Source organism: Perissodus microlepis, chromosome 9 (assembly GCF_051167445.1).
Source record: "Perissodus microlepis isolate ML-2025 ecotype Zambia chromosome 9, ASM5116744v1, whole genome shotgun sequence".
Lineage (NCBI taxonomy): Eukaryota > Metazoa > Chordata > Actinopteri > Cichliformes > Cichlidae > Perissodus > Perissodus microlepis.
This window is the reverse complement of record NC_140469.1, coordinates 5,359,328-5,430,226: the sequence shown is the minus strand read 5'-3', so window position 1 is coordinate 5,430,226 and position 70,899 is coordinate 5,359,328. Positions and strand designations below refer to the sequence as shown.

The 70,899-nt window shown below is 40.8% G+C and overlaps 3 protein-coding genes and 5 non-coding genes across 11 annotated transcripts; 4 read left to right on the top strand and 4 right to left on the bottom strand.

Annotated features, from left to right (window-relative positions):
* Positions 1-25,010: 25,010 nt before the first annotated feature.
* On the bottom strand, positions 25,011-37,463 carry mtpap (mitochondrial poly(A) polymerase). The gene is made up of 9 exons (XM_084938813.1): positions 37,268-37,463; positions 36,365-36,531; positions 36,035-36,268; positions 35,714-35,938; positions 33,870-34,081; positions 32,561-32,787; positions 30,013-30,105; positions 29,842-29,915; positions 25,011-26,165 (listed from the first exon to the last, which is right to left on the bottom strand). The coding sequence occupies exons 1-9, from the start codon at positions 37,446-37,448 to the stop codon at positions 25,821-25,823; spliced, it is 1,758 nt and encodes a 585-aa protein (XP_084794939.1). The 5' UTR covers positions 37,449-37,463; the 3' UTR covers positions 25,011-25,820.
* A 61-nt stretch (positions 37,464-37,524) lies between these two features.
* Positions 37,525-45,050, top strand: map3k8 (mitogen-activated protein kinase kinase kinase 8). Of its 3 annotated transcripts, XM_084938815.1 has the most exons (9): positions 37,525-37,558; positions 37,753-37,968; positions 38,571-38,933; positions 39,054-39,224; positions 40,624-40,885; positions 41,627-41,733; positions 42,625-42,777; positions 43,927-44,173; positions 44,265-45,050. In XM_084938815.1, exons 3-9 carry the CDS (start codon positions 38,571-38,573, stop codon positions 44,387-44,389), a joined length of 1,428 nt encoding a protein of 475 aa, XP_084794941.1. In that variant the 5' UTR covers positions 37,525-37,558; positions 37,753-37,968; the 3' UTR covers positions 44,390-45,050. The 3 variants fall into 3 exon arrangements, with proteins under 3 accessions (XP_084794941.1, XP_084794942.1, XP_084794940.1); XM_084938816.1 differs by lacking the exon at positions 37,525-37,558 and having other exon boundaries at positions 37,654-37,972; XM_084938814.1 differs by lacking the exon at positions 37,525-37,558 and having other exon boundaries at positions 37,656-37,968.
* A 6,311-nt stretch (positions 45,051-51,361) lies between these two features.
* On the bottom strand, positions 51,362-51,433 carry trnaa-ugc (transfer RNA alanine (anticodon UGC)). The gene has a single exon. It is a non-coding gene; the product is annotated as a tRNA-Ala (tRNA).
* Positions 51,434-52,637: 1,204 nt separating this feature from the next.
* On the top strand, positions 52,638-52,709 carry trnag-ucc (transfer RNA glycine (anticodon UCC)). Its single transcript has one exon. It is a non-coding gene; the product is annotated as a tRNA-Gly (tRNA).
* Positions 52,710-53,488: 779 nt separating this feature from the next.
* trnag-ucc (transfer RNA glycine (anticodon UCC)) lies at positions 53,489-53,560 on the top strand. Its single transcript has one exon. It is a non-coding gene; the product is annotated as a tRNA-Gly (tRNA).
* A 500-nt stretch (positions 53,561-54,060) lies between these two features.
* trnag-ucc (transfer RNA glycine (anticodon UCC)) lies at positions 54,061-54,132 on the top strand. Its single transcript has one exon. It is a non-coding gene; the product is annotated as a tRNA-Gly (tRNA).
* Positions 54,133-57,042: 2,910 nt separating this feature from the next.
* Positions 57,043-57,124, bottom strand: trnas-aga (transfer RNA serine (anticodon AGA)). Its single transcript has one exon. It is a non-coding gene; the product is annotated as a tRNA-Ser (tRNA).
* Positions 57,125-62,568: 5,444 nt separating this feature from the next.
* On the bottom strand, positions 62,569-65,472 carry LOC146379908 (uncharacterized). 2 transcript variants are annotated; one of them, XM_084938812.1, is made up of 4 exons: positions 65,097-65,469; positions 64,239-64,387; positions 63,365-63,529; positions 62,569-63,287 (listed from the first exon to the last, which is right to left on the bottom strand). In XM_084938812.1, exons 2-4 carry the CDS (start codon positions 64,293-64,295, stop codon positions 63,120-63,122), a joined length of 390 nt encoding a protein of 129 aa, XP_084794938.1. In that variant the 5' UTR covers positions 64,296-64,387; positions 65,097-65,469; the 3' UTR covers positions 62,569-63,119. The 2 variants fall into 2 exon arrangements, 1 of the variants encoding a protein (XP_084794938.1); XR_014801254.1 differs by lacking the exon at positions 64,239-64,387 and having other exon boundaries at positions 65,097-65,472.
* Positions 65,473-70,899: the final 5,427 nt, after the last annotated feature.

Below are 70,899 nucleotides of genomic sequence, written 5' to 3'. Positions count from 1 at the left end.
GGAGTTTAAACACTGGCCTGTTTTCAGTCTGTGTCCCCTCTGAATGTTAGAACAGCAGTTTGGACCCATAATGATACACTGCACATTAAAAAGCAACCTAACTGCTAACACTGGTCCAGGACGCAGTGCAAACCTACTCAAAGTTTGTAGCAGTAATGCAGTACATTACTGGAGCTTTACTGGATAGTAAGATATGCACTATCTACCTTTGGCTCACCAGTGCAGTGAAGTGTATGCTGATTACAGCACAAATCAAGCAGCGGTGTTTAAGATTTCATGTTGCAGGGCAGATCTGGGGCTGCTTGGCAGGCTCTGTTTTTGCTCTTTGTATGTGCACAACCTATGATCTCAAGCCAGCAAACAACTATGTAACCAGCCACTTCCACCACCTCTTTCCTGCTCTGCAAACAGCTGATTATCAGCAGTCCAGATGCACCTCAGGGACAACGGTGGGATTCAGGGACACAAGGTAGCTGTGGAGGATCCAGCCAAATTGTCAATAACATATAATGTGGGTAATTAAAGGTATTAGTTTCACACAAATGTAGTGGGCCCACCCAGCAGCTGGAACTGTGTCAGATGTGATGCACAGGGCCTGCTTTAGTGCCATCAGAAGAATAATAGTGGGACATATACATCAGGGTACTTTGCCACATTCAATACATTACAGCATTCCACTTTTACTTGCTCCTTTTGCCATCCAAGAAAACCCTTCAAACTCTGACTAGACTGCGCCATAAAATGTGAAGTGAGGAGGACCACCAACATAGTGAAACCCTTTAGAGGGCTGGGTCGCTGGTAGTTTTTTACCCCCAACCTCCCACAGTTAGTGGATATTGCAGAGTTTTACAGTCCGGCCACATTAACCTTGTTGATGTCTGAGGAAATGAGACAAAGTAAAGCACAACTATGGAAATATTGATCCCAGTGGTTTGGTGTAGAGGTCAACACTGAGGTAGATTTTGTGATACTGCTTCTTCCTGGACAGTATTGTAGCTGTTTTTTATGTCAGACACTGACACATGCTTGGATATCCGAAAAGTAATAATTAAATCAAAGAAGAAAAAAACACCACCAAAAACTTTAAGGTTCTTACAAACATCCGCTGGTGATGTGACATTCATGTTTTGTTTTTTTGTCTTGCTGGCTAAAACTAAAACATTAGATAGAGACCACCATTTGACCCTGAAGCAAATGACAAGATGTCTTCTGGTGTGACTTTTCCATGCTGCATGTCCTCCTTTTAGACGTGTCATTCAGGGTCATTGTCTTTGGGGACTGTGAGTGGTTTCGGCCACCAAGTCTTCAGTAGTTCTACCCATACATCGCAATTCTCACGCCTTATCTGCAACCGGTCGGTACAAGTCCCATTCATTTTCTGAAATCTCCATTCATGGTGCAGTCCCATAGGAGGCCTATTATCCATAGAAGCGTGCATATTTTCCACATTCAGTGGAAAGCATGTTTGTGCTTCATTCTAGCTGTCCAGGATGCCATGGAGGGCTGCTGGGAACATGGTTTTCTTTCAAACCTTTAGTTTCAGGCAAATTGCAAAGGATGTCCACACTGCGTTCATCCAGGTGCATATATTGTGGATGGTGTCACCATCACTGGAAATGATGAATCCAGGATATTTGAACTCTATCACTCTGTTCTTCATGGCTTGTTTACTGGTAGTTATTGCCCCATTGACTTAAAATGTTAACAACACTGTCTCTGAAGTTGTCAGTGACCACGACAACACCATTGTGATTTGATTGATCACCCCTGTAAAACAGCTTGAATTGGCTCGCTGACTTTCCTCACAGCAGCCTATAGTGATGAACTGTAAGTACCATCAGCTACGTAAAGAGCATTTTAAGCTCTTTCAGCTCATTGTTTCACTTCTTATCTTTCTACTAACAAGCCTCTGATAAATCCACTGTACCCTCACTATGCACCACTAAGCAGCAGAGGGGCATGGCTAGTTGATATATAGCTGGTAAACAAAGTGAAATACTGAGGTACAGTGGAGACACGAATCTGGAACTCAATGCATATCTTGGGTGGTGAAATAACAGAACTACTACTTTTAAGTCAATATACATTTAGCCAGGACCACTCTAGTCAATTGGAGACAAGTATTTCCATCTACAGTAGTTGTTTTCTTTTGATAGCATGGCTCTGTTCAAGGACCTCCCTGCCCTGCAACAAGCATATATGAAAAGAATAAGGCTGTGAGAGCAACAGTAAGACCTGAATATATAACACAGTACACATCAGTAACATGAGTAATTGATTAAGTCAGATACAGAGCATTGAGTTGGGGTGAAGGTGGACTGCAAAGTGGCTTGCAGAAGCGAAGCAATTTTATAGAGGCTAAAGCAGTTGTACTAATGTTGTGTCAAAAAAAAATGTAATTCATTATTTTTAAAATTCAATAAAATTAATTTCAAGCAGTAAAAAACATAAATTAAAACAATCCAAAAGAAATTGTTACTGATAAGTCAGGAGATTGCTGCTTAGGACATCAGTGTTCCGGTACTCCTAGGTACTTTTTTCAGGGATCTTCCTAAACTCACACTAAGGCTGTTCCTTTCTCCCATGACTCTTCTTTCCCCTCCCCATCGTTATCTCACATCCAGATGTCAGTGCCATTTCTTGATTTCTAGGCAAACTGTGATTTCTGCTGCATCTCTGCTGCCTCTGGACAGTGTCTCTGGTGGGAGTCAAGCCCCATCCTGTCTCTGTGGGAACCCAGCAAGTGGCGATCCGCATTCCAGGAGATCCGCATTCCCACTTCATGGGAAAACCGATAACAGGTCTTTGTGATACAACTCCAAAACAAGTCTGATAACATATTGTAAATACGAGACTTCAAGACAGCTTGATTCCATCAACATGCAGTTTTTTTTACACTGACAGCCTCTCTGAAGAGGTACAGTAACCCAGGCATCCATCATAATTACAGCGCAAGCTTTTAAGTTTACACCCACGTGCTGATTGTTTATAGAGCAAAGGCATTCCATTTGTCATGTCGGTTTAATAGGCTAGCATGTAGGTCGGAGGAGGCAGCGTGTTGTTTTTTGGCTGATGCAGTAATCGCCTTTCTTGGAATACACTTCCAAACATTACTCATACGCAGACTGACTTCAGGAGTTCACGATAAGTGCCGAGGCCAAGTTGGCAACAATTTGGTAAGGAAAAAAAAGTATTTCCGTAAACAGCTTACCAGTCCCCAAAAAGCCAATGGGTGGGCGGGGGCTGGATCATCCGCAGCTCCACTAAATTATGAAATGAAGGGAGTTTGTTGTCCCAGAGGTGGAGAGGAAATTGCACTGATAAACTGCTCTGGGACAAACAGAGCCGAGTCATGCCTCAAATGCAGCATGCTGGAGTAAACAGTAAAGTGCATCTCAGGGTAGCAATCTGAGGTGCAGTGTTTGGTCTAGCTGTAGCGCGAGCTTGAGTGTGTGTCTGTCTAACAAGCAGTCAGGGAGTCTGTCATCTGAATGGGGCTCTGTCTCGCTTCTCTGGGGGTTGACTGAAAGTCAGATATAAGTGAAGGTAGAGGTTGGGGGTTAATCTCCTAGGGCCAGGTGGTCACTTTTACGGGTCAAGGCTCAGAGTCTCTCCAGGCCTCAGGGGTGGTGGTGGTGGTGAGGAAGGACTCAGAGGGATCAGGGTCAATGGTTTGCATGCTTGTGCAATGCTGCACTTTAATCTGGGCATTAAAAAAAAACAAACAAACAAACAAGAGCTCAAGAGAGAAATCCTTTTTCAATGCATTTTGTGCACTACAGATTTTAGGCAGAATCCTCCCCAGTGCAGATAAGAGAAAAAAGCTTAAATGGCAGCAGACTATACCTCCAAATGAAACCTGCCATCAGAGAGTTACATGTAGGAAACTAAATGCAGAGAGTGACATGGAAGGATATCATTAAGATGTGATTACACAGAGAAGGTATGGCAACCCCACACCACCCCCCGCAAACACACAGCAACCCCAGCCTCCACACACACACACACAGCCTCCACCATTGGTCTGAATCTACACATTGCTCACACATGCTTCTGGTTCCTGGCAGCCCGCCACTCGCCTCTCTCTCTTTCCCTAGCACAGGAAGCCCAGCAGGCAGGCCAGAGGAGAAGCCTGGCGAGTGCCTGCCGAGGCAGTCAGAGAGCACGGATCAGCAGAGCCAGTCTGGACAAAACCAGGGAAGTAACCCTGGCCTCCAAAAAACAACAATGTTTCGCACTGCATCAGTCACAGAAGCTTCTGGGCCAGACTGTGAACAGTTGCCACATAACAAGATGAATTGTAGGGTCCAGTGAGGCGGAGTGCACGAATACAAAAGTTCAGATTTGGGGAATGTTAGTTTTAGAAGTGGATGGAAATATTTGAGTGTTTAAGAGTCCCTTATTCCCCAAACCCCATGGTTCCACTAAATCCAGTTACTTCTCCTCTGTCTGCTTGACCCATGCAATCTATCAATTTGTTCATTCAGTAACATACAAATGAAGCCTTCAGTTTTAAACCTGAGCAAACTAACAATTCTTCTTTTAAGGCAGAATAGGCTTACAAGGATTTGCAATTCAGACCAAGTCAGGTTTACTTATGGTATCTGAGCATTAAACTGTTGAAGGAAAGTAACAAAAATACAATAACAAACAAGTTGGGACACATCTTAAATATAAATAAAACAGAATGCAATGATTAAAAAAAAGTTCACAACAACAATTGTTTCAAGGCACTTCACACTGTAAAGTGAGGAGTCCTAACAGAGTCCGAGAACCCCTCAGATATGATCCCCTATCAATGAGCACGGCCTTTTAATGGGAAGAAACCTCTGGCAGAACCAGACTCAGGGAGGGGCGGCCATCTGCCTCGACGCGTTTAGGGGTGAGAGGAAAGAGAAGCAAAAGGGGAAACCATAGGAATACAGGACAGGACACACACTGTGGGAGAGAGAAGACAAAATTTAATGATGTGTGGCAGTGGTGTATAAACACATGGGGCGTGAAAAGATGTGAGTGCAGAAGAAATACTAATAGTGCATCATAGGAAGTCTGTCAGCAGGCTGAGCCTACAGCAGCAAAAGTAAGGGGCCACCTGATTGAGCTTCAACTGAAAGCTTTATCAAAAAAAGCAAAAAGAAAAGCCCGAGCCTAATCGTCTCTCTCTGCTTTTAGGAGCCTAATCTTAAAAGTAGACAGGGTATCAGTCCCAAATCCAATCTGGGAGCTGGTTCCATAGCAGAGGCCTCTGCCTCCCATTCTACTTTTAGAAACTCTAAGGACCACAAAAAACCCACAGCCTGAAAGCAAAGTTCTCTATTAGAGTAATATGTTGCAAGATATTTAAAATACTGTATGATGAGGATGATTATTTAGGAATTTGGATGTGAGAAGAAGGATTTTAAATCGAATTCTCCATTTAAGAGGAGGCCCAACGTAAGGTAAATATGACCTTGTTTCCTAGTTCCTCTCAGTACAATTGATGGCATCAATTCAATTTCCAGCTGCAGCATGCTCTAAAAGTGTCACAACCTGCCAAAGACCAAACAATAGTAAAAAAAAAAAATTAAAAATTAAAAACTAGCACATCAACTTAGTGAAACATTCAGCATCTTAAAATCCAGATGTTTCCCTCAGGAGTTGGTCACAATCAAGACAGATTCAATAGATTATGAAAAATATAGAATGAGCACTGAATTTATCAGAAAATATAACGCAATAGTATTGCATAAGATGTGTGTGACAGAACATTAGGCATTCAGGAGTAGACACAGGGTCCTACAACTAGAATAAGATGAGGAGTGGAGGGAAGTCGAAAGTACGCACACTGCAGCCACTAAATGACAATCCTACATAACATGCATTTTTAATGCTAGGAGCAGATCACATTAAAAACTTATGCTCAAGATGAAGCTTTATAAAGTCTTAAAAAATGTACGTCAGCAAGGTGCCCCACTCCGCCCCCTTCCCATCCAATAAAGCTATTTCAGTCTAAAAGTAGGCCATAGTTGATATAGCTTGACTTGCTTGACTTGCTTTTAATGCAGTCTTAAACCAATGTTAAACTAATCTTACACTAATGTATACCTACATGGTTTTCAGGCATCTGTATTAACTGATGGTCCCACTTTGGAACCAGTTCAAGCCTGTAATCAATTGGAATTGACTCTTACAGCAGTACTGCATTTTGTATGTAGATGTTGAAACCAACACCACTGACATTGCATTTTATTTACTAGCAAACCCCTGGCCATAGCATGAGTGATAGGAAACACAGAAATATACTTACATATGCCATGATCATTATAGTATGTGAGTAAACTCAATTGGGTTCTCTTAAAATGTAAATTGGGCCATCCACTGCTCTAATCACCGTGGCTCTTTTGAACTATTATAATTCATTATTCCCAAGTTGTTCCAAAAGTTCCTTTAAAAGACTTTAATTAGTCCATAATGCCACAGTGAGAGTACTGTTAGGGACTAGAAAGAGAGAGCAGATTTCTCCCACATTAGCTTTGCTAGAATGGGAGACAGAACCTTCAGCTTTTAGGCCCCCTTACGTGGAACCAGCTCACACAGTTTGGTTTTGAGAGAGAAGACACAGTCTCTACTTTTAAGACTAGGCTTAAAACTTTTCTGTTTGATAAAACTTATAGTTAGAACCAAACCTTAGTTATGCTCCAATAGGCCTCCTGGGGGCTTCCAAAGGTGCAATGACGGTTTCTTCTTTTCCACAGTGTGTCTTTTATCCTGTCTTTGTCCCTTTACCACCAACTGGTTGTGGCAAATGACTGTCCCTTCCCTGAGCCTGGTTCAGTAGGAGGTTTCTTCCTGTTAAAGGGGATTTTTTTCCTTCCTACCATCACCAAATGGTTGCTCCTGATTGTTGGGGGTTTTCTCTGTAATGTTGTTCAATTCAATTCAATTCAATTCAATTCAATTCAATTTTATTTATATAGCGCCAAATCACAACAAAAGTCGCCTCAAGGCGCTTGTTGTAAGGTCTTCCAACTGCAATTTACCGTAGTTTGAAAACCCTACTATAACTGTTGCCTCAGGTGCCTTGAACTGAAAGTTGTTTCGATTTGGCACTAAATTAAAGTGACTGAAACTGACAGGGATAATATACCGAACGGGTGCAGTTCAGTGCAAATGACCTATTAGGATTGTTTGGATGTTCTTGTTCTACCTATAAAATTTAAGTACACAATTAAACTTTCTCCTCATCAAGAACAGAAAAAGAGCAGGTTTCACACCCACTACCATCACACAAACATCCCCCATCCACTTCTCCTCCAGTGACGTCTAAAGCGGTTATTGATATTGACTGTTGAAGAGGGAGATGGCAGTGTCACCTCCATGTTTCTGAGTTCAGGGAGAGGACACAGACTCTCAATGAGCTGCTAGCTGACCCAGACAACCCGCTGTACCGCTGCTCACCTCTCCTTCCTGCAAACAGTATATCAGAAGTCTATTTCTTGACTCATCGAGTTTGTAACTGTTTTCCCATTTCCCTTCCTTTCTCACTAACTTTCTCACAGTTTTTTCTTTTCTTTTTGTAGATATCCTCAATTGACAGAAAAGAGATGGCCAGTTCTTCCTCTGTTTTCTTCCTACTCCAGCGCACACCCTTTGCTTTCATTTGAAGCACAGGGTGGAGAACAGGAGTTGGCTAGACTTTATGGGTGGGTTTCATGTAACTGAAACTGGTGCAAAGGGCTCAGAGTTGCACTCATTTCAGTTCTGCTAATAGCTCATTGCAGCGTAGTCATGCATTTTCCCTGATACAGATGACAGAAAAATATGACTAACTTCCAAAGTTTTGCTGGACCCTGAGGATCCCATTCCTGTTTGTAATATATATATACAAGCCAGAAAAGTGTTTTTTATAGATCTGAAATATTTTAGAGCTTTTCCAAGATTATAACCTGGACAAATGGAAACTAGACCAAGGCCTCAGCATAGCCTCTACTTCATATGATACTGATTTGCACAGAGTGAATGCTCTTTTTAGCGGTGCAGCTGGCTTTGTGCCATTAACTGAGAGAGACAAGAAGAAGAAGCTGGTCATTACATTCAATATCAATTAGTGCTTGAAAAGGAGGTTTTCAGATTTTGTGTGCGAGAGAAAAAGAAGCTCTGAAGTCACTTTGGAATAAAGCCTTTTCTGAACATCAGTGTGGTTATTATTCAGGAGAATGGGGATTTTTCTTCCTCTCCTCCCTATTGCAGCACTGAGAATAGGAGACTTGAATGTGTGCTCCCAGTTTTCAAAGTATCAAAGCGTTAGCATAATTACTATTTCAAGTAGAAGAGACCCAACTGTTTCCCCCACTCCTCTCCACAATTTCTCGCGGAAAACTTCAAAGGCCTTTCGTCAGTATTCTTTTTATAACCCAGTTTTTCCTTTGCCAGTTAGACAAAAGGAGCAGACACCAAACCGAGGATGTGAGTACAAAAACAGGCCAGGCGGTCAATCGCCGAGCCACGGATCTAACATATCTGTAAGATCCATCACACGGGCCCTGATTGGGTTACTCAGACCCCACAAATTCCCCCCGAGGAGGCCAAGTGAGACGGAAGAGGAGACGATTTTAAAATGTTGTCTTTTCCGTCTTTTATGTAACGGCGGTCACTACTCTGTCGGGGAGGGTTGGGAAGCGTATTAAAAGCCATGACTCAGTTCAGATTCAGTCCATCATGTGAAGGGTAACATTTTCTGAACGAGCGAGTTGAGAAAGTGAGATAGCGAGCTGGGGTCAACGGGGCCAAGATAAATGTTCTTCCTCCCATCTTCTCTCAATTCATTCTCAGAGCACGTGGACTTTTAGTGCCAAGGACAGCAGCGTTTATCCCCCTGTCACCTCCCAACCCCTAATCGTTATCTCTCCATCCTGCCTCTCTCGCTGGCACTGCCCAGTAAACACAGGCACGAGCAAACAGAAGCAAGTGTTACCTTCGATTTCTGTCACGGACAGCCATCGCCCCCTTCTCCAATCTGATAATAAACCCCACTCCTCCTTTTGCTTAATTGCTTCTGGGCTCATGTCAGAGGCAAGAGTGGAAAATTCCACAGCAGTAAGATAACTTCACTCCTGAGCTGCGTCATTCCAAATTAAAGGCATGTGTGGAATTTCGTGCCAGAGCCCTGGGAAAGAAGTAGATGATGGAAGCAGAGGGTGAAGATGTCACAGCGAATAAAGGAGAAGGAGTGACAAAAAGAAGCAGTTCACCGCCACTTGTCCCTGCGCTCCTGCTTTCCCTCCCTGACTCCTCTCTCACCTCGCCTTCCACCGCTTTCAATCCCCCGGCAAGTTCCTGGAGAATAAAGGCATTATAGAGTCTCAAACCCAACTGCACATGCCCCAAATGCCTATTTAATCAAAAGAAAATAAACGCAGCCAAACGCACACACTGGTGTCTGCATAAGTTAACCTGCCTCGCCGGTCGAAAAATTAAAACCTGCTGTTGGCGTGTGGAGGTTTCTGGCTCATGTCTCTTTACCCTTACGTCTGCTACCTAAACACAGCAGAGGAAGGCACGCCCTGCTCCGACTTCAACTTTGAGAAAAATGGAACCAAAAGTAAATATCTCCTTCGAATCGCATTTTTATCATTTAAAATTTATATTGTGTTACATAATGCCGCCTTGTTTCGCATTTATGCATTAAGATATTGAAATGTGATTTAAAAAAATCATCTGTTTTGGCTGCCTAAAATATGCTAAATGTTTCTCAGCACACTTCAGCTTCCCAGCACAAACTGATTTTCCAAAGATTCCTGACTGCTAAATTTGTACAAACCCTCCATCTCTGGCAACAATGACTTCTGGGGCATTCTTTGAACCACAGTGTGCCTCTTGATCCAGAGTTTTTGGGGCTAAATTTTTGTGGAGAACAGCCTCCATCGAGGAAAAAAGCATTAACATCGTGCTGCTCTCTGCCCATATGGCTTCTTCTTCTACTTTGCATTATCCCAGACAGGGCTATCATTTTACCAAAATGAATCCCCTTAGAGGAAGGGTCTGTCTCTTGCGGGCCCCTAGTCAAGCTCAAGCCCTCCTCTTACTTCTTTTCCAAGCCTGTCTCTCCTTTATTTTTTTTTCCAGCCACAGTAAACTCATAATGAACTTTCTTCATACAAATGGGAAGATGTGTCTTCATTTAAAAGACTACTGAGTCAGAAAGTATAATATTAGATATGCAACGCGTAAACATCATTATGCTTAAGACTGAAATCACAAATTATAGGAGCTTGACCCTTTGCAGCCTGTTGACATTGCTATATCAGAATCAGAATACATTATTGATCCCTGGGGGAAATTATTTAATATAGGGCAGGATACAAGAGCAAATCATGCATAAGCTTGATCACTGCTAATAAACTGAGACATGAAAGTATATTGACTTTATTGCAATTTTTAAGCGTTTAGAGTTATTACTCTAAACGCTTAAAAATTGCAATAAAGTCAATGATTATGTCGTAGTAATGAATAACTCCATGTTTGCCTCAGTGTAATAACACTGAGGCACCTAAAGCATTAAACAGCAATGAGCCTACGCGACACATTTTAAAACTGCTCGTTATTGCGTGGCATCTTTCCCTAAAGACACTTAAAATGTTCAAAATTGTAAAAAAAAAAAGTTAGAAAGAAAGAAAGAAAAAAAAGAAATGCAGTTAGGCTGCAGAGTGTTACACTGCAGGGCCGCACTGTAGGTTGTAGTTTCTCAAGGGATGCTCATCAGTATTTTGTCACAGAAAGCCAAAGACAATAAAATAAAAATGACAAGACTGATGAAAGTTCGCTTTCACGCTTCTGCATGGGACTGTTTAAAGTGTAGCTTATAGGTAGTTTTTGATACTTAGTTCTGATTGGAATGGATATCAATAAATGTGCACAGAAATATCACCAAATCTGTGTGTTAATGTGCGCCCCTCCTCCTGCACACAAAATATCTGTAACTGAACTTTTTTTTCTATCAAATTTGACAGAATTTACTGTCATTTTTAAACACATGAAATACCAATAAAATTAGAAAAGTAGACTGCGAATTAACATGTCAAATGTATGTCTGCATTATTGTAGGGTCTACCTTACAATATAAAGAGCCTCAAGGTGACCGTTGTTGTGATTTGGCACTGTATAAATAAAACTGAATTGAATTGAAATGTAAAATAAAACCTCAGAAAGCCAGGCCGTCATGAAACTTGGAACATTTACAGCTGAGAATTTAGTAAAGATTTATTTACCAATTATTTGGAACCATTAGAAATGCAACAGGAATGTACAACTTTAAAAAAGAAAGATGGAATGCCAAAGGCCCATCCTGCATGAGTTAATATCATCGTTGATATATAATGTTAACTGTTCAAAATATTTTTTCTGTTATTTGTAAAGTTTTCTCTACCTCATACGTAGGCTTGTGATGGGTAGGCACTCCTAAATGTGATTTTGAGCAGTGTTCAACATTTAGCTCTGTTCTCAGTCTGTTTCCTAGAATACTTTAAGACTTTAAGAAGTCTGACCCTGTGGAAAAAACAATATTCCATCTGCTCTGTGATATAAAGTATTTTCAGCCCATTTCTGTACTTTTGAATATATTGCAAAGCAATCGATTGTAGGCGAAATTAAGCAGAACTTTAGATTAGGAACAGATACGGCTTTGAGAAATGGGTTAAAAATCCTTTTCATCACAAAGCCTGCAGACTATTTTATTATCCAGATGGCAGAGAAGGCTTGAGATATCTGGAAATAAGTGTTGACTAAGTTTTAATATGTAACATATTCCAAGAAAGCCCATGTTTAACCCTGCTATCATCAAGGCTTTTCATTCTGTCCAAAAATGATTCAAGATACAAGTTCATAAGCTGCCTAAGGCCGACACTTTTTTCCCCTCAGAGTCTTCTTCAATTTATTTCCAACTAAGTGTGAGTTCTTATCTGGTCCTGTCCTCTGGATTCTTACTAATGTTTAAATGTTTTAATTTACTGTCTCGGATCAAGAACCTTTGATTTTCCATATCGGGCCCTTAATTTCATGTCACAGAGGAAGTTCTTAGCTACCAAAATACCGTTGATCAAATGGGATAATTCTAATCATGATAGGCCTGATCATCTTATTGTACTTCTCTAAACTTGCTGAATAACAGAGAGCTTAATAACTTCACACTGTTCTGCGAAAACAAATTAGAAAAATGAGAACTGTTTGCTTTTTTTGTTTTGTTTTGTTTTTAACACAAAAAAAAAAACAAGACTTCATCTCATCCTCAAATTCCCTCCATGTGGCGTTCTCCAGGATTCACTTCTTGGTACTATTTTATTCTTTATTCATATACTCCCTGTTGTTCAGATGACCAGTGGGTAAAATACATATTTCCTCCATTTACCTGGCTTATCTTTCTCATATTAAATGCTGTGTATTGTACAGTTTTTGCTTATTGAGTCCAAATTTTAGATCTTTTTATTCAGATACCCAAACATGAGTCAACGCTTGGACAAAAGTCTTAATAACCTGTGCTACAGTGTCAGCTTTATGTTGGCATACAAATCACCAGCGTGGTACATGATGCTTTCTCCAGCTCAGGAAATCAAAAAACCTTAAAATGTGTCAAAAAATTAAAGTGTGCCTGTAAAAGGCCTCTGGAGAACTTGGCTTAGCCAAAAGGACATCTCCTTCCAGCTTGTTCAAAACTATAATACATGAGATAATACTTTGTGTAGGATTTGAGTCTAATTTTGCTAAATAGCAGTAGGATCAACACCTCTAGATCAGTCCACTGATCCAAACAGGGACATTAGGAAATTACATTTCTGATTATTAACTGATTATAAAGATTGTGTGGTCTGCAAAATGTTTATCGTAATGGTTCTTTAATGCATTAATATCAGCGTTGTTGACCTTCTGCCTGACAAAACTATTATTAGGATCCATCCCTCCATCCATCCCTGGCCACAGTCCACTAAAGGAATCAAAATTAAACAAAATACACCAAAACAAAGTGGACAGATTAAACAAAGCATAGGTCAATCATTCTGGTCAGCCAGTTAGCCAGCCAGACTATCACCCAATCAGCCAGCCAGTCTCCCATGTCAGTGGGCTGTTACAGATGCTCACTAATGAGCTGGGAGTCTGTGATCCAGTGGGCCTTACTGCATTCCACTAGCTCTAATAAGACCTTGTCCTGCTTTGAGAGCTGATAGCGGCTTTATTAACCACACCATGAACCTGCACAGGAAGCCAATGGGGGGTTTTATTTGGATTTTATTACGCAATAGGAACTAGGGCCAGTTTAATTGGAGCCAACGAGGAAAGTGGGAGGAGGGGGAGAGGAGAGGCAGCAGTCCGTGTTTCATCTCTGCCTTTTTCCGCTGTTGCTCCTGATTTTGAGGAAATCAGAGGTGGAGGCGAATGGAGAGATGAATAAAAATATGCCTCAAAAACAGGATAATACTCCCGAGGATGACTTTCTGTTTGTTCCGTTTCTCTCATTCCTGCACAGCAAACCTCAATCTTGCTGTGCCGATGGCAGACATCACGAGCTGTTTCAGGCAAAAAGACTTGATGTGTGACACAAGCGGGCTCCTGTGGTACTTTTCAGATGTTTTAGGAATTTGGGTTGATTCTAAGTATGGATACCTCCAAAGTTAGTCAGGGCCTATATTTATCCAACCTCTTGGAGTAGACTTTTCATCACCTCAGAGTGCAAGAGGTGATACAAGATCTGCAGTTCTAATTTTAGCAGCAGAGATAAATGTGAGGTGACAGCTCTGTATCCAGATGCTAGCATTGTTGCTGCGATGACAAAGATACAGTATTATTGTCCTAGTTTTGTACTCTCTCAGAATAAAAGATTGATTTCTGTCTCTTGATGCACACTCAACACATCTGGATAGGTTCATGTGACACTGTGGGGGTGTGACTTAATTCTGGGTCCCATGGACAATCCATAGACACAATACTGGTCTATGTGTAGCTGCCAGCAGAGCCACTCGGAGCTAAAGCTGAAATACAAAGCTGTCTTTGTGGCTTTCGCCCTCACATATTGTCCTGAACTGAGCCCACCGAGTTAAGTGCTTGTTTCCGTCTTTTTCTCGGAGCTTCTCCACCTTCCAGGGAAAATACTCTGATTTACAAAGTCACAATGTAGCAATTAGTCAAAATGTGATTAAGAACAGAAACTGATTTGGCATGCTGTATAAATATACAATTTCAAGGAAATTACAAATCAGCAAAATACAGTGAAGCTAACGTAAGAGTGCATTTTGGATGGAATTATCTGACAAATATTAAGACTTGTTGTGTGTTCAACAAGTTTGTGCTTCAGTTTTGGTGAGTACAAATCTCTGGCTCTTCCACAGTGTGGCTTTTGTTCTGTCTCTCTCCCCTCTCCTCCCACTGGTCACAGCACATGGATGCCTCTCCCCAAAGCAAGTTCTGCCAGAGTTTTCTTCCTGTGAAAAGGGAGTTTTTCCTCCCCACTGTCACCAAAGTGCTTGCTCATAGGGGGTCATCTGATTGTTGGGGTTTCTCTGTATTATTGTAGGGTCTTTACCTTACAATACTGACACCTTTGAGGTGACTGTTGTTGTGATTTGGCACTATATAAATAAATAATAACTATTCATAACTACTACTGTTAGTTTGCAAAAATTAGCAGATATCTGTTTCAGTTTGTCCAGCTATTGCTTCCTAGTATTAGCTGATACTCCAACTTAACATAACACTCCACCCGCTTGTCCAAATATGGTATCTTCTGCCAACATCCCAAATTGATGGCCAGAATAATAACATTGAAGCTTAAAGATTCAGAATCCAAAAAGCAAGGTGAAAGGTTAGAGTTGGAATTTTGTTTTTGCTCAGGTTTTAAGTTAAAAAACAGTGTTCTTGCTTTCCTGTTTAATCCCCTATTTTCTGTACTTGAAATCTTTAAGTGTTTTTCAAAGAGACCACAAAATCCAAATTTTTCAGTACTTTTTGTAGCTTTATAAACCACAAACGGGGATTTTTCTTAGCATAAATAAAGATATGTGCCAAGTTAAATGTAAGTTTTCAAGCTTTCTGAAGATAAGATTGCATGGACCTCCAATCTTGAATGGGAAAGCAACCTTAAAACGTCAAATGTAGCCTTAAATAGTCATTAGGTTCCGTGTGGCATCCGCATGGTTATCCTTCCTCTAATACCGGGGCCCTTCCCTACTCACAGCTCCTACCAGCAGCCTGATGGTGAGTTTGAACAAGCCTTTCTCTGTGGGGTGCTGGGACAAGGCTTGTTTTTAGTCTGTCTCATTTCATTTCCGTCGCTTTTTCTTAAGCACAGATCTCCAATTTGTTCTTACTGAAATACAGTGAGGCAGAAAGAAAAAAAAATACACTCCAGTATTTCAAGAATTTACTAGCCACCTACCAGGGACATCTGAAGTTAATTGTGCATGAAGGAGTAGAATTTTAAAATGTTTTCCATAGAAGTGAGACACGCAGAAGCCTCGTGGTCTGTACTGCCAGAGTAATACCGCTTAAGGAAAACAATCTTTTTACAGTAAGAATGAATGAAATACAGAGCCTTTGATTGGAAAAACAATCGAAGAAAGAGGAGCCCCCAGTTTGAGATTATAAAAACAGAGCTGCTGAATTGTATCTTTATGATTTCCTGGAATGAATGCCATTATGTCTGAAGGTCTAGAATCCAGAGGAACCAAAAAAGGTTGAGAGTTTGACATGAAAAGCTTTTTAAGGGTTATAATATACTGTCTATTTAGGATTGTGCATACAGATTTCTTTGTGTTCAGATTATTAAATTGTACTTTTGTGAATACACCCATTTGCTTCCAGATTTTTTCCCCTCACCTCCCTAAAAGGTAGCAGCAGCTTTGTTCCAAAGCTGAAAGCAAATATTCCAAGAACAATACTGCTGCCCAGAAGTTAAGCCCAACCAATTTGTCTCTAAATCTGTCACACAATCTGTTACTTACATCTAATGTTGCACCAAACAGCTAGCCTCAAGTAATAAGCAGTATCAATCTTGTGCTTTTATATGATTTTGTGCAGCTCCCTTTGGAGCCACGAGTCTTTATATAACTTTGTTCACACATATGCAACAGTCCTCCCAGCACCTGTAAACAGACTTTGATGTGTAAAATACAAAGTTTAAGGCTGCTTCCATATTTTTTAAAGGCCCAAAAACAAAGCTATTAAAAAGACGTGTGATTATTAGGCTATAAAGTACGGTGGCCCCTAGAGACAAAGCACGTACAAACTCCAAAACACTTGCAAACTCCAAAACACAACGGAAGTGCTCCAGGACGCTAGGGGCAGTGTTGAGCTCGATTTGCAAAATAAACGGCAAGTTTGTCTGTATGGGACGGTCTAGTCTCCGTCTCGCTTCCCAGGTTGCCTAGCAACCATGATGCTAACCGCTGGAAACGTGTCATACAACTTTGTTTGACAGAAATGAAGGAGAACATATTTTGTTAATTTGTTTGTTTGTTTCTACAAGAGCTTTGTGTGATTTGATAAGTATCTGAGGCTGAGACCACAGGACAGTAAAACATGATTTTTGGGCTTCATTTCTGTACTGAACAGTCATTTAAGATTAGTTAGTAAATAACAATTAGCTAATGTTGTTCATGAGACTAAAGTCATATCACTTTGGTAATGTAAATATAATATGGCCAATATTATAGTAATTATATTAATCATTATTAGCTATTACAGCAGTGAACATGAACTCTGTGTCAAATACTGAGCCTCAGTACAGATTCAAGTTGCAGTTATTTATATGTCTTATCACCTTAAATCTTCACTCAAAGACAAGTGTCTTTGACAGTGTATATATAGGTGTATCATATATAAGAGACAAATGTTGTTCCTTCAGTATGTTGGCATTACTAAATTTGGCTCATTGCTTACATATATTTTTAAAAAGAAAATGTACAAGCTGTGATAACTGTTTCTGATAAAATGAAGAGTAGACTGAAATATTGAATATTCCTTTATTGGGTGAGAAAATCAGACCATGTCATAACTGCTTTAAGTCATACAGAATAGATATCAGAGCCTTAAACAGGCTGACTTCTGCTAAATGCGTCAAACTGGGCAGAAAGTATACAAACACATAACATCCTTATAGAATATGATGTAACACTATAGATCAACTTACCTCAGAATATATAAAGCATATAAACAATTACAGCAATATGATGCAACAAACACAGCAGTACTACTAATCCAAAATACTCAAAGCTTCATAGAACTGAAACAAACATTTATTTTTAGGTCCATTCTGCTGCTGATACATACTTTAGGTTTCTGAATGTTAAACTTGTTGCTGCCTTTAATAGTGTGTAACTTGAAGGCCCTGAGTACTTTCTCCCACACTGAAAACACTGGGAGGATAAAATTATTTGAACATTACCTAATAAGACTGATTCAGGACAGACAATTAGTGATTCTAAACTTTTCTAGCAGTCCTTCACAAACAGGGAACAGTCTGTCTATTCTCTCCATCTGTCAGCTGCTGCTGGCTCTTCCTCCTCCTCTTCCTCACACACTGCTGAGTTTGTCCTGGTGGATCATCAGGGGTGCAAAGCCTCACAGATGATGTGCAGCAGTGGGTCCCTCAGTCTGTCCTCACTCTGGACACTTGGAGTTGTCACACATGGAAATCAAATGTGTGATAAGCTGCAGGATTCAAACACAAGTGTAACTTATAAATGAATGTTCATACTTTTATTACACAATCACAGAGAAAGAAACAGAGAGAGAGAGTGAAGGATAGACAGACAGGTGACAGTCTCAGGTGTACACACTGCTACAAAACAGCACAAAAGAAGGAGGATTTAGTTTGTGTTATTACGAAACAAAAAGAGTTCCCAGATGGTACAGTGGACACATGTGTGACTGCTGTGATTAAAGCATCTTTCTTTCAGCTTAACGAGTGAACCGTCAGCTCGTTCAAACACACGTTAAAGTCCGTTTGGCTCGACACCACCGAGCAGAGGCAGCAATATAACATAGCTAACATTAACAGTGCAGTGAATCCTGCTTGTGCCGTGATATTCAGGACTGCAAACCGAGCAGCATCACTGACTTTCAGCTTGTTGTGTTTGTGGATATATGACTGACTTTAATTATCCATAAAATCATCACATTCTCTGTAAGATTAAAGTCAACTATTGAACGGCGTATATTTTGAAGTAAAGCCTTTAAAACCAAGTTAGTACAAACATCGCTAATGTCACATAACTTTCCCGACATGTGGCCAACAGTAATGTTTTAATGTTCTTCATTATAAAAACATTTGCGCATAAATAAGTGGCATAATATTCAGTACTTACTTCTGAAAGTTTACTCTTCGGCGGCTCCGCTTCCGCCGTTTTTTTCGGCAAAATTATCCACACCACCGCTGCGCTATGAAATCTGGGATATGTTGGGCCCATCCTTAAAATTCAGGGAAATTAAGGACGCATTTGAGGGCCGCATTTCGAGCAGCCTTCGAATTGGGACAGCCTTCGTCGTGTCGCTGTGACATAATCGGCCTTAAAATGCGGCCTTTAAGGCTGCAGACCCTGAATTGGGATACAGCCCAAATCCGGTCATTGGTACTTCCTGGCTTGTGTAGTTACCAGGTAACAAAAGCTCAACACTGCCCCTAGCGTCCTGGAGCACTTCCGTTGTGTTTTGGAATTTGCATGTGTTTTGGAGTTTGCATGTGTTTTGGATTTTGCAAGTGTTTTGGAGTTTGTACGTGCTTTGTCTCTAGGGGCCACCGTAATAAAGAATCACAAGCCTTAAACTGATCATGTTTCTTGAACTGATGCTGCAAATCGTAAAAGTGAAACTGATATAGTTTTGTTCTACAGCCTCATACTCGTAAGCTTTATAGACTGCTATTTAGATACTGCTATTGCTCTCAGAGTAAACCATGAACTTGAACTTGTGACTGTATCTGTATGGAGTGTGTATCTATTCAGCCAGGTTTGACCAGTGAAACGGAGCCAAGGCCGAAGCGAACATGCCGGCCCTCTGATAAGGCCCTCGCTGGCTGTGGTACAGACTGTAGATTAAGCTCCTATAGGAAAGGAGGAGAAATGTGGCTCGTGAGGACAAAGCGGGGGGGGCTCTGTGATCACAGCAGCGGTCCAACATTATTATCTCCACAACCCCACCACTGTACTCTCAGTCCCATCTCCACTCCCACTATCTTTGGAATAGCTGTGTCTATACCCTCCTCTGGGGACCACCCATAGCTGGCCAACCTATCTGGACAGAGTCCCGATGTTCAGTTCAGAGGAAATATCCCACACCAGGCTCTGCTGATATGAAGGTCCAGCATATTAATATATTTAAATTAAAACTGACAATTTATTTCACTTTGAATTTTTTTGTTTTTATTCAAACGACTAATAATTATTTCTTACAAGCTGTAGGCTAGTGATTGTAGAGACTTCAATATGGGTGTAAAGGATGTTAAACCTAGACTGATAATGTTGATAATTAAGACATAATCACAAAAAAATATTTAAATTGTTAAACTAGCATTTGGAATTCCCTGTTTTCTTTATAACTACAATAATATAGGGGACAAAAACAGCTATTACACATTGTTGCCACTCTTGGTAAATCTAAGAGCTACACGCCAGAGCAACACCACCCAGGTGTTTTATTCTGTATGCAGCAGCTCAACTGAACATGAAAAACCTAAGGAAATATGACAGCCAAGTATTCCCATCACATCCAAGTCACTGACCTCATGTGCTCGTCTACAGTTGAGGCATATCTGCAAGCCACTTTGCAACCCACCTCCATGCTTCTGAGTATAAAATACTGCAGCTCAGTATTTTGAATGCTGTAAAGTATATACCTCTAAATACAATTCTGTATTTAGTAACTTCTGCTCGAGCTTTTTCCTGACACAACAGCAAACATCATGTGATAAGCTCTGGGAACTTCACTGATCACATGTATTTTATGTGGCATCTCACACGCATTCTCCAGTCATGGGGCAAAGGCACCCAGGAGAGCCTAGTGGGTTGTGTTTCCATGGATGCCCGCCTATGTCCTGTTGCCATGCGTGCTTTGTGTGTGTTGTGTACCCGCGCAACAATTCATTTTTGGTCATAGCATGCAGCCACTGATCCGACCACTGCTGAATGGATGTAGCCACTCTACTGTCCAGTGAGAGAAAGAATGTGCAAACAACCACGGTCTCTGACACTCAGAGGCTTCGGCTGCCAGAAACTCTGTGCCAGGCTCCAATTAGGCAGCCCTGTGTCCTGCACTCAAACAATGGTTGTGTTGGTGGGTACAGTAAGTCCCAGCCATTCCCATACACCGTAAAGACCAAACGTACGTTACTCAGTTGGTGGCCAGTATTTTAACTCATATTATCACTGTGGGTGATAGCCAGAGTGTGCAGACAAAGTAGCAAAGTGCATTCCAGCGCTCCTTGCTCGCTCTCACCGTGTCCCATATGCAAAGCCATTCGTAGGGGTGCTGAGGAGTGCAAAAGTTGGGAGTAAAAGGGGGCTGCTAGAACACTCGTTTCTCGAACACGGAAACTGGTGTAATGGCTTCTCACAATGTTGCGGGGACAATTCATGGAACTGCGAGGGGAAGTGGTCTGGAGAGTACTTTCTCCACAAGTCTCCAAAGGCCCTTTGTGCAGACCGTGGAGGTAAGGGGAAGGAGTGGTGCAGTGACTCTGATGGCTTGATAAAATAACTTCTGAAAGTGCTCCGAGCGATAAGACTTCCACATCAAACAGCTTGCAGTAGCACTGTGTGTTTGGGGCCTTTTCCTCTTCCAGAACTCACTGGAAGGGGCTGCTCGAGATGTTTGAGGGGTATATATTAACCCTCCTCCTCACACAAGCATATACACAACATACTTACTTACACTTGTATTTTTTAAACCCTCAAGACACTGTTTTACATTCTTCCAGGTCCTGAAGGTGCATTAGGGGCCAAGAAAAAGGCAGCAACATAAACCCTGGCCAGCGCCCCGAGTACCTCAGGACTTCTTGTGACGGGGCCAATCCATCTTTGATTTTTCACAAGTTATCCTATTAAAGCAAAGCCCACCATGTGCCACTTGCAAAAGCCTCAGTGGAAGGTCACTGCTGGGCAGGTTACCCAAACACAGTCTCAGTCCTTTACAAGTCAAAGCAGTCTATTACAGGGAGATGGTCACATAAAACCTGTATTTTCTGCTGGTTGGGATGAGAAAAAAATATGATTAACCTTGACAATGGCCCGTTACAACCTTTTGGCTAGTACCCACACCTTCTATCTATCTGTGTAATTACCTCATAAAGTGTTCAATAAATGGAGGGAGTGCCATCAAAGAGAGATCTATAAATTTGAAAAAACAGTACTGTGGGTTTTATACCACCATCTGCAAATCAGAATATCCATGGCACTGACATCACACTCCTTTAAAATGAACCCCACAACACCCAGCAGTCACATTTCATCAGATTCCCCCAAGCTGTTGATTTCCCCACCCCATGCTTTTCTGACTACCACATTTCATAACCACTCTGTTGCTCCACTAGAGCACATCCATCAGTCAGAAACTCACTCATGGAAATAAACAAACTCCTCAAACCTCAAAGAACTCTGCTAGTCTGTGAGGAGAGGAAAACAGATGACCGAGATAGAGAGAGGGAGGCGTGCTGAATTTGAAAGAGGAGGCAGGGACAATGAGTGGAGTTCAAAGCAGCTTTGCTCCTTTCCTCCTGTCCATCCCGTGCCCCCCAATGGTAAAAGGGTGGACTGGTGGCAGAAGGGGAGGGGGAGGTAGTTAAAAGTCCATCCGCTCACCCCTCCGACCTCAGACGGCAATGAGCAGAAAAACAGCTGTGGGCCACTCACTCCCCACTCCTCCAACCTTGTCCCATGGGCCCGAGACACACATATACAAACACAGTCAGGCACTCTCATAGGATGTGAACCTGTAGATGCACTCCTAACACATGCACCCTACAGCGTTTTCTCTTTCCTCAAACTCACTTACACACACTCAGGTTATATAATAAGAAAGAAATATATAAATTGTGAATAAAATTTACCAATTCAAGCTTAGAAAACATTTCAAGGGATGTGATTGGCAGACGTGGCACTGTAAATGGAAAACCAAATGAAATGTTTAAGTTTTATGTCTCTTTTTGGATATTTAGTATGACAAATCAGTCAGTGGGGTTTTCATCAAGGTCAATCTATTCAGCAGACCTCACCACAGAGCTGGCTGAGTTTAGTTCCAGTAAACTGGGTAACCAAGCTGGTGGGCTGTCTTGGACATCCCACGCTAGCACCACTATGCCACCGTTTTCATCTAAAATCTTTAATTTTGACAAACGTTTTAAGAAAAATGTGGTATTCTTTGTTCAATCGCAACCATAATTTCTATCTAAATAAACAGCTATATAGAGAGAACTAAAGTGAAACTTGGAATTTTCTGCGAGTATGAAAAAAAAAATACTCCCAAATTGCCACTGGCTGTCTTAACTAAAATCAAAGCCTAAAAGTATGTATTGTCTTTCAGTTTATCTTTACATTTATTTAGATTCTAAATACATTTTCCAATAGTTTTTCATTTTAGAAAATTCGTTTCTAGCATTAATTTATTACCTTTGTGCTTGCCATTAACTATGTATGGATGCTGATTCCACATCTCAAAAGTGAAGACAATGTTAAAGTGGCTCAAAGCTGCTTCTTTCCAATGACCAGCAGGGGCCAGCTTCATGTGTGCAGAAAAGTCTGATTATATAAATGCTCATGGAAAAAACAACCCTTCAGTTCCTGTGATCTATGACCTGAGTGAACACTCAGCGTCACTTCCATGTTTTTTAAATAAAGTATAGCCCCTATTCGAGTTAAAATGCACGAGAAAGCAGGGGATGTTTCAGGGTGGGCCAAACTTGTCATTAATAAGTCACAATATGAGCCTATGGTATCAGTCAAAGCCAACCGCAGACTTTGAAACTGGGACCTCACTAATCATTGGGTGATGGGATTTTAGCCTAACCCCCAAGAACAAGGCTAATGTCTTCCCACAGAGATACAGATAGAATAAAAGAAATTACTCTGACCAAAAATCAAGCCAGTGGTAATGACAATGGTGATTTTATTTATATAGCACACTTTGTTATATATAAACTCAATCTTCTTAACACAGATGACCAAATCATAAAAAGCTGTGTAGGTTCATTGCCTTAAGATAGAAAAATAAAAAAAAATTCAACATGTGAAACACAGGAACTGAAAATTTTATTACATGTCTCTATATATTTCATCCCAAACACAAAAAAGTACAACTTGTTCAATTTAATCAGATCTCTGTGAGATAAAACGAAGTGTAAAAATAAATATATATAGCCACCTATTATCCTTTAACCTCTGTTTAGTTGGTTAAAAATATCTATTACATTAACTGCTAGCAAGATGGATAAAAAAAAGATCAATCACTCAATGTTCTCCAAATTATTTTACTTCCCAGATGTTTTGGTTTTAGCATAACTTTAGCTTACTGCAGCTGGCTAGCTTGATGCTATCAATGGCAGCCATTGATAGCATTCAAGCTAACCAGCAATAAAGCCAATCACTGTACAGTCATTGATTAAAGCCATTAAATAGTGCAGGCTATTGTAATCAATACATAAACTATACTACTTAGCTTCCCTGTGTGATCTCTCACAGCAGTAGATACTATGTTTTATCCAGCTAGCTTCCACAAAACTGTAGATAGCTATTGAGAAAATGCCCAAGTCAAGAAAAAACTCAACTAAATGCACATCACTACAAAATTGCAAAGATATCATATTAGTGTTCCATCGTAGTCTGTTATACATATGGAAAATGCGTCCCATTTTTGTAGTTGTTTTACAATTCAGTTTTTAGCACTTCAAATCAAGTTAATTGTGTAAAATCAAAAAACAAGTGAAAGAAAGACATAAAAGTTTTATAGAGGATTACGTTTTTATAGGTTAAGAACTGGTTAACTTACAGCTTTCCTGAAGTGGAGATTCAGGTTCCCCAACTTTTGCTGATTATGAAATTCTCTGTATGAAAGTGAGATCAAACTGTCCCTGAACTTCTTGTATAAACCACTCCAAAAAATGAAGGGAACCGTCGATAATCACAGTATTGAACAAAGGCCAAAGTTCTCTGGCGATGCTCTTCCTGTTCTTTCTCACAAAAAGCAGAAGATACTGGTTCTGCCAAGTTGACCTTGAATCCATCTTGCCTTATGCAACAGTCCATATTTTGGTATGTTCTTCACACTCACACACTAAAATACCTGTTCCACCTGAATGGACTACAGGTATCGGCTCTTGCTAATAGAACTTCATCAATCACATGAGACAAGGACAGCTGTCATCTGTGTGTGTGGGAAGATGCCATCCGGCAAACATGGTCCTTATTACCAAACAGAAACAGAAAAATTAGTCAGGAGGGATAAGAAGACAGCAATGGTCTGTGGTCACCACTTGCAGAACCATTCCCTTTTGGGGGATTGCCTTGCTGTTGCCTCTCGAGTGCACCTGTTGTCACTTTCACTTGCAACAAAGCAGATGAAACTGATTCACAGTGGGTTATGCTTCCTAACAGAACAGATTGATATCCCTTAAGTTTAAGTGACTTTGTGTTATACTGTGATAATTGAGGGTTCCTTTATATTTAAGCCGGGTATCTTACGACAATACTGTCCTAAAAGTTGTGCTTTATGTTGCTGTCAGAATGACATAAAGTACACTTCAGTAACAACTTAAAGTTGAAGTGTTCCAAAATTGTGTTTACTGGTTATGTAGTGTTAGAGATAGAATAGCATGAACTTTTTTTAGCATTACCTGCAGTTTCAAAGTAAATAGGAAGAACAGCAATTATTACTCAAGGGTTATTAGCTGTAATGCAATATTTGCAGTAAAAGCACACAAAGTAGATCAAATTTTACTGTTATAAATCTGTATCAGATAAATCGGATACAGTTTTTACCACTAAACCTGTAAAAATCAGATATAAAAGCTGTTTATATAAAGTTTATTCTTTCTCCAACTACCAATGGTACAACTTCTGTAACAGTTCCCACTTTGTTTGTGTTTGTGTTTGTCCCACTTTGCTGCTTTAATTACACGTGAAATTATTTATTTTCAGATAAAAACACACACACACAAACACACACACACCCCTTCTCACGTCTCAAAAAAAAAAAAGAATAAAAAAAGATCATACTGCCTGGAAAAACTGAAATTTTAGAATTTATTTTATCAGACAAGGATAATTTTAAAAAGTATGAAATTTCTTTCCACGGTTATTTAGTATTTATGATTCTGATGTATTTTGCTACACTTCTGCTGCCTTTACTCGTGTTGGGGCTCCATAAGTGTAACAAGTGTATACAGTTTTCAGTAAAACCTTAATTATTCCGTCCATATTGTAACTGTATGCATAATGATTTAGCCTGAAGTGTAAACAGATGGTGTCTGTGCTGATGCTGTTAACAGTGATGTACACGATAATGAATCAAATTAACCTGTGAAACACTGAGCTACGAAACGAGCATCAGGCCAGACTGAATTACACAGTATTGTCTTTAATCATAACAGAGTGGGAAAGTCTACAGTCTACAGCCTACATGGCCAAGACTCCCTTATTTCAGGTCCCAAAACATATGCACTTATAGGTCTCACTAACACCCTCCAGTGTCCATGTTTGGAACTACAGTCCAGTTCCTGGAGCCTCTTCTCTCACCTTCACAGTGAAGCATCACACAGCAACACTGAGGAGGTTGAAGTCCTGACAAGAGAGTGGAGACATGGAAGAGTCCTTCTAGCTCTTCTTTAGTTGATTTTTATTTTTTAATGATTCTAGCAAGCCCTTGATCCTTTCACTAGCCGGCTCCCTCCTCCTTTTCTTGCGACTTTTGATCCCTGCGACCTGCGAAGGCAGAAGGAGGGTAGCGAGTCCCCAAGGTGTGGGTGCACCTTCGCCTCCCGCACCACCACCTCTTGGTGTGCTGGTTTCACTCTGCTGGAGCAGCCAGGCGCTCTCCTGACACAAAGCCACGAATCGGTCGAGTTGGCTGGCGTTGACGTTCTTGCTGACGTTTAAAGAGGTTTCAAACGGGTTCTGGATGTGCAGCGGGGCCACCTCTGGCTTGTTCTGCTCCTTGCCCTGGAGGGAGAGGGAAGGGGACAAGGCAGGTTGAAAACACATTCGTGAGCAGCAGCAGCCGTAAGTGTGGACCTTCGTGTCCTGTGCGTCATGGTCCATCAATTTCGTTGGTCATGGACTCAGCCCTTTACTGCTCTATCTGGGGCACACATAGCTGAGTAGAACACCTCTCTGCAGGGTAGCAGATGAAGAAGGGAAATGGACATGTCTTTTTTGACTTGGGGAAATGAGCAGAGTTTTTTGAATTTACCCAAAAAAAGAAGGAAAAAAATTAGCTTAGCCTGAAATTAAAAAAACATACATGGTTGGTATCTGTCCAAATGCCGTGGCCATCAAATAAAAGTATCAAAATGTGGGTCAGAGGGAAGTCAAGAAGCTTCGGTAAAGTAAAGGCACAGGGGGATAAAGGACGGGCAGGAAGGATTAAAGATGGCAACATAAAGCCATCAGTCAGAAAAGGGGAGTGAAGCGGTGAATTGTAGCACAGTAAAGCAGATTTATGGTGGTTGCTCCACTGTTGAAAGCCGATAGGCAAGGGTCACAACCACAGTCTACCTGAAAGCTTCCTGTGCTGTAGGGAGGCTATGTCAAACTTCACATTAGTCTCATATATTAAGCTGGGGTCTCTCTTTCCCACGGGTATCGATTCATTAAACTCTAAGCTCTAGCAAAATCCCTGCATCTCATATACTGTGCCATCAAAGCATGAAGAGCTACTTTATCAACAAAATTTCTATTGGGAAGAGTAATAGGGAGTAAGAGGCATATTATTCAGCACTGAACATTTTAAGCAGTAGGTTAATTAACTATCGCGTATAGACAGAGAGGAAAAATTAGCCCCAAAAACTCCCAACGATGAAACACTGTGACTTCCATCGAGGATGTTCCCTGGTTGCCAGTAGAAAGTATTACGCAGGCATAAACAGGCACATCAGGATAAATGTGGGTATAAAAAGAACAAATATGCATTTGTTTGCAGTTAATGTGACAGACCTCCTAATTGGGATCTAAAGCTCAAGGGCGCCAGGCTCCTGTGGGGCAGGCATCAATCACATGAGACGAGGACAGCTGTCATCTGTGTGTGTGGGAAGACGCCATCCAGCAAACACGGTCTTTATTACCAACAGATTTCCCTGCCGGAGCTCAGCTGGGTGCAAGAGTTGAAAGAAGGCTGAACTTTTCTCTGTGTGCGTTTTAAGTTTTATTCCAGTTCCTTAGGTGTGAGGATTTGGACTAACACAGACACTGGACTGACTTTAAAAAATTTTTAAAACAAAATTTTTTTGTCACATTAGCATGTAGATGTGGGAATCCCCCGACATCATATGATATGATATTGTCAAAATACTTCACACACAATACAATATTATTGTATTGCAATAACTACAAATGATGCTGTTAGGGTGATCTGATATCGTCGTGTTGGTGTTGTTCCCAGATCATCATGAAAATGTTGTTACAGGTTCAACATTGCAAGTGACCAATCACATTGTTCTGACCTCAGTCTTTTGCGCGCCAAGCCATTCGTGCATTTATGAAATTCCAATGTTGCAAGGACAATATCAATTCTGCTTACCGTTTATTAAAGGGTTAGGGTTAGGGTCAGGGTCCGTTGATCGGCGGACAGAGGCGGTTTCTCGCAGCTTAAGTATAGTTTTTTGTTTTACGGCAGTTTCTCCTGAAGTCGCAAAAGTATGACGTCACAACATTCTGATTGGTCACTTGCAATGTTGATCCTGGAACAACATTTAGTATGATGATCTGGGAACAACACCAACACGACGATATCAGATCGTGCGATGTCCTTAAAGCTAAACTTTGTCACTATCTATTTTATCCACTAAGATACTGCTCTGCTTGGAGAATGCACTCCTACTGTGGTTATAACTACCCACTGACATGGTTTTTATGCTTTTTTGTTGAGAAAGAAGATAAAGAAGGACTGTGTAGCATAGTAGTAGAGATGAGGACTGCTGAAGAAGCATAGCTGTCTGTCTGATGGATGCATGCGTAGTGCATCAGTTGCTAAAACAAAACAAAAAAAACAAAAAACGGCAGATGCTACAGAATTTACATCACAATCAGAAACTGACATAATCACGGAAACTGTAACACTGGAATAAATGACTGCGAGGATGCACAGCTCAATTAAACGATGTTAAAACTACCTGCATACAGTTATGCCAAATGTGTATGTATGTGTGTGTGTGTGCCCCACCATAACGCTGCAACGACTGTGCAGTACTGCAGAGGCCAGATCCACTAATAAATCCAAGCCCACACTGAAGGACCCCAGTTGAGCCTTTTTACGACATATGCAGCAATGCTGACAGTATATCAGAACACTCTGAGCCATCGCGGCTGTTTTTCAGTTTAACAGTCCAGCTCCGTTCAAACATTCCTTTAGACAGGAGCCTCAGTGTGTTTAGAAAACTTGATTTGAAGTCTAAATGGCAGCTTTGAAGTAGAGGGCTATTTGCCTTGTCCAAAATGTTTTACAAGCGTTTGTCAGTCTAAAAGTTTTGCTGTAGCTTTGACCGCTCTTTGCCGATTTTAGATTTTAAACTGGAGCTCCCACTTAATTCACATTTGCTCCCTTTTGAATGTGAGGAATTTTCGGGATATCTATTTATTTATTCATGCAGTTGGCATGGAGAGAAAAAAAAAAAGCACAGGAAGCGATTGTTGGTCTCATTATTATTTCATTAGCAGAGGGAGAAATCCTTTGTACTGACTGATACAACATGAGTAGAACTTCCTAAGCAACTCAAAAATCAGCTTGTTTGCAGCATTTCCTAAATTATGCTTATGATACTTTTCTCTTTGTAGAATATGGTTCTTTTTTTTTTCCAGCTCTCAGAAGTGGACATATACACGGATCTGTTATGCCTGCTAATCACTGGCCATTGGTGCAAACCCCTCAGATCCATCTTTGTCTGCCCCTCCCAGACAAGAGGTTTAAACATCAGGAGGCGGGATTTGTTCTCACAGATGACCATGTCATATCCACTCTCTATAAGACCACACAGATCACACAGCAGAAAATCTGTGTGAAACCGAGCATTTAGAGCAAACTGAAGCTTTTGGCATACAAGGATTTCCTTTACTTTCAATTGAATATGATTCATATTTATTTTCAATAATTGTAACAGTTGTGTCACTCCTTAAAATTTTGTCCGTGTTTAATACCATCCACAATACTTGTATGCCAGAAAGTATACGTCCAGCTTAACCTGTCTCTGCACATTTAAGCTAGTACTGCTGCAGTTTTTAAATTCATTTGTCACCATTTGCTTTATTTTCTGCCATATAATGCTACAGTGGTAGCATTGATTTTCTAATAAAACATGGTAAAACTTTCAAATAATGAGGTCAGTGTATGTACAAGTAATCCCTGAGAGATAAAAACTCAAGCTTTGCTCTTGCATAGCAGCATGCTGTATAAACCTTCTGTTTGAGAGGTGCAGCCAATCAGAAGCAAGGTGGCTCCAAGGAAGGGAGACTAAAGCAAAAACAGGCTTAGTTAATTATTTTGATCTGTGAATCATGCAAAACCACTCCAGGAATGAAAATATGGGCAGTTGCAAATGAGCAAAGTAGGTTGCCGTTAACAGGTACACCCCCTTCAACTGGCACCAAACTATGACCTGAGGCAGTTCTGGATAATCATGCTCACCTTTCTGATATTTATGGACATCCGGCTGAATGGAAAGGTGGCGTAGAACTCGAAGAACTCACCCAGCAGTTGCTCTAAAGCAAAGATAGAAAACTGGAATTAGCACAAAAGCCCGCTAACACAAATGTCACCGACATATCAAACTGTGGGGGGGCGGTCTCTTGTGCTCACCTAGCGTCTCTGTGTTGCTCTGAAACTGGATCTTGTTGAAGTTGCTGACAAATGTGCAGTCGTTTCCCTCGATCACGCTCTTGTCCGCGGGGCCTTGTGGAGACGAGAGCAGGGATACAAGGTAAAACGTCTGCCTTTACACGCCTGCGACGGCCATAAACAACACACAGATGGATGGAGTCACGCGCTCGTGGCCAGAAAACAAGAAACCAAGGGGAGAGCAGGCGCACGTGATAAACAAAAAACAAAAAAAGAACAAAGACAGCATGTATCATGTCCTTCCTTGGCTGGTTTACATCTTTAACCGTGCCCTTGTCGAGTGTCCTTCACCACCATGAGGCTGGTGTGTGTGTGTGTGTGTGTGTGTGTGTGTGTGTGTGTGTGTGTGTGTGTGTGTGTGTGTGAGTATGTTAGTGTGTTATACTGCTGTTTAAATAACTGCCTGGAAGCGCACATGTGTGTGTGTTTCTAGAGGAGGTGGGTCATTGACCTTCCCAGAGTGATGGGCCTTTTATTGTCCTGTAAGCACTCTGTGTGATAGAGTCTGCGCTAAATGGTGTGCCGAGGAGGAAGAGGAAGGAGAGGAGGGGAGGAGGTGAGGTTAGATTGCTTTTGGAAGGCAATTATCAGGCAGCCAAGGTGACAGAAAGTGGGGCAGAGGGAGGCGAGTGGACTTGCGGGCAGATTGGTGTGACGGCAGTTCTATTAGAAAAGGACATTGGGTTAAACATTCCTAACACATATATACATGGTAATAAGATGGATGGCTGGAAGGCTTTCCCAGGATGCTGTGTATTAAATAAAACAAGTGAACAGTCTCCAGGGCTGTAGATGAAGGATGCGTGTTGTACTCAGTGTTGCTGGGTCACACCTGACATTGAAATGTTGCTCTTGGCTACAGTTAAATTTGAAAGTCATGGACACAGCAAAGGTGCATTGAACACAATTATGCTGCATGGCAATGGCACCTATGCTCAGGCTGAGGACCCCACAAGGACAACGCCTCTCTTTATCTGAAGTGGGCACAGCAGGTGGACCAATACTTAACAAGTCATCAAGCTCGGTTTACCAGATCAACTTGATTGCGATATGGTTGTGCCCTGTCTGCTAAAGAATACATACATTAGCAGATAACTGGGCTTTGTCTATGACCTGGAAAAAGCAAGTGTTTTAGCACGTCTTGCAAAGGCAGCCGCTGGTCCCTGCCAGGCCGAGGGGGCCTCTGCCATGGGAGAAGAGGCCCGGAAAGCAATGGGTCTGCATGCTGCAGAATGCAACACACACCTCAGTCACTGAAAGCAGCAGTAACAGGACACCATTAATTATCCCTCCACAAGTTCAAAAGGTCCAATCTAGACCACCGGGTGGCTTCACAAGTGTGAAAGCTGCAATAAAGATATTAGGACCCTCAGTGGTGAGTGGATGCCCGGATTACTACAAAGGCATAAAAACGTGTGGAAAGAAAAAATCGTTTGAATTGTTTGATGTCATTTAAAAGACACTGTTTAAACTGCAGTTGTTTCAACAACATCTCGTGTTGTTCATCACTTCTTTTGTAAATAGATGGTTCATTAGAGGTGAACAAATAGTCACTGGAGATGTTATGAGAGAAGGATCCGGAATTCCATGACAGCAAAAATGGTGCTAGAAGTACAACGTGCATGAATGAAGTCAGTGAATTTTTCAAGCTGTTTTAATCCAATTTAACTGGAGATTCCATGTATGTATTTCTATAAACAAATAAAGCTCAAAGTGTCCAGAGGTGCTTAAACATGGTTACAAACAGAAAAGACTTTCCCCTTGCTTTCCCGGAGAAAATCACCCCAACCAGCTGTAAATGAGAATTCTTGTTACTTCCAAAATATGTTATTTGCTTCCTGAATTCAGCAAAATTTTACAATTTGGTGCTTTTCTTGCTTTTATTTGCCAGGAAACACAATATTCAGGGAGTGGGGACTGCTGCTCTTACTTTGTTCACCTCCTCCCTGCTGTGTGAATTTTACTCTGACTCAGTTAATTGGAACCTTTTCACACGTGCACTGGGACTGTCCTCAAAGCAGGTATCTTACACTGAAAATCTAACTTCCTTAACACCAAAAGTTTTTGTTGAATCATTTATGACATTTTTCATTTCTAAGTAACTAATTGACCAAGGTATATTTGTGAGTGTGATTACAGCTGTACAGAGAAAACCCCCACCCCACACTGCCGCTAGTGTACTCGGTGGTTGCATTTTATATTTCAGGGAACAGTTAGTAAGCAACGTGTGAAGAAAAAAAAGGCATTATTAATTTATGAACTTCTTGTTTTTTGCCCGACACTTAAATAAGAAAAATGTTTTCTAATGAACGCGTGTTTGCTTAAGATTGGAAAGTACACTGTTTTTGAAGCATGAAGAACGAGACTGTTGTGTTGGGCTGTGAAATGCTACGCTTAGAGTGATTGTTAAGAATAGAAAAAAGCATAACTCTTAATGTTATTAACTAAAACACTACTGAAACTTATTAACAAATTCTCAGAGGTCCGCTGTGTGAGTGCTGGATGGTACCTGCGAGGTCCCGCAGGTGGTCCAGTGTGGGGATGATGGGAGGACTCCTCTTCTGCAGGAAGAACAGCACCATGACAGTGAGGGAGAAGTTGGTGATCCAGGCCCCGGGGATGCTGCTGGTGACTCCGTGAGCTCGGGCCCAGCAGCGTACAGTGAACACCAGGCTGCGCACCCGAGGGTCCAGCTCTCCATACAGGTAGAGCAACTCTGTGCTCTTCATCGCCACCCTGTGGAGAACACAAAGAGTGTCTTCTGAGCACACGGTGCATCCAGATAGATGCATTTTTCACAATCTGAGGTTCGGAGCGCTAGAGTAGGTTATCATCAAGGATGTGTCTGTGTATTTCTGCATTCATCCCTCCTTGGACCCAGATGAGTATCCCAGTTCCTGATGCTGGGAAACATTCCCACAATGATGCAGCCACCATCGTGCTTCACTGTAGGGGTGATTTTGACTACTTTTGTTTACTCCAGACATGACGCTCGGTATTCAGGCCAGAGAGTCAGAGATCTGAGAGTCCTTTAGCTGATTTCTGGCAAACTCTAGGCGGGCTGTTATGTACCTCTCACTGTCTGATTTTGGAGATTTCAAATGGAAATTTAGTAATATGGAATGGCTTTTGAAAATAAATGACACTATGTTCAATTATAAAATGCCTGCATTTTGCCTTAAATATAGAACTTGGAGATGTGTTAACAGCATTAACAGTTCAGAGAAATGGTGCAAGGGCCGACCATTACAGGTCAGAGAAACTAAATGTACCGCTGGAGAGCAGCATTCAGCTGACTCGGCTGCTGTTCGTCTGTTTTTCTTGAATGCACGCATTCACACCTCAGGCAGGAAGGTGCTATGCTTCAATGATCTGTGAGCACGATTTAAGAAAAGTCCCCCCTCTCACAGCCACCCACAGATGCTGGTTCAACTCCATTTCCTTAGAAACTGCAGAGTGGTTTTCTGTACGTTAGCAGGTGTGTGTGTGTGTGTGTGTGTGTGTGTGTGTGCGTACTTGTGTCACACACCAGCAGAGACCACAAGTCAATAACGTTGGAAGGAAAAGAAGTGAAACACAAACAAGCCCACACTTCGTGTTCAGTTTCACAGCGGAAAAATGCAAGACTGACCCATCGTAGCACTTCCTGCCAGAGTCTGGTTTCTGTCTGGGAGCTTTTATAACGCAAGCGTGGCCAAAAATGGTATTATGGGTAACGTAAAAAGAGCAGTTACTGTGAAGCAAGAGAACTGTGACCAAGTCAAATCTGACATTTTACTCGTTCCACTGACGTCAGAACATCTGCGCTGACTGAGTACCTGTTGTTGGCTGTGAGGTCACACTGAAAGCCAGACGGCTGGTGGGCGAAACGGACCAGAGGGCACCGTGCGTTGAGAATTTTCTGTACCCCCACGCAGCCGGGCCCAAACTGGTCGACGCACTCCCCGATCACAGACAGGATGCTCTGAGTAACGGCTCGCTCTGAATTGGCCCGCTTCATCTGGTACTCCAGGGAGAGGCCTGACTTAGGCTGCACACACAGGGAGGAATATACAGAATAACAGATATGTTTAAACTTTCATTTTTCAATTGTTTTGTCCTAAGAAACCATGAGGCATACAGTGGTTATTTTCATTTGATCCTATAGTATCTCCACACCTTTCTGTCTTATGACATGTAAATAAAATATTCACCTAATACATGTTTCAGGGTGACTCTCTTCTATGTCAAGTTGATATCTGTGGTCATTCTAGTTGAGCTGCCAGTAAACCGTTACATTACTGCAAGTGCATTCATAGCTTTCAAACAAACTAAAGACAGACACATGCACATCAGCTGTCTGAAAGTCAGACCAACACATCAGCATTTTTAGTTTGGCGATAGTGGGGATCTAGCAGATGGCAAAAAGAAAGAAGCAACCACTTTTGCACCACTTTGTTTGGTTTTATGCAAAGGATTTCTGGGTAGTGCGTCGCTGTGGGGTGATATCAGGAGATAAATCAATATGTGAGGGCAATTTTTATATACATGTATAGGTGGTTTCAAACATATGTGCCATGAGCCAAACATACCCTGCAAAAGGGTATGTTTTTCCAGGCCACTGGATGCATTTTTAAGTAAGACCTACACAACAAGAACCCCTGCTGCACAGAAGCATTCTTTTGGAATAAAAACAACCAGAAAGAGGATAAACTGCGGCATATTTTTCAAATTGCTCCTACTTTTTATGAGCCATCTGTGATGTTTCATTATATGAATATACTTCAAAAAGTGCTTCACAGGAATTTTTTATATGCCGCTATTTAATGGGTTTACTGGTCTAGCTCATTTGAGATCAACTTGGACAGAATGTTGCCCATTAACTTAAATAAGTTTGATAACTCTGTCACATGTTTTATTGCTCCCTCAGTGCCACTGGATAATAAAATGAAATTGGTTCATGTGTGATTGTGGTGGCAAATCCGCAATTGCTGGCAGAGGCACTTAAAAAAGTCTAAAAATACTAACCTAATTTCCTATAACGGTGAAGGTAGACAAGTGCAAATGCCTGCAGCCAAGCATTCAAAGCAATGGAAAGTGAACAAGAGAGGTGAAGAGCAGATACAGGCAGGGTAAGTGGGTGGAAATGAGTGTCAGGGGCGACTTATGACAGTAGGAAAGCAAGACTGAAAGGGAAGGTTTATGAGCGGGTCGTGAAACCATCTATGATGTGTGGCTTGAAGACAGTAGCACTGACAATAAACACAGAAGGCAGAGCTTACAGGTGGTGGAGATGGTGATGCTAAGATTTTCAATATATTAGAAATGAGTACATCAGAGAGACAGCTATGATTAAGCATTTTAGAGACAAAGTCAACAGAAAAAGAGAAAGACCACAGACAGGATTCATGGATGACAGAGGAGGACGTTAAGGTCACATAGAAGCAGATGATCTGCTGTGTCGACCCCCAAAGGGAGCCGAAAGAAGCAAAAGAAGAACGTGGTTCTTTCATATGCCTTTTTTTTGGTGTCAGAGACAACAAAACAAACCAAAGGAGTAGTTAGTTTAGATGCAGATAAAATGTTTAAAAGGAAAGCTACCTCACAACTCACAAGGAAATCACTGCAAACTGTTTGCCAATAAATCTAATATTTTCTAAAGAAACCTAGAAAGCCTCATTACCAGTTTCACATTGCGTCCAGTGATGCTGTCCAGATCCAGCAACATGTCCAGGTCACAGCCAAGCTTTCCAAAGCCATTCACTGATGAGCCAAAGGGTTTGATGGTGCATTCTGGAAAATAAGCGGTAGCAATATCCTTGAGCAGGGAACAGACGAGGAAACGCAGCCTGCTGTTCTCCTCTGTGAGTTGATAGGCTTCAGTCAAGGAGCTTATCTGCTTGTCTATCTGAGGGAAACCAGGAAATGGGAAACATCCAAATCAATCAACTTCAAACAAGACTTAAAATGTAAGTATAACTTTTGATGTGATAAGTCAACATACACTCTCTTCTCTGGAAAGTCTCTTTATTAGCTCATTGATGGGAATAGTGGTCTGAGGTTGGCACTGCCGGCCTGACAGTTGGTTTGATGAGTCCACTGAGCCGAGGTTTCTGAGTGACAACAGTCTGGATTTGAAAGGCACTGCGGATTCGTGGCTGCCACCAGGAATTGCCACCCCTTCAAGTAAAGACGTAACACTTTCCTGGTTGGCAAACTCCACTACAGCATACACTCCCTGGAGAATTACACAATATCATAATTGTAACATAATTCCAACAGGGTTGGGATTTAGCAGTACTTGCTTATCAGAAGAGGTTGGTCTTTTACTCACATAGCTTTCATAAAAGAAGTATTTATTGATTTCTCCATGTTTTGATAAATACTTGAGGAACTTTTTCTCATTGGTACTGGACTGACAGCTGATGAGAACGGACCTCTCTGCTTGTTCTTGTCTCTCCATGTGGAGAGTGTGCAGAGACTTCCTTCCATTCTTTTCATCTGACAACAGAGAAGAAGCCATCCAACAAGTCAAGTTTTTTTCTCTGAGAGTAAGACATTTAAAACTGTGTAATAAGCACGCTGTTGTTAACAGACAGACAGGACAATATTAGCTGTATAAGACCTTTGGGACTGGTTGGGGGTGCACAAATATATGGGCCTAACATTAGTTTCAACTTGGGTGACTGATATCAGCTTACTGGGAAATAATATGACATTTACCGGTGACAGCAGGCAATAATTCTGTGGTGTGTCACGTCAGTTTTGCACTGATAAACGTTCAAAGACTGGGATGCACCAAATTGATAATAAAATGCAAAAAATGTGATGTATCGTCGGTTAAGTTCTAGTTTTCATTGTTCAATTGTCCCAGAACATGTCAACAAACCTCATTTAAAAAACTGTCAGTTTTACAGTGTGGCTTTCTATGTAAATATACACGTCCCACAAATGACAGGTACAAGCTCAAAACGTTCTATATAATAAAATCTTAGCCGAAAAAGAGTTATCGCGTTGTTATCGTTAACAGTCACAGTGCCGAATTTTACGTATGACCCAGTGATTTCTTACAGGTCACATATTGTGTAAAACGCACAACGCACTTAGAGTTACGGCCTTCACCAACAAAAATATAACGTTTCTCAGGGGAGTTTGGAATGGTGCTCACTCGACATCACACGGCGGTGTATTAGGGCTAGCCTAAAGGCCAGCTTCTTTTCTAGGCTTAATTACTAACCACTTTCGTCACTTCGAGTGGCCTCAGCTCGGGCAATAACGACGTCTGTTCCTATACTTCTGTGAAGAAACGCGTCGGTTTTCTGTAGGCACTTCGCGAGGCTGGCCCTTCCTCTCATATGTAACCTGCACACAGCAAAGGAGGACGCCATTGTTTTTCGGAATGAAGCGCAAATGCGCATGCGGCTGGTCCTGTCTACGGCAACCTAGAGATACCAGAAAATACACTTTCTAGTGTTTAAAAAAACTATCATCCGATTTCTTTGGGCTGAGTCTGTAACGTCTTTTAAAGGTATCAAATTTGAAATTGAATTGAAATTTGTTTTTATTTTATTTACTACGAATACGCTTCAGTGTTGGTGATATATTATGCATCGCACATTAAACGAGACACGTCTCCCGATAGGAAAGCACCCAACAGTCCTGAAAGCTTTTCGTTTTTTTAATTTTTTTTTTGTTGTTGTTGTTGTTGTTGTGTTTTTTGAGGAAACAAGAAAAGGGAAAACGAAACCTACAAAGACAGCGAGAGAGGGCTGCTGGCAGCTGACACTAAAGAGGTACTCCACCTCCACAGACACGCCACACTTCCTGTGTTTACTTCGTTCTAAACACAATCCACGGAGCTTCATACATCAGACAGTCTGCGGGGCGCCACAATGAAGACACGACGGTGCGCTTAAGCTTCCGACTCAATTTCATAAGGCAGGTAACGCGTGGTTTCTGTCACTCAAAGAAGTAACTCCTGTTATTCAGCAAAACTCTATTTTTTCTTTAAGCAGCTGAATATTTGGCAGATAGCTAGTTATAGCTCTACAGCTACTGTTTTTTGTTTGTTTGCTTGCTTTATTTTTCTAGGCACCTATTCTAAATGTGCATGTTTGGATACGGTTTATTTTTTATGTATTTATTTCAAATGTTGCATGGGGTTTGCATTAATGCACATGTGTATGATTTGCATCGAGTAATGTGAGCTGAACTCTTTATCGCAGCATCATAATGCTAATAATAATTATAATAATGGGCAGTTGTTGTTTTATAAATGTATAATAAGGTTCAAGCTTTCCTGGGGGGGCTTCCCAGCTTTACTGCGAAACTCCCTTCTTTTGCTTGGAAAACAGCCCTGTGAAGCCCCTCCCAGCTGTGTGTTCAGCCAGCTGTATCAAAGCTTCACTTCTTAAGTGTAGTTTCACTGCACGTCCTGCTCCCCACGTGAACCTTCCCAGTCATGAACGATCCGCTCGCTTATACAATTCAAGTCAGCACGGAAATAGTCCCCACACTGACCTCCTGATGTTTGATTTTAGATGGAGCTGGACAAACGGAGCATTAACATGGATTACAAATATGACTCGGGAATAGAACTGCTCTTGACTCACATGAATTTAGAGGACATTATTAACGCTGCAGAGACTCTATATCGGCTCGAGGAAGAGGAGGAAGAAGAAATCTTGTCGTTGGAAGACGAAGAAGGACTTTCCCAGGAGGAGATGGATGAGAATGAGGAGGCAGGGGAGGTGGTGGTTTTGGGGAGTGAGCAGAAGGACTACGCTAATGGAGTTCGATATGGGACTGTGACAGAGGTCCTGTCCTTTGTCAACCTCCTGTCCAGCATGCAGACGGCAGCCTTGCCAAACCTGCCAGAGGAAATGGGAGTCCTCCTAAATAAGGTGAGAATCGTGTTGTTTTTTCTTTTTTTAATCTTCAACAGAACCTGAATGTTTAGTTGATATGGTCAGCCTAGAAAAACTTGCATAATTTTCTTTTTTTTCCTTCCTAAAAACAAATAGAAGGACATGGCTGTGAAAAAAGGCCGCTACCAGATTAACATGGACGTTCTCCTGTTTCCATGGAAATTGACCTACAAGAATCACGGGTCTGGCCTCGTGCCTAAGGGCTCATTTGGGAAAGTCCACTTGGCTCAGGACACCACCACCAGGAAGAGAATGGCCTGCAAACTGGTGAGTCTTCCTGATCGGTGACTAGAAATCCCGCCTGTGCTTGACTTCTCGACAGCTCTTGACCTGCGTGCCAAATATTTAACCTGCCAAATACTGCTTGTTCACAGTCCAATTACTCCTCTGTTTGTACAAAGATTGTTGGTGCCAGCGTGACATTTGCTATGTTTACTGAGTGAAAGAGGAACAGGGTTGCTGAATGAAGAACTATTTGTTCTTGTAACAAACTTACAACATGGGCTGGGATTAATGTAAGACTGGAATTTCAACAATAACTTCCCACAGCTCCTCTGGATGTTTGTGACAGGGTCAGATTCATTAAAGACACATGTAAAAACCACACATGCTGCTTCTATCTGGGCAGATCTATGCTTGAGAAAGAGGAGGGAGGGAGGGAGGCAGCGTGCTTACGCTGTTGTATGGAAAATATTGACAAATGAGGAAGGAGTACTTTCCTCTCTAGTCAGGTGTTATCGTCAGAATACTATGTTGACACAGTGTTGTTTTTTTTTCACGTTGCTGTGAATGTACTGCAGAGGATTTACTGGAAATAGTTTGCAATAAGGGCTTGGAGTTAGGATGTCCTTATCTGCTTAAAACAATGCCATCATCAGATAATAATTACTGAGAAATTATTTCTTTAAAGAAACAACTTTAAAATTATCACTGACAAACTAATAACAATAGATTTCTTAAAGCACAAAAAACAGGATAACAGTATATCTATTACTATGTCAGCTAATCTGTTAAATACAGAAAGAGTCAGTGTCCTTGTAAAGTATGTATTAAATGTATATTTTATTTGCAGAACTAACTGAGCTGAACTACCCGATTAGGCTGTCAGGGTAAAAAAAACAATAATTATAATAAAAAAGAACCATTAATTGTAGTTCCTTAAATCGCCACTTGAGGCAGGGTCCAAAACTTCAGCATTTTATATGTAAGTAGCACATTTTGCTCTCACACTGTGTGGTGGTTAGCACTGTGGATTCCTGGGTTCAAATCCTGGGGCCTTTCTGTGTGGAGTTGGGATAGGCTCCAGATAAACCACAATACAGAAGTGGAAGAAGTGGAAGAAAATATAGGGACAGATCTAAGTATGCATTTTACCGAGCTAGCTAGCTCTACCAATAACTGATAAATCCTCTGTGCACTGTCAAATAAAGCCACCCTTACCAATAAAAATGCAAAATGTGAAAAGTCAGTTTGTTGTCACTGTAAGCAAACACCGATCCATTTGGCCAGCAGTCCCCAGGATGTCTCATTTAGCTCATTGGCTTCATATTTAACAGTCAAATGCAATGGTGTCACCGAGCCTTTTAACTCACTCCAAGAAATAAGATGAACATGTTTCCCAAAACGGTGGGCTATTTGTGATCATGTGTCTTATCTCCCTCGCTAGATCCCCATGGAGAACTTCAAAGCCGCTGATGTAGAGTTTCAGGCCCGCTTTCGCCATGAGAACATCGCCGAGCTGTACGGCGTTCTGCTCTGGAACCAGAGCATCCACCTGTTCATGGAGGCCGGCGAAGGCGGCTCTGTGCTGGAGAAACTGGACAGCTGCGGACCGATGAGAGAGTTCGAAATCATCTGGGTGACCAAGCAAGTCCTGCGGGGCTTGGAGTACCTGCACTCACACAACGTCATTCACCATGACATCAAACGTAAGCATAAAAGATGTGTGTCACTTACTCTTGATGGATGTGCTCCATGGTATTGAACAAGTACATAGATTACAGGAAATTATGCAATTACAGTTTGTATCTTCTATGCGTCAAATTCAAGCCACAGACGGATATTGCTCTTGTAAATAACTCAATTCGCTGAAAAGAATGAATCAGTGAACAGCCACAAACCAAGCAGATCATAGGAATCTGATAGATTGACTAATGCTTTTTCAGTAATTCTTCAAAGGTAGCCTGGTCACAGTGACTGGTAGCTATCATGACAGATCACACAAATACGCCCTGGTTACTGCAGGTGGAGCTCAGCTGAGGAACCACAGCAGTGCTGCTGGGATCAAAGCATTCTGCAGAGCTGTCTGTCAGCCTCACTGCTTAAAGGCTCGCTGGCTGTCTGGAAATTCCAGCCTGCTTCTCATGCTCAGTCAGGGTTACAATTATGGTCCAGAGAGGCAAGTGACTTATTAAAATGACCATTCTGGCCCTCTGACAAGCTGCGGTTCTTAGCATTTCCTGCCTGCAGTCAAAATATGTAATTAAACCTTGGTGACATTTTAAGGACAAGGATGAGTCTCTTCATGGCAATTTCCTTTGTCAAAGCCTGTGACCTACTTATCGTTTTCATGCTTAAGATCAATACAGACTCAGTGGACCTGAAACTGAAATCTTATCAGTTCAAGCACCAACTTGAATCACACCTCCTTCCTTTTCATCTCTCCACAGCCAGCAACATTGTCCTGATGTCAGACAAAGCAGTCCTGGTGGACTTTGGGCTGACAGTGCAGATGACAGATGATGTATACATTCCCAGAGATCTGAGAGGAACAGAGGTAAGGAAATAAGCCGCTCCGCCTTAAAAGATGTAAGTGTAGCCCTGTAATGAATGCGGGCCTTCTGGTTTGAGTAATTGCTCTCCAATCAATGCTTGCTTTTCTTTTGCTGATCTGGAGCGTGTGTTGACACGTGACTCGCACTAGACTTCCCTAGGGATTTTAGCAAATTAGTCCCACGACTTGTCAGCACTTGTGTGCTTTTCCAAAATGATTACAGAGTCAGTGACTGGCAAGCATTAATTTAGAGCAGTCAGTGCACTCATTGGCCTCACAGCCACTATTAATAGTTTGCTGATGCTCAGGGCTTTCAGCTCTTTAAGTTGTTTTTTTTTAGGATGAAGATTTTGCACACACCTTCTCACCCACTGGTCCTTGCTTTCCCATGCTTGTGTGTCAGTCTATATAGTTCTGTGTACATGCACACCCGGGCCTCTCAAGTGCTTGTGGAAAGTCCCAGGGCAGACACCCAGGAGTAATAATAAGAGAGGCACAGCCTGTGCGTATTTACAGGCACAGCCTGTAAATATGCTGGGCTACTCAGGGTTACATGAACATGGGAGTGCAAGCTGGAATTTCCAGCAGAAAGACACAAAGAGATGAACTCTGGTGTGTTTACCTTTCGCCCTCCAAAGGCCAACACACTTCTGCACTTCCCTTACCTTTTTTCATGCGCAGCGTGGGTCTGCAGGTTGCTTGTTTGGTTGCAGGCAGAAAACCCCTTTTACACTAACAACAGGTCACTTCCTGTTTGTTGTGTCTCGCTGACACGGAGAATTTGACTGTCGCACTGAATAAAAAGGGAACTTGTTTCTCTCTCTCTCTCTCTGCCATTCTGATCTGCAGCCATGTTAAAAGTCACCCATTAAACATCCCCCGTCTTTCTTTCAGATGTATATGAGTCCAGAGTTGGTTCTGTGTCGAGGACACAGCACCAAGACAGACATCTACAGCCTGGGCACCACCATCATTCACATGCAGACCGGTAGTCCTCCCTGGGTCAGGAGATACCCACGCACTGCATATCCATCCTACCTCTACATTGTAAGTACTGCACATGAAAATCACATCATAGGGAAATGAACGCAACCAGAATGGTTGGTGCAGATATTTGTGGTCCTCACAGGATGAATTTGTGATATTGGGGGGAAAAGGGCATGTTTGAATTTGCGCACCAGAGACGTCTGATGACCCTAAAGTTGGATGCTGATGTTTGCCTTATTTGGGAACGTCGGTATCTCTTAAGTTTCAGTGCTCTGATTTATGACCAAGTACTTTCCCATCAGCATGAGCTGACCTTTATGCTTAATGCTAGATTGCATGATAGTAAATCAGTTTGTAGATAAACTGTGAAAGGTTTCCCATGAAATAGTTATTACACAGCAAATTATTACACCACTTAATTTTGTTTTTGTTTGTTTTCATTTCTTGATTATTCTTTTTTCCTAAAATTGCTCTTAAAAAAACAACAACAACCCCACTGTATGCTACCTGCGCCTCAGTGGCTGGTGCACACTGAATAGCATGAAAGCACTGAGTATGTTGGGCCAACACAGACCTAAAAGGAAAGAGACAATTAGAAAAAACAACTCCTTTAGTGTTAATGTTGCTCTTTCCTAGCTGCAGGTATAAATCCTCCTTGGTTACCAATTACCATTGGAGACATATGCCTCTGTTACATGCCTCAGCAGAGACAGTCCTGTGTTGTTAGTATCCTGCGAGTCAAATAGTGACACACTTACCGCACACAACATGCTCACGCCCTTCGCAGTCAAGATTGCCAGGCGATAAAGAGGATGTTTGCAGTGGGTGACCTGTGGCTTATTTAGTCATTCACCACTGTTTCGTCTAAAAGCGTTCCATTGCATGGACTCTTTCCATTTTAGCTAGTCCCATTTCTGTTTTTAAAATGATTATCAGCTTCTTTGCTCTGGCCGTTTACTCACTTCCACTTGAAACTGCCGTCATGGAGAAGTAGCATTACAGGGCAAAGTCACTTGTACGGGCTGAGCTTTGCAGCTGCTCCTTGTTCCTGTTTATTGTAACCATACTGCTTTTACAAACCACTGCTCACATTGAAAAAAAAGGGCAGCTTCGGTTCTGCATAGCTGTTTTTTTCTTGAGTTATTTGGAAATACTAGCTTTGTTTTTCTCTTCTTTAATGACAGTCTTGTATTATCTCTCTCCAAACAGATCCACAAGCAGGCCCCTCCTTTGGAGGACATTGCAGAGGACTGCAGCCCAGTTATGCGGTCCTTCCTGGAGCGAGCCCTAGAGAGGAACCCTGCGCTGCGGAGCTCGGCATCTGAGCTACTAAAGGATGACGCCATCAACCCTCCTAGAGAGGATCAGCCGCGTTGCTGGAGTCTTGACTCGGCCCTGGAAGAGGCCACCCACACCTTGCTACGGCAGCAGAGTCAGCACCACGACACCACGCAGGGTAAAGCCTTTAGTGCCGAGTTCAGTTTGTTCTCTGTTATTAATAATAAGCTGGCTACTTTACGTTAACATGTACCTGGTCTTCTCTGCAGAATCCTCTCTGTACTCTGAAGGTTCTGGACACATCAGGAGGAAGGGCTCGCTGTACATTGACCTAGGGGCCTTGTCGGGTTACTCTAAACTGGTGACGGGGCCGCCTTCCTCAGAGTATGGCTAACAAATGACCAGACAACACCATTTATAAGGCTGAACTGTTCTTAAGGCCACATAAATGGCTGAGACTCGTGGACAGCTATAGCCAACATGACTCGTAATGATGTAAAACAGCAAGTGTGACTTGGAATGAATGGATCCAGTTCGGCCTGAAATAGAAAACGCTGCAGGACAGTGTTTGGATGCATTGTGAATAAATAAGCATTATACTCTACATATAATTTCCCACACTTCTTTTGTGGGATGTTTGTACTTTATTTCAGTTCGGGTTCATGGTGATAAATGCACGCTGTTTTCTTTTCTCCTAAAACCTTCTGAAAAAAGTTATTGTATCATTTGAGTTACTTAAAGTGCAAGCTGTGTCTTAAAGTATGTGTGTAAACATGTATGATGTGTAGTTCTTTTCGAACGTCCTCCTGTTAATTCCTGTGGAATATTCTTGGCAACACTGTGCTTTGCAAAATGAAGCTTCTGTGGAATGAATGCGATGAGTGATTTTGTTTTATGTTCTGTACATCCACTGAGATGAGGCATGCGCTGCTTTATACTGAAAGGGAAAAAAAAGCAAGTGATTTATTTCTGTTTTCTTTTGTATTAAGTGTAAAAGTTACCCAGAGTTTTTAAAGTGTCATTCTACAATAAATGCAATAAACTCAAAAATCCTATGGTCTGTGTGTATGTCACTGCAGCCTTAGCTTTACCAGCTATTCGTTTTTGAAATTGCTAGGGGAGATTCCTGGAAAGGAAACTGAAAACTTGTTTGTTTCACAAACATCCAATAAATGATACAATTAAACATTCGACAATATGTGCAATACTAGTCCAGCCTTTTCAGTCTGGACCAAAATTGAGGTCAGGGCTCTGTGCAGGCCAGTCAAGTTCTTCCACACCAACCCTTCTCATACATGTCTTTGTGGAGCTTGCTGTGTGCACTGAAACAGTCATGTTGGAACAGGAAGCAGCCATCCCCAAACTGTTCCCACAAAGTTGGGAAATTCTCCAAAATGTCTCAGTATGCTGAATAGTTCCTTTCACTGGAAGTAAGGGACTGAGCCCAACTCCTTAAAAACAACCCAACACCATTATTCCCCTCCACCAAACTCTACACTTGGTGTTCTCCTGGCAATTGCCAAACCCAGGCCAAACCCAGGTTGGATTGCCAGATGAAGAAGTACGATTCATCACTCCAGAGAACACATCTCCACTGTTCGAGAGTTCAGTGGCAGCGTGCTTTACATCACTGTATTGCTTTGCATTGCTTGGTGATATAAGGCTTGGATGCAGCTTCACTTCTCTTTTGAGTTCCCAACTCTCAGAGAAAGCCCATATTTCATGCCTCGCTAAAACAAAAACATTATGCACCCTCAATGAACATGAAGCAGTCATTTTAAGTAAAATGCAACTGAAATTTGTCAAATCAAAGATTTATTTAATTTAATAATTCATCATAAAGGAAAATGTGATCAGTACAAATCAAATCTATATCAAGTAAACCAGACCAGATTCCACTGAATTTAATATTTTACATTGTAATTATGAAACAAAATTTACATGTAATTAAATAAGATAAACTCAGCATTTTGGGCACTTTACGAGTGTGTGTTTCTGCTGAAAGCAACAATAATTTACTTCTTCTTTCTTTAGTATTAAGTGTAGAAATTACCAAGAGTTTTCAAAATGTCATTCTGCAATAAATGCAATGAACTCAAAAATCCCAAATTGTCTGTGTATATGTCACTGCAGCCATAACTCATTAGCTGCTATTCATTTTTGAACTCACTAAGGGAGATTCCTGGAAAGGTGAATGAAATTCAAAACTTGAGTATGTCAGTGTGTTTCACATTCAGTCAGCTGACTGCCTCTACTTTCTTTTTCTTACAACCGTTAACCATCACCAGTCCCACGTCTGCAGGAGCTCCTGGTGCTGGGCTGACAGTTTTTTTAGAATGAGCAACAGACGGGAGGCATTACTGAGAATCAGTTTATTAAAATCATGACTGTTAGCTCTAACATTTGATACCTGAATGTTACCTGTATGTTACATCTGTACTAATGGAAAAATGCAAATAATGTGCAGAAAAAACACAAGCATTTCATCAGAGATGCAACAAATAATACAATGAAACATTTAACATCCAATGACATATATCCTTAGATCACTGTAATTAGTTCAAATATCAAGGTGGTCTACTGGAATCATGAATGTAATTCTGTTGCAACTTTTCTATTTGGCTATTTGGAGTTTAAATGGGCTCTAACAAACACTTCCCTCTTTTCTGCCATAGATTCTTCATGACGTTAGCAAAGTTTCGAATAATGACATCAGCATAACACATAACCCACGTGCAGAGAAGGGTAGTAACTAATTACATTTACGTAGCTACATTTACTTGTAACTTTTTAGAAAAAAATAACTTTTAGGAGTAATTTTACTACACTGTGCTTTTAACTGTTACTTGAGTAATATTCTTACTTGAGAAAAAATTCTGACGACTCTACTCAGTGTGAGTAACTTCAGGGAATGAATGATAAGCACATTTTAACCAAAAATGCATGAGACACAGACACAAACCTACAATCGTACATAAGGTTTGTTGTTTTAATGTTACTCTATCTGCTGAGCCTGTTGTGCCATTTGGAGAAGTAAAGTAGCACCATAGGTAATATACCTACTCTAAATATTAGTTTAATAATGATTTGGAAAAGTGTTTCTTCTGCTTAGATGTATTATTTTGTAATCATGTTATTTATAGTATTTAATAGTTAGTAGTATTTTTTTGCTTTTAAAATACCCAAACTTGCACGAAACTACATTTTTGTCTGTCTGATTATCTCATTTTTAAACATTAAATCAGATGCTATGATCAGTTACTCAAGTAGCCTTTTTTTTACAAAAAACGTTTTTACTCTTACTTAAGTAATTTCTTGGATGGCTGCTTTTTACTTTTACCTGAGTAAAACTACCATGAAGTAGTGCCACTATTACTTGATTACAATTTTGGCTACTCTACCCCCCTCTGCTCACGTGAGATGAAAGGTCAGAGTTCATACTGCTCTTGTTGAGGTTCCCGTTTATTATCCTTAGCTTTTGCTCTTTCTGTGCCTCTTATTGTGAATCATACATTTTTCTTGTAAATCCTCAGTTCTTGTTTTTCTGAGTGTTAGTCTTTATTCATGTGCCTCCTTTGTTCCCTGCTATCTGCTTCTTTCATTTTGAGTTTGCTCTTGGTCCCCCTTTAGGTTTACTTCCTGTTTTATTGTGAAGGTTATGTGGAGATATTATTACCTTTTCACCTGCCGTAGCAGAACGGCATTGAAAGACTGCCGACTCTACAGAACTCCCCGACCAGGCCTTTAACTAGAACAATTCCCGTTTCTGCATTTTGCACCAACTTCCAGCAAGTTTTATACCAGATTTTAAGATCTTTAGAGCATTCACGTCCTGGGTCTCCAAAAGTCCCATGTTTGAAATACATGAACAACAAAACTCAGCTGGAAGGTGTGTTTTGTTCGATTACCTTATTATTGTGGAAAATAAAAACCAAAGTGATTTAGTGCTCTTTAAAATGTGTTCAGAATTAGCAAATTGGTGTTGATTTATCCCATAAATCACGACACAATGCTCTCCCTTATAAACACTACCTCTGTAGATCATCAGTATGGGTATCAGTGTTGGTATCAGCAATACTGACCTAGTATTTACTTGTTATCGGCTTGATACCAACATTTGCACTATCCCACAGCACTAACATGCAAAACTTGTCCAAACCTTTCAGTCTGGACCAAAATTAAAAGGTGATTACAGCAGGGGCGGAGCGTGGGGGTGGCTTACTGGGCTTAAGCCCGGGTTGTTTTGTCAGAAGCCCGGGGTCTTTTGGAGTGTAATTTTTTCATAGTTAGATGCCTGGCTGACAACTGTATAAAACAAAAAGTACACACAATATTCAAAGCACATAGTGCACACTGTGGGAATTTACGACTGTGCGTGAATCCCCCCTGATATTGGTATGATCCGAGCTCAGGCACTAAGCGACTGAGCGAGAGGGCGGGGCAGCTGCTGCCTGTGAGTGCGCTGTTGGAGAAACGAAGCCAGCCATACTAAGGAGAGCTTAAGTTTGACCAGGTACCAAAGCAAATCATTCGTACTGTACAAATAATGTAAATATGACGGTGCATCACGAAAGATTGATATCAAACGGATCACTTGACCAATATTACGTTACTTGCTCTTCAAGTGAATCAACAACTGGCGAAATGAAAAGCCGAACAAATGCTATTTTTTTAGAGAGTCTTAGCTTACGTGTGTTTATTTCATATTTTCAGTTCTTACCCTCCCCGACTAAATAGGTTTCAGTTATGTACTGAAATATAAGAATGGACATTAGAGGGTTCTTTCAAAGAAAAAACTCAGGTAAATGTTATTTTATATATTATGCTTTGTATGTTGTTCAGTATATTTCTATGCAAAACAAGAGGGATTTCAGTACACAGCAGGATATTCACATTTGTAACCAGATATTTACATACACTTTAGGGAGAAAACATAAAACATTTTTACTGTACAACATCAATTTAGAGTAAACTTTTGTTTTAGATAAATATTGAAATATATTTTGAATTAGTTAAATGTCAGAATAAAGAGAGACAGAGCTGTCTATTTTTTATCACTTTGATCAAATTTAGGAGTACATGTACATTAAGTTTATTGTTAATTAATAAGAAAACTCCAGACGATTCCATTCTGAGCTGAAGAAGCTTCTGATAGGTTAGTAGAGTCCATGTGAGTAAATTGGTGGCACAGCTGTGGATGCATATAAGGCAAAACACAGAGCCTGTTTCTTTGACATGGGAAAATCAAGAGATATCAACCAAAACACCAGAAAAAGAATTGTGGAGCTCCATAAGTGTGGCTCAATTTTGAATACAATTTGGTGCCATTTGCAATTAAGAAATACAGATAGTTTCTCTCTTTACTCTTAAAGTTAACAAATATGTTTTTTATATTTATCAATCTAAAAAAATAAACATTTAGTCTGATTTGATGTTACAATTAAAAAGGTGTTTGTGTTTTGATCTGAAGAGTGTGTAAATATCTGGTTTCAACTGTATATTTGATGATTGTCAGCACAAAGAGGGAGAGAGAGGAACAGAGAGGGAGATGGAGAATGAGGACAGAACAGAGATGGAACAAGAGCAGGTGAGACAGACATGTTAGTCAAATGGTTGTTTACCAAAAGTATCACCGTATCATAGGTCCTCATGTATCTTGTACCTAGTGTTTCTTTTTAGGTTTGCTATTTTTCAAATTCTACATTTATTAAGTTCTGCAGGCTTGTTTGCACAACAAGGATAAATAATTATATAAACTTTTCTCAATCTAAATAGTGGACTTTGTTAGAATTAAAAAAACAAGTGTAGTACAGGTCTATGATGATTTTTAGTGCTACTATCATCTAGTTCTGATTCTGGTTCTGTCTTGGTTAAATCCTCAGTAGTCCTGATTTTGAACTGTTGTAGTCCTGTTTTAATTCCGGATCAGTTCTTGGTCTGGTTGAATTGGGGTTTAGTCCTCGTGTCTTGATACAGCCCCGACTTTGTTCTGCCTTGCTGCTTAATTAAAAAACTAGTTTAAGGTGTCCTGCACGTGTGATATATATTTTTCCCTATATGAAGTCATTCTTTTTTGAACAAAACTCAAAACAGAGCCTATTAATCTTTCAGTCATTTCTAAACCCCCCCCCCCCCCAAAAAAAATAAAAAAATAAAAAAATCCCACATGCATACTACCCTTTAGGGCTAAGCCCCGGGTGTTTCAAATGTCTGGCTCCGCCTCTGGATTACAGAGTATGAAACATCAGCTTTCTCTCACTGAAACAACTCTTTTGAATTCCCAGTTGACTTTCTAACTCTCAGTTTTCCCACATTTCAGCAAATCTGATCAGATTTACCCAGCACTAATCACTCTACATGAATCACAACTGCATGACTAGAAATGCTCATGCCGCATTTTCTACAATATTTCAGCAGTAAACAGCAATAAAAAAAAAAGTTTAAAAAAAACCCAAACTAGCTTTTTCATTGGAAGCCTCTTCATGTGGGTTTTCCTGAATTCCCCAATCTAGCAGCTAGATCACAGAGATCAAACGTGAATCAAGTTGTAGCAAAGTTCGCCACTAGACAACTTTTATTTGTTCATATTTAGTCATGGGCAGTATCTGCTACTGAATTTGCATCAGGGAAACCCGTGTGGTGTGAAGTGTTGTGTCCTATCTGCAGCCCGGGCCCACTCTTCCTCTTTCTATAAGCGTCACATGTGAGTGGGCGGTGAACTCAGCCCAGAGACGTGCCTGTCAAGCTGAAATGAAAGTTGCAGTATTTACTGTCACGGTCACGGCTTCCACTGAGCGTTGCAGACAGATACTGCCACCTGCCGGCAGGCTTCATAAGTACTAGAATGAGATCTCGACATGTGCTGCTGTAGGCTCACTGAACACTTAAAAAACTGAGGATTTCTTTCTCTTTGGTGCCCTCGTGTGCCTCCTGGTCTCGAGAACGTGTAATGCTGCAAGAAAGAAGCATGGACTTGATTTGCTGCCCTCTCCACGTCTGTTCCTCATATAAACTGCAAAGCTTGCAGACTTATTAGAGTTCAGCGAGGGAGGAAAACTAGTCAGGACATGAAGTGGCAAAAAATATTATTGATCTGCACATAAGCATGGAAGCTTTTATGGCTTCTTCAAAGTTTTTAGAGAAAATGAAAACAAAAATACTTTAAAAAGTGGTTAAGACTGTGATTAGATCTAATGTTTGTCTTCAAATATTTTACCTACCAGCGTACAAAGACGGCAGGACGACTGACTGTGGATACGTTGTTTTTACCTCCACACACCACACGTTTCACGTCTACGTGTACTACCTTACTGAGAATCCGACATGGTGCAAAGCGGCACCAGACTGATTCAGCACTTTAAAAGTCTGGAGATGCCGGGGATTGAACCCGGGGCCTCATACATGCAAAGCATGCGCTCTACCACTGAGCTACATCCCCTGTTAGTAACCTACCTTGAGGCCAGCTGTTGAACGCATCCTGTGTATTAAAGAAATAATCATTAAAGTATACTTAAAGCGTGTTTTACACCAGCAGATATTTAACTTCATGTAATATGCTATAACCGACTGTAATCTGCCACAGCGCTCTTCTTTTCAACGTCCTGTTTTGTGCCTTGCTCTTTTGAATAGTAACATAAACATATTTTACATATTTTAGTTACAGAACGTGAATCACTCTCAATCAGTGGCTGCTGCCTTGTCAGTTTTACCAGTGACAACGAGGGGTCGTAATATTTAAGCACAGTAACATGCACTTAAATATGAAAATATATTTATAAAGGAAAAAATAGTTTTAAGAAGAAATTATCGAATAACTGCTTGAAATGACTCGACGGTGACATCTGGTAGTAAGATGAGGCAGTGCAACGAGTGTGAGTGTTACGGGGCTCCAAAGGACAACGGCAGTCAGAACATTTAGGTTTGTCATGCTCTACCATAATTGGCTAAGACATTTAAATGATTTAAAAACCATTCCCAGTATATATATATATCATTTAAAATGGCATTTCATTTTTTTTGTATTTGTCAAAAGTGTCCACATATATTTTTTGATAACATGTCCATGTTTTGTTTGTTTTGTTTTTAACTTAAGCTGTAATGTTACTTGTTTCAGTTAACGCTGACAACAGTTAGCCTCTAGTGGCTCTAAATGGCTTTTATGATGCGTTCCTGAATAAGTCAGGAGTTCCCAGTCAGAATTTGATTCTGGAATGTCCCTTCAACTCAGATTTCCCACTCAGAAAGTTGTCAGCAACCCCCAGCAATAGTAAACAATAATAAAACTGTAAAATTTTAACCTATACTGCCACTGTTGTGTATTTGGGACTCACTAAACAAGCCGTACACAGAGGACTGACCAGGCTCTCTCCATGAATGTGCTGCATGGAGAAAGATAAGAAAGACAGGAGAGGAAGAAGAGAGGTTAGATTTAAGGTAAGGATGTTCAGTGGGATTTGATCAAAGGAAAGTGGGGTATGCTTTGTTATTGAAATGTTGCCCGAAGATCCTCTGCAGGTTAGTGCAGGATAAACAGGTTAGCTTGCTGTACTGTGATGGATTTAAAGTAAAGCACTGTGTTGAACTGGTGCACAGCAGCTGTAGTGTTCATGGTCATGGTTCATGTGATTCCAGACATGCATCAAGCGATGGTGGTATAGTGGTAAGCATAGCTGCCTTCCAAGCAGTTGACCCGGGTTCGATTCCCGGCCATCGCAGTTCTGTTTTTCCAAAGAACAATAATGGAGGAAAGGCAATTTATATCAGAGATAAGACAATATATAGTGTGGAATAAGTGGCTGTTACTTAGATCTCATTTACTACAGTTCTCATGTTATGTTATTATTCTTTTGCTTACATGTGCACTCAAAGTTACCCTTTACAAACAACTCCCTTTCTGTAGGCAAAACTAAACACTCTGCAAATTGACTGTTGAAAGAGTGGACTACAGCTTTGGAAGCAGGTATTTTCAGATTATAATAATATTAATAGTGGATTAAATGTTTGGAAAAGGGGGCTCAGTTGTCATCACAACGGGGAGAAAGAAACACGTATTAACTGATGCACTCTTTTCCTTCTCCTACCTTCTTTTAAACTCTCCTCTCTGCCCAGATGTAGTCGCACGTGGAGGCCACACTGCTGAGTCAGCAGGCAAGTTTTAGATGTATTCAAAGCGGTGCCTGTATAGTGGCGAGCATAGCTGCCTTCCCAGTGTGTGATATGGGTTTGTTTCCCAGCCAAGGCAGTAACTTTGGAGAGAGCACACCAAAATCATTAAGGGGATGTGTGGTAAGATGCACAATCTAGTGGTTTTTAATAAAACTAGTTTTCATCTTTTCTTTTCTTGATGTAAACATCACTCAACACTTCACTTCTCTTCTCTTGCCTCGTTGGCTACTTTGCTCCTCCTATTTTCCAGTCTCCTCCTGTCTCAGCTGTTTAAAGACCTGGCTGAAACGCTGGCTGAAGAGAACCCTGATTCCAGATGTGCAGTCAGGCGATGGTGGTATAGTGGTAAGCATAGCTGCCTTCCAAGCAGTTGACCCGGGTTCGATTCCCGGCCATCGCAGCTCTTTTTCACACCTTGGCTCATGTCAAGACCATCTCCAAAGGGCAAAGTGCCCCACTAGGAATTAAATACCTGGAACGTCCACAGACATCACAAGCAGTGTGGAGAACAAAAATCAGTCAAGACATATTTTTACTTTTTACTTTGAGTACATTTCAGAGGTGGTACATTTTCACTTTTACTTGAGTAAAGAAGTTCAATAGATACTTCAACTTTTAGCAGTGTTTTTAACACAGGTTACTGTACTTCTCCTAAGTAAAGAAAGACTACTTTTTCCACCTAGGCAGCTACTTTGGTGAGTGAGCACGTCAGGATTAGTAGGATGTGAGAGAAGATTTTGGTTTCTAACTGAAGCAAGCATCACTCAACACTTTACTTCTCTTCTCTTGCTGTGTTGGCTCCTTTGTTCCTCCTTTTTTCCACTCCCCTCCTCTCTCAGCTGTGTAAAGCTCCGGCTGAAATGCTGCCTGAACAGAAGCCTGGTTCCACGTGTGCCTCAGGCGATAGTGGTATAGTGGTAAGCATAGCTGCCTTCCAAGCAGTTGACCTGGGTTCGATTCCCGGCCATAGCAGCTCTCTTTTGTCACAGAACAATAATGGAAGAAAGTCATTTTATATCAAAGATAAGACAATATGTGTAATAAGAGGATATTCCTTAGATCTAATTTCATAATCTTCTCCCATCATTACTACAGTGCGTCATTACAGACCTTTATTACTTCAGAAATGCTTTTATTCTGATCACTCAAGCATGCTTTTATATGTCCCAGCCCCTCAAACAAGTTAAAGCTATGGCAGTCTGAATGTAACTCACCTGTATGAAGCTTTAGAGCTGCATATATATAATGCCAGAGAGAGCAGAACAGTTACTCTTATGCAAAACATTAAGTCACATGTCATGTGACTCTTCTGCACAAAATGATCCCCAAGAGTCTCGCCTGCTCCAATCAGAGATGGTATCAGACAATGATAATGATAAAATTCAATAACATAAAATATATATATGTAAAACGATAAACTCCAACGCAAGACAGGAAATTAGTGTTGGAAAAAATTGTTAATTGTGGGATTTAGTGCACAAAACAATGAGTTAATGCTGAGTGAACACTCAATGCTGCTGTTTATTTCTAAGGTGACAGCTGCACATTAGAGATTTATGTGTTGTCTGCCTCACCAAATGAACACATGTAAGTTCCAGTGACGATGGCATACACAGTTTGCACTGCTGTGACTTTACAGGTGGGCTTCATCTTTTGGTGTTAGCAAGCCACAAATCGAAAAGTGAATAATACTGATGATACTGCAGACTCTGAATCAGAATCTGCATCACCTGCTACTTGCTAGTGGGTGGGATATATGTGGGAGAAGTGAACGTTTTGTCCTCAGACTTGATGTGTTAGAAGGAGGAAAAATGGGCAAGCATGAGAATTTGAGCAAATTTAAAAGGTTAGATAACTGGGTTAGAGCATCTGCAAAACTCCAGCTCCTGTGGGGTGTTCCCAGTCTGCAGTGGTCACAATCTATGAAAAGTGGTCCAAGGAAGAAACAGTGGTGAACCAGCAACAGGGTCATGGGTGGACAAAGCTTACTGATGCTCATGGGGACCCAAGGCTGGCCTCTGTGCTGTGATCCAACAAACAAGCTGCTAAAGGTCAAATTGCAGAAAAGTGTCATGGCAATTCTGATAGAAAAGTGTCAGAATACACAGTGCATCACAGTTTGTTAGTATGGGGCTGCATAGCTGCACAGCAGTCAGGGTTCCCATGGTGACTCATGTCCACCAACAGTAGCGCCAAAAATGGGCACGTGAATATGAGAACTGGACCACAGAGAAATGATGGACCAGGTGGTCTGGTCTAAAGAATCACTTTCTTTTTTACATCAACCTGGATGGTTGCATTGCTTACCTGTGGAACCCCTGGCACCAAGATGCACTAAAGGAGGCCAGCCATCAGGAGGCCAGCCTTGGGTCCTGTCAACCATATGGATTTTACTTTGACACCAACCAAACCATTGTTGCAGAGCACGTACACCTTGCCATGGACACAGTATTCCCTGATGGCTGTGGTTTGAGGAGCACCACAATGAGTTTGAGGTGTTGACTTAGCCTCCAAATTCTCCACAGTTTAAATCCAATTGAGCATCTGTGGGATGTGCTGGACAAACAAGTCTGATCCACATAGGTCAGTGATCCCATCTCTCTTATTTGTTGTGCATCAGAAATGATGTGGCAGCTTATATGTTGGGTTCCTTTGACCCATGAACATAAGGAGAGTATCTAATGCAATACAATAAAAGATGAGAGGAAAACAGCAAGTGACATGATTACATTTCTCATTTGAGGCATAAGAAATGCATTGTGTTAGCTCTCATAACAGGAAGAAACTCTGAATCCATCACCAGCACACTGCTGTCATGAGAAAACTTGAGCACGTTATCAGCAGATCCCTTTGAGAAAGAATAGCCTCGACTGTATTCAGCAGATCTCAGGGACACATGGGTCATGCTTTGCTGAATAATTTAACATTTCAGAATTCTGCTTCTTTGTAAATAGGAATTTTAGTGTCATGATTTCAAATAGTAAATAAATACTTTACACCTACTATGTACTGACACAACAACCTGAAATATGATTTAAAGCAGCGGTCCCCAACCCCCGGGCCTCGGACCGGTACCGGTCCGTGAGTCGTTTGGTACCGGGCCGCGAGAGTTGAGGCTCAGGTGTGAAATGTATCGTTTTCAGGGTTTTTATCGGTTTTCAGCGTTATTTTGTTATCGTTTTTATCGTTAACTCTGTTTTCCTGGGTCTTTTCACGTGTGTTATGAATAAATCCTCTGTTTTTCGGTACCGGTACTAGTTTTATTTTGTTGTATTTATCCGCGACACCTTAAAGGCCGGTCCGTGAAAATAATGTCGGGCATAAACCAGTCCGTACGTGGCGCAAAAAAGGTTGGGGACCGCTGATTTAAAGAACAGGATGTGCCATTAAGGCTATAGAGAAGAAAGCTAGCCTAGACCTTCTAAACAGATGACACACGCAAACATGTAGCCCAAATTTACGAATGAGTATGTTTATATTTCAATATATATACATACATTGGTTAGTCACTGGTGTTCATTTAATATTTCAGCAGTGCTGCCCTAATGCCCTTGCTGTTTTCTGATGTTCTCCTTCAAAGAAAAATAATTTCACTAAAAGACTCCTTCTCCTCAGGGCTGTGGACAATAAATGTTTTTAGGTATGTGGGAATCTACACAAAATGAATCCAGCTGGAATGATTTGCAGCTCTACCTAATCTTGTGGCTGCCATTCAGGAACATGCCTGATGTAACCATAATACTGTGCAGCACCATTCAAGATATTTAGCACAGTAGCACAGGGAAAGTTCTGAATGTAGGTTCTTTGCAACAGACATGGCCGCCACCATAACGTAGTTCATGTAGATTCAGTCTCGATAAAGATCGGACAAAAACAGAGTCACGTTGTCGGCAGGATTCGAACCTGCGCGGGGAGACCCCAATGGATTTCTAGTCCATCGCCTTAACCACTCGGCCACGACAACTCACACTACGTCACCGTCGTGCATCCCTTGTTACCTCAGCCGAGCATTAGTTGCTAAGCCTCCGTATAGCCTCTGTACATTTGATTGAACGTCTAATACTTTTTTAGATGAACATCATAAACAAACATATAATGAAATGATAATGGAAGATTAACTCCAGAGTTACTAACAAAAGTCTATATTTGTTTTCTTTTTGCTCCAAATGTAAAACCTGATGGATGCGGGGTTTTAACATTTTGTTAAAAGCATTTTTAATGCCGATGTTTCGATTTATTTGACAACATTGTCGACTATGTATGTAGATAAATACGAAATAAAGAAAGCGCAGATTCCTTTGACTTCCAATACCACAAGATGGCAGTAATTCACATTTCTTAAAAGGTTCCTTTGAAGTACACACAGAACGTCAGATCAAGTATTTACACCCATCCATCCATCCATTCGCTTCCGCTTATCCTTTTCAGGGTCGCGGGGGGTGCTGGAGCCTATCCCAGCTGTCATAGGGCGAGAGGCGGGGTACACCCTGGACAGGTCGCCAGTCTGTCGTAGGGCCAACACACAGGGACAGACAACCATTCGCACTCACATTCACTCGCACATTCACACCTAGTGGCAATTTGGATTATCCAATTAACCTATCCCCACAAGTATTTACACGTCTTCCAGAAATGTAAACCGGAGAGCTTTATAGTGTGAACATCTCTCTCATAAATACTAAGAGTCTAAACAAGAAACCCACATCAAGTCTACAGTCACTGTCCAAAAGTGTGTCAGTTAACTCTGAGATCACTTACCTGTTAGTTCTTTAAACTGATGTTTCAAGTTCTCCAGGAAGAACTTGCAGAATTTGTATAGTCCAGTGTCACATATAGAAGTTCAAAGGCTTCACAACCTTGATTTTGGTATCTAAACTGTCATTATATAATGCTGATTATTTTACACAGGTTGCGCTTCTTCTTACGTGTTGCTTTTGTCTATGTTGCCTGTTTTAATAAGTACACTGAGAACAATCCCAGTTCCTTGCATGTGTACACAGACAGGATTCTGGTTTTCATTCTGTTCTTATGTGTTTATACAACATTCTGCATTTAATCATTACTTTTTATTCATTTCTGGCTGTCTTCCACAGGGTGTCGTTTGTTCTGTCCTCGTGCCCTCACTCGCAACTGAATTCCACATAAGATAAGAGTAAGACGTTGAGATAGTAGATGGTAAAGTGATTAATAATGCTGGCTGGCTGCTCAAAGCTGAGATTGGCAGTGTCAGATTTGAGTCCTAGTCCTGGATATCGGTGTTGAGTAAATGTCATAGGATTACGAGATGAGAGGGCATATGTGGGCTGTTTAAGTTGGGGATAGATTGCAAAAATGTATCCCCAACTTAAACCTCAGTAAAAGGTTTCAGAACAGAGATGTGTGAGCCTGCAGGTAAAGCTGACCTCGGATTGCTGTTTCACATGGTTCAGTAATTACCACAATTTAGCAAGAATTCTGCCCTATAATTTTAATTTATGATCCACTTTTAAGAACTCGAAACACTGAGGTGGAAATGATCTTACCCTGTAATAGTGCAATCAAGCTTCATTCAGTCTCCAATAGGTGTAGAATGATAGCCTCCACCCTTCTAACTACACTGACATTTGTGGGGATGTTATTCCAGATGTAAATACAGCGCCTGGGAGGGTTGTGAAAATTAGCCATGGCGAGATGTGAAGATACACCATTTTACTCCAAACCACGTGGACAGCAAACAGCTGGCTGCAAGCTCTGTTTTTACCGGGGGGAGCAGTGATGTGGAGACTACCACAGGAAATCTGTATTCTTGTTGACAAAAGGATGATAGTTTTTATCCAGCTTTAATGAGCTAAGTGTCTCTTTGGTTTTTACACAATATGTGTCTGTCTGCACGGCGTTTCAGCTCCAGTGTGCGTCACTTGACCAAAAAGATCCAGCTGTTGTTAAACCGCTGCGGTCTATCCGCAGAGGAATTTTACTGAATGTTTCCAGCGTCTCAGTAAGAAAGCTCAAAGATCGACTGCTCTAACTAACATCCTCCTCTACACCCTCTGTCTCTCCATTGTGACCAAAAATCAGAGGAAAAAAAAAGTAAGCATTGCAACACTAAGACTGTCGCTGTGGCAAGCAGTATTTTTTTATTTGCCGGACTGAAAGAGTAGAAAATCAAGAGTGAGGGGAACATCTGGCACAGATCAAGCGAAGAAACTGAAGAAAGGCTTTGTGTGGATTTTCTGGAATGAAAACTTCCAAGGCAGAACAGCCTCACTTGAAATGACATTGCAAAATTATTTGAGAGTTTTGGGAGCACACAGTGAAAAACATGACTTCACTTTGGGGAAGGTACGCCCAGATGAGCATCATGAATGCTTGGCCAGCTGAGAGACTTTGTGCTTTGTACCATCACCAGCTGCTGCATTCATAAGTCCTGCATAACAGGCCATTATTTAGTAGGAAGCCTCCTTTTGCATCTGACCAATTATGTAAATTACCAAAGTATATACTGTATGGCAGTGGAAAGGAAAGATGCTTTTAATTATTCAGCCTGGATAACAGTTGGCCATAAACATTACAAGGCCTAACCATCAATTATGGATGAAGGTTAGAGACCTGAGTGGCACCAGAGCTGCTTTGAGGAGACGGAGCGCTGAAGGTTTATCCTGTCAAAACAACAGATAAACCTGTTATATATACATGTAAAGGCCCATGTATTATGTTGAAAAGATATCAGCCTAAGTTTAACTGGGCTGAGTTTTACTTTTGTCTTTATACAGATATATACCATGATGGTGCAGCAATTCAGTGTAACCTTTGAAGTGAGGAAGATTTGTCTATTCCTGTCACAGAGGTGGCAAAAAGGACCCAAACACAGGACTCACAGACAAAAACAAAGTAAATGAAAACTAACATGTAATTAGGGTTGAAAATGAATGAATAAAAGTTGCAAAATCCACAGTGGCACATACAATATATTGCCAAAAGTATTGACTCATCCATCCGAATCTTTGAATTCAGGTGTTCCAGTCACTTCTGTGGCCACAGGTGTATAAAGCAAACAAGTCCAGACAACGCTGATGAGTGTTCAGTGAGTCGACCTGGTCATGGGGCAATGCACAGGAGCATTTCTGTGGGTCAGCCTGAGCCAGGGAGCACTGAAGACCAGTTCAGAAGTTTGACCCAGAGGATGAGCTAGGTTGAAAAACCTTTCAGGCAGCAACCCACAGGTTGAGCAGAGCAAACAGACCTCTCTGGAGGGCAAAGACCTCTTGGGCTGGCCCTGTTTCCAGGCAGCATCATTTCTGCCAGGCAGCTGCAAGGTTTGGTACTGAGTTACTGCTGCTCAGACGAGGCTTCGGTGCTGGACTGCCACAGCGACAAAGAGGAAAGTGGAATTTGCACAAAAGATAATAGAGCAGGGATGTAAAACTAATTTTACATCGTGGGCCACATGCAGCCCGCTTTGATCTTATGTGGGTCAGACTCCAATTTCTGTCAGGGTAAAGTTTAAATACACATTTAATATCTGCAAAATTTTAATATAAGACAAAGAAGTGCAAAATCAATAGTATGTCTCCGTTTTTCTGCATGATAGAGAAATGGTAGTGTAGTAAATGAAAGAAAGCTGTCAGCACAGCTGACTTGGCTTAAATTGTATGTAAATGTGCAAAATGACAGAAATCTATCATTAGATTACTTTTTGATTGTTGTGGATGACCACAGGGGAGCGCTGTATCTATAGGAAAAGCTGGAAAACGTGAAAATACAGCTAAAAGTCCACAATTTATGTCTCCCTTACATTTTCCAAAGCCATCCAGTGGGCTGGACTGGAGTCTTTGCAGGGCTGATTATGGCTCCAGGCCTTTTGTTGCTACCAGAGTATAAAAATAAATAGGAAGCAACAAACAGGATGCAAATACTAGAGACCACTGGGGAAGAGAAATAAATACAAACCAGTACTCCAAATGTGAACAGAACCAAGAGAAGAAAAGGATCCAAAGCTAAAGGCTAAAAATCCAAACGACTAAACTGAGAATACAAAACTCAAAACCCTGAGTCCAAGACACAGGACCATGACAACTCCTCAGTTATTGTTAATGAATAAGCTTTGAGGTAAAAGGTTAAAGAATTCATCCAGGCCTGCTGCGTGGCTACTGAATTCATTCAAATGAACATTTTTGCACGTACAGTATGTCCAGTGTGCACAGTAAGCTACTGTTGATGTGTATCATGTGTTCGTGTGGGCTGAACGCACTGGAAACTGAGCTCGACTGACCACAAGCAAATCCTTCAAGTTGTTGCCATGTGGTGATTAAACCTGGTCTTCTTTTCCACATAACTGGCTGATTACAGTCATCAGCAGGTTCATCGCATGTCCTGAGTCTGCCTGCTGCACTCCAGAAGTCCTGTTCCTCTGAATCTACGAGGGTCGTGCGTATGAAACTGAAAATGCTGACTTTAGAAAAGAACTTTTATGAGGACATGAAGATCAGAGCAGGCAAAGAATTTATCTGAAAGCTTTCTAGCCGGCCTGCAGAGGACTGAAATGTTGTCTATGCTGACCACAAAGTTAGTTTAATTAAGTTGCCATGACAACTGCGACCTCCCCCAGTATCCTCTTTGCCCAGGGAACAGAGAAACCACAAGTTTGTAATCTTTCCCCCAAAGCCAAAACTTTCATTTACTTAAAATAATTTGTGTTCCCATTCCAGCCAGCTCACATTCCCAGGGTGTCAAATACTGCTGTTCTGGCTGTATCTCTGCTGTTTCTGAGACATGTATTTGTATCTACATGTATCTGTTTTGACATCTGTGCCATAACTCACCAGATTATGGCACTCCAATCTAATGACTTGGCTTCTCATGTAAATGCGCTGGGTAGCTTTACGCATCATTTTTTCACATCAGGGAAAAATTTTCCATTTGTTGAACAAGGACAACTGTGACACACGACAGCATGTCGGCATTAGAAATTCCAACTGTACAGAAGATAAACGATAAACTTCTTGAAAACCAAATGCCAAGCAAAGCCTGCCTTGTGTTACAGTTGATGGAGATAAATATTCAGTCCAGCAACAACAGGCGTCTGCATCCTTCAACATCAAAAGAGCCACTTTAGTTCCTCCTACACTCAGAAAAATAAAGGTGCCAACTGGAACCAAAAGTGGTTCTTTAGACTGATGCCATAGAAGAACCTTTTTTGGTGCCACAAAGAACCTTTCAAACAATGGTTCTTTGAAGAACCATTTCTTTCAGTGGTTCATTGAAGAACCTTTAAAGGTGCCCCAAAGAACCATCAAGAAATGGTTCTTTGGGGCACCTTTAATGGTTTTTCAAAGAACCTTTTTAAAAAGGTCCTTCAAATGGTTCTTTAAAAAAAAAACATTTTAAAGAACCTTTTTTGAGTGGTTCTTTAAAAAACCATTTTAAAGAACCTTTTTTGAGTGGTTCTTTAAAAAACCATTTTAAATCTTTCAAAATAAAATGTATCATAAATTGAATTTGAGTAGGGTAAAATAAATACGAGCACAGCATAGACATATATTAATGGTTTATTGTCATTTTGTAGTATACCAAAAGACAAAAAGGCATTTTAACCCTCAGCACAACATCACTACTAATACATGTCACATATTAGTGTTTTAAACAGTAATAATTAAATATATTTGCTATACTATAAATAAATATATATAAATACTATATCTACAGATAACACAACAATGAATACATGTATTGTTTAATTAATAAAACATCAGAAAGTGATAAAACACATTAGAAATAGTAATAGCTTCATAACAGACCAATAAATCAACACATTTTCATGAGCAGATGCTTGCATGTTTAGTAAAAACATTTCAACAACAAGTTTATGATTAAAATGATCAATGAACTTCAGCCTTACGCTATGTAATGTACCTTTCATGTTGTACTCATGGTCCTTTGTTAGTCCAGTTTAGGATAATGTCTCTGACGTATGTATCATATCAAATATATTTCATATCAAAACAAGCCCACACCTGCAGTTGTTTCAGTTTTTCACTGGTGTTTCCTGTTAGCTGGTCAACCTCACTCAGGTGGACATCCATATCAGCCAACCAAACGACAAGTTCCTCCCTTTGTGCTTCAAATCCCTCCCACTCTGAGACAAGGAGCTGAAAGAGAGAGAAAAGAGTCAATTATAAAGAAGAGAGAAAAGTGAAACCCTCCTCAGAAGGTCTGACTCGCATACCTGCAGTTGACCTGTGATGGACTCCAGTTTGGCGTTCACGTCATCCCTCGCCGATGCCAGCAGCCGAGTCTGCAGGGTGCCCTGGAAGAGCTGAGTTAATGTTCGACTCCTCCTGGTCAGGCTCTCCAGCTGGATGATCCGAGGTCTCCCCTCTCGCCGCTGCCTCTGAACACAGAAACACAAATTGCATCTGAAGCAGGAGGTGCAGATTTTTTTTGCTATTCTTTTCTAAATCCAGGCTAGATCACGTGGATGTATTTGGAAAACTTTTTTGGCCAGCGGACGACTGTTGTCTTGCAGAAAGTCAAATCAAACATATGTGATACACAATCAATTCACAAGAACACATTATAAAAAACAAGTCCAGTTCTTGCCTGATTTCAAATGAATTCTGCATCAAAACAGGGTAAAACGAGTGTTTGCAGCAAATGTGAGCACAAAGCCTCACTTTGTACAAGCCTGCTATTAAAGTTCTCCTCTATGCAGACGACTTTCCTGTTTTCAAGGCACAACTTGGATCTGCTGTACGAATCTTATGGATACACACTAAATGAAACAATAGTGTGCATGACTCCAGATTCTGATCCCTCATCCTAATATGGTCCCAACATAGCAACAGCAATAAAGCAAATGTTGAGGCTTCAAAATACAAAGTCCATAAACCAATGGCTGACATGGGTTTTATCATAAGGGTGATAAATATACAGATTTCAGTCTGTCTTAGAGATTTGATGTTCATTTACCTGCAGATGCCCTATACGTGCCTACTCTGTGGTTTTCCACAACGTTTTCCACATCACTATTTAATACAGGAAGTAAGTCAACTAAAACAAGTCATCTTTCTTTGTGAGAGGACCATATTAATGAAACAAACCTCAATGACATCATAGGGATCCCTAAATATGCTCCTGCTGCTTCTCTTCCTCCTCATCCTAAGCTTCCTTCTCCTTGTCCTCGCCTTCCATCCAATTGTAATTCAACCTAATTGTGTTTCTCCCCCTCCTCTTCCTCATTTTGTTGGAGCTGTGAACACAATTAATGTGAATCTGGATTAATTTGTGCAAACAAGAAAAATCTACAGCTTTTTGGTCAGAGGTGCTCTTGTGATTTAAGCCGGGTAGAGTAGATTTATGTGTTGATGCTACCTGCTTCAGCTCTGGCTGCTGAGTGATATTTACACCCTGGCTGGATTACAAACTTTAACCATGTGCTGAACTTTAGCCCAGCGTTGATACCTCTTGTTAGTATAACGACCTCTTCTTAGCTTGTATGTATGATGGTGGATAAATGAAATATACAAAGAAAAGACCGGAGCATAACTTGTCAACTAGTCCGAAAATAAGTTATACAGGAACAGTCAAAGACACACCTTCTCATGTCACATTTCTATTCATTTCTATATAATTAGAGTTAGAGTTATCTAATCTAATTATTCATTCAAAACACTTATGCATAGCTGTATTTTATACAGCTCATACAGAATTCAAAGTACAGGTTCATGTGAGTATATATTTTAGAAGCCAAAGGTTCAAATTAGCTGGGAGCAGCTTCACTTAATTATAACAGTGGTTTTGTTAGGAAAACAGTTTCTGTATACCGGATACTAAATTGCGCTGACGTCAACGGCTAACGTATCTAGCTAATCGCTACTGTTAGCACAACATTAACAGCAAGCTACAATGACGAGTAACAAAAACAAAACAGTAATAAGGTTTTAATGAAAATGTTTTACCTTTTCCAACAGTCCCAGAATCCAGAGCTTCAAAGTCCAGCAGGTACTGAAGACTGTTATCCGTTTCGCTGTCACCGTCCGTGAGAAAGAGTTTTTTTTTTCCCCGAAAGGTCAAGGCCCGCCGCTCGCGCACTCTGTCTGCGCATGCGCATCCCAACGACTGACCCCCTCCGTCCGCTCCCGGGAGGTTATAGTATGACGTGTTCTGACGTCACTCTCTCTCTCCCTGTATTTATTTGGCTCGAAACACATATTAACAAATTGCTCAGTGATGAACAACTACTCAGATCATTTACCTAAGCAGTGTGCTTTGTCAAAACGAAGTGTGTGTTCATTACACTGACATTCTGTTCTGCAATTGTTATTTACTTGTATTTTATAATTTGACTTACATACTGCTGGGTGGTTTGTAAAGTTTACAACAACTAGTATTATCATTATGCTATATTTTCAAAAAATATATAATAATCTCAAAAGTAATGCCTTGGAGTAGAAAATAGTAATACTTTATTAACATTTAAAACTAAAGTACAGTATTTGAATGTGTGTATTGTGTCTACTGTTTGTTAACTCACCATATTCATAATGGGTTTGCAGGGTTAGGGGTGTGTGTGTGTGTGTGTGTGTGTGTGTGTGTGGGGGGGGGGGGGTTAGGGTCTTTAGGCTTTCCCCCGCCACCCCTGCCACCAGTATATTTTTAAGCAAATATTTCTAACTTTTATTTGAATATTCAGTTTCCTACCATCTTCTCTTGAAGGGTAATTGCCAGGTAACCCGCCCTCCCCCTTCGCACACACATGCACACAAAGAAAACACACAGTATAATTCACAGCCTCGTTATAGTGAATAAATATTTATGCCATTTACACCATCAAACTTAGATTGCTAAGGATGAAGAACCTTTTGTTCTTTAAAGAACCATTTGTAATAGCTGAAGAACCATCCACAAAATAAAAAGGTTCTTTGACGTATGATGGTTCTTTAAAGAACCATGAAGACATCTGAAGAACCATTTAAGAACCATAATTTTTCTGAGTGTACCAAACAACGGGAGAAAAAGAGCAGCACACGCAGGTGACAGGGGACATGTAGCATGTATTACCCTAGTTCTAACCCATGGCAGGTTGCTGACCACTGAACTAGAACAATGCGTAAAAGCAATACCTGGAATCAAGTTACAATAAGATTTTCAGAGTTTGAGAGTGGCTGTAGCTCAGAAGGTAGAGTATGTTGTCTGCTAATCAGAAGTATGTTGGTTTGAGGCCTGGCTGCTCCAGTCTGCATACATAAGGTGCTCTCTGATGCATCCACCTGTGTGTAAATGTTAGATAGAAACCACTTACATAGAAAAGGCATTGCAAAATGAGGTAAGCTAAGTAAAGTGCTTTTCTACTCAGAGTAGAAAAGCACTATAAAAGAACACATAAAACTACCAACAACTCTTACAATCTGGTCTCCTTTCAAAAAAAATTGGAGACAATAACTCTATGAATTACGGCTTCAGCAGCTTCCAGCATCAGGCAGATTTTACACTTAAGTTAAAAACCTTTCCACTTGTGCAGACGTTTATTTGCCTCTATTTGCATGTCCCAGTGTGCATCAATTCATGATTCAAATTTGGTTTGAAAAAAAAAAAAAACACTTCCAAAGAACACTTGGCTGTCTGATAGCTGTGATACACATGCAAAATAAGTACTCTGGTATATTTACATTGACTATAAATAGGTTGTGATCAGTTGCACCACTCAAAGTGTACTACAAGTCTATGAAAATGTTTCTAAAGTACTCAGCCACATTTAGACTTATTATTCTTACAGTGTGGACACTGATGTGTGTCATGACCAGAGAAGCTTTGTTATAAATGTATGGCAGCAGTGGGGTTGAGAAGAGGAGAGGATGGATGTACTAAGAGGTGGGAAGGAGTGAGGTAGTACTAGTAAATCAACATAATCACGCTGACAACAGGGGCGGATGAGTTGGATGACTGCGGTTGTAGAGACCACCCTGGATCTGGCAACCCAACAGACAGAGTCAGTGACCGAGAGGCCGGGCTACTGCTGTGTCGCTGACAGAATCTGACAGTGACCGAGCAGCTGTGGTGCCACAGAGGTTGGGTTTCTGTTGAGACAAACACTCACGCGCATAGAAGCCGGGGAGACGTAAACTAGGTCACACAAACAGGCAAAATAAGACACAAACAAAGGCACAAAATAGCTCCAGGCAAATAGATTAGTGCAACTATACACTTTGTCTATGACTCTTTCATTTATATGAAAAAACACAAGAGCCAATCGGGGCTTGGGAAGCAGCAGATGATATTTCACTGTAAGGAGGTAACTGAGATTTATGTTTCTCCACAAGGTGTCACAAGTACAGACATGGTACTTCTTAATTCTCAGTTAGATACAGGCTAAACAGTCTACACTACCTTCCACCTTTAGTAGCATGTTCCCAAACATTTGGTCTGTTAGTTTGTCTCATTCAGGAATAATGCAGCACTTGTACAGTTTAATCAGTTATGCCAGATTTGTAACTGTTTATTTTGGGTACAATGCTTTACACTTGTGCCATATTTGACTATTTCAGACATCACAAGCTCTAAAAAGTATTTTATAAACACATTATGAACTCAGGATTTTTCATAATTATTTTAACTTGAGGAGAAGTGTAGATTGAAGTGATGATATGTTGCCTGGGGTTTAAAATTACACAGAAACATTTAAAGCATTTTGGAATTTTCAGTGAAGTAATCATGAAGAAGGAAATCAGTCATGAAACCAAAAGCATTTTTGTGCCAGGCTGCTGACATGTCTATTACCTCCGCCAAGGAGGTTATGTTTTTGCTAGCATTTGTGTGCAGGCGTGTTATTCTTTCTGTCTGTAAACACAATAAAGTTATGAATAAATTCTGATAAAATTTTGTGGGGGTGTAGAGTCGGGGTCATGTTAACAATTTTGCCTTATATACACCAAGGTCCTCAAAAACTGAAAAGAAAAGCATGATAACTTGGGAACTCTGAAACTCTAAAAGTGTGGTGTGTATTGTCAACATATTTAAAGTACTATAAGTATTTAAATATCATGTCACACTTGACCTCTGACCTTTCCTTCAGGGTCTAGATTGGAGGTCAAAGTACTAATAATGCTAGAAAGAGCTATTTAAAATTCAGTTCACTTCAATTTTATTTATATAGCGCCAAATCACAACAACAGCGCTTTATGACAATAATAAAATGACAATAAGTTTTCACACTGACAAGAACATGCTGGCCTTGGATACTTTTCTCATTTGTATGAGTTTATGTGCGTTACAGTGATACTTCAAAACCATACAGTAAAATGTGTTTCTGAATATTTATTTATGAAAAAAAACAAACTTGTGATCAAAAACCTTTTTCATTTATTATTTATTACTAAACATTTAAATGAATTTTACTAAACAATGAAATAAATGCTAAACATGTACAGTATCCACATGAATGAAAAAATGAAGCATAATAAAATGGGTTTCAACAAACCAAACAAAAAAGCCTGCCTCAAGTGGTCATTTGAGGAACTGCACTCATGTTATTAGCTCCATGTTGCGATACTGTATGTTATCTTGTCTTGGAGTTTGCTGCGAATTCTGCAAGACTGATGTTACAGTTTATTTACTAGGAACATTTGATGTTTCTTCTTCATTTCTGGTCATTTTCTGTATTGATGCCAGGATGGAAGTACAGCAACTCTACCATCTGCATAATAACCTTTCACCATTGCATCGCCGGACTTAACACCTGCCTTACCTTTAGGCCCGGAAAAGAGAAAACAAAGCCTCTCATTTCACAGGCTTGGTCTTCACAACCATAGAAATACTGGATTACACACATGCAAACACGTTGTTTTGATAATCGGCTCATGCAGCTGTCTTTCACTTGTGTTTCCTCCCCGTTTTCCTGTTCTCATCTTGTTATCCTCTCCATTCCGTCATGTTTTCTGTTGTCCTCTGTCTCTTGCGTGCAAAGATTTCCATGAACACAAGCCTCACTTGTAAGCAACAAGAAAATTGTTTTCTGTTCCCTCTTTAATCTGCACAGCCCGCTGAGCTGTTGCATTATTTATATGTTTGTCATTATTCTCCCTTTGAGCCCCCAGAGGCACACGCTTTCTCAAATATTGTTCATTTTTCCATGTGACTCTGGCAAGAGAAGAATACCAGGCGTGGTTACACAGATACTGATTGACTGTGGCATGGAGAGTTACAAAGGCTGAAAAGGTTGTGTACAATGTAGCAACGGGACAGCTAATTAATGCCATCCGGCTGAGATCAGGCTGAGAGTGTATCCAGCTGCCACTCGTTAGCCTCAAAAAATTTAGTTTAAAGGCAAAAACAAATACACTTTCTCATAACGTCTGTGCTTATGAAATCGATTGTGCTCTATTTGAGAATAGGCCTAATATAGTAGTTTTAACCGTGTATTGGTTAAACAAGGTCTTCTGCCGCAATCACCTCTCAAAAGTCTGTGATTATCCGTGAACCACGACCTTACTTAAAGTGACTGCACATTATATCATCCGCTCCTTCCAGCCCACATCCCAGCCATCTCACATAGTTTGTTGTTACTTCACAATAATCAGCTGCAGATGTGAAATTCTCATGGCCTGGCCTCATCGCAAGGTTGTAATCTTAGAAAAACACAACCTTAAGAAAAGCCCCATGACATACAGTTTACTTAATTCGCTAGCACGTAGGACTCACAGTTTTTACACCTGTTTTTCATTTCTACCAACACTAAAGGATGACATATGCACTATGATTCGTCATGCTAACTCTGACGCAATACATCAAAGGGCTAACAATCATGTTTAACACAGTACAGGGTCTGTTATTAACCAACTAAATAATTGTGAAAATCACAGTACTAGAGCAGCATTCGAAGCTGAATCAGTAGTATTATTAATGCACACATGAAAAAACACAGTTATGTATCCGTTCTGTTTAAGTCTTGGTCTTCACGTAATGCGTACAAAATGTAATCCAACAAATGCTATTGTATCAAATTCTTTCCTGTTTGAGTCAAATATTCCACACATGATTAGTTCAAATAGGACTAATTTAATGCCACTCAAACTTTTGATCTCACAGATTCACGTGAAATAACCGCAACCCCTTTCAAACGTGTTATGTGCTGGTGGCATGTATTGTTTTACAATTATGTTGGTACACCACAGAATAAAAGGCAGTCAGTTCACAGCATTGTTGTGGTGGATGCATGAATTCCCTGGTGGTGATGCTACATAATAAAAAACAGTTGTCAGTAAGAGGTGCAGCATGCAAATGCACGACTCACACCTTGGAGAACTGGGTCAAAATCCCTTCTGGGGACGTAATAATTAGGTGGAAGCAGTTTTTACTGTTGGGTTTGTAGAGGTTTGGGAAACAGAACTATTAAAATGTGGTCATGTGAGTAAACTGATTTCCACAGCGCAGGCATGGAAGTGTGGTCTTTTCATGTATTTCTGAGAAAACAAAACATTTTTAGCACATACTGCACATACTTATGCAGCTAGCAGCTAGTTAGCCTATAGTACTTTATCCTCTTGGCTGACTGGCCTCTTGATTGCGTCACATGCTTTCATAATTTCTGAGCCTAATTTAATAAGGAGAAATGTGCTACAGGAATAGCTAACAAGGATTGATACATTATTTTTTCACCATCAACCTGTAACAGTGACAAACTGATTGATTAAAGACTAGGCTACCTAGCCTAAAGATCAAGCAGGTTTAGCTATCCAACAACTTTTTCTGCATATCCAGTCAGAG

What these genes read in the sequence shown, in the direction of transcription:
- mtpap (XM_084938813.1), bottom strand. Translation starts at nt 37,448, where the DNA reads ATGCGCATTTGCGCTTCATTCCGAAAAACAATGGCGTCCTCCTTTGCT. An exon ending in CACTCGAAGTGACGAAAGTG is followed by an intron (nt 36,532 to 37,267) that starts GTTAGTAATTAA and finishes CTCTGTTGTCAG; the next exon opens with ATGAAAAGAATGGAAGGAAG. An exon ending in GACTTTCCAGAGAAGAGAGT is followed by an intron (nt 35,939 to 36,034) that starts GTATGTTGACTT and finishes GGTTTCCCTCAG; the next exon opens with ATAGACAAGCAGATAAGCTC.
- map3k8 (XM_084938815.1), top strand. Translation starts at nt 38,571, where the DNA reads ATGGAGCTGGACAAACGGAGCATTAACATGGATTACAAATATGACTCG. An exon ending in TGGGAGTCCTCCTAAATAAG is followed by an intron (nt 38,934 to 39,053) that starts GTGAGAATCGTG and finishes AAAAACAAATAG; the next exon opens with AAGGACATGGCTGTGAAAAA. An exon ending in AGAGAATGGCCTGCAAACTG is followed by an intron (nt 39,225 to 40,623) that starts GTGAGTCTTCCT and finishes CTCCCTCGCTAG; the next exon opens with ATCCCCATGGAGAACTTCAA.
- LOC146379908 (XM_084938812.1), bottom strand. Translation starts at nt 64,295, where the DNA reads ATGAGGAGGAAGAGAAGCAGCAGGAGCATATTTAGGGATCCCTATGAT. An exon ending in ATCCCTATGATGTCATTGAG is followed by an intron (nt 63,530 to 64,238) that starts GTTTGTTTCATT and finishes TTCTGTGTTCAG; the next exon opens with AGGCAGCGGCGAGAGGGGAG. An exon ending in CCATCACAGGTCAACTGCAG is followed by an intron (nt 63,288 to 63,364) that starts GTATGCGAGTCA and finishes TCTCTCTTTCAG; the next exon opens with CTCCTTGTCTCAGAGTGGGA.